Here is a 72,089-nt window from a genome sequence, read left to right on the forward strand (position 1 = left end):
ATTATCTGGTACTTCATCTGATATATGAGGACCCATAAAAGCAAGATATATTGCAGTCCTGGGTTAGCGTTACCAGAGTCATGAGTGATGTCTGTGCTGAAAGTCAGGAAGGCATTCCTGAATGTGACAGTCATTAGGCCATGACACTCCTGAAAGTGAGACCTAGGAAACTTTCCTGATTGAGTTATTCAAAACCAGACCAGAACTTACACTTGGCACAGTCAGAAGAAAGGCTGGACAACCAACCAAATGGGTCTTTTCTTCTCCAATTCCTACATTCCTTTTGGAAATGTGTTCTTCACATTAATAAACTCAAGAGTACAAGTAATTTCAGAAAAACCTATAGGATTTACAACCCAGGGGCCTGACTTTCTTGTTGATACCACGTAATTCAATAATGCTTCTCTGGAAGTTCCTTATATATATAGGAACAAAAGCTTGTGATCAAAATTGGAACACATGGACTGAAATTATTTCTAACTATGAGACCAACTGCTTGAAATCTAGGCTTTGTGGTCACCATGGATAGCTCCTGACTTTGGCTATCCAGAACAACCTCAAAGCAAAACAGCAAAATCAATGTGAATGTTAACAAGTCCCTGTACAAATACTCCAGTACTTCACTCACAGGATACACCTTAGGATTTTTCCATGATCACTTCTGTTATTTTAGACGTACTTCTAATAGTCTACTTAATTAATCTTGGGCCCTCTGCAATCAGAAGAAACAAATATATGGATAAGACCGATTCTTAGAGGCAGGCACACATACATCAGAGAGAAGTGGCCCATTACAGAGTGATATGGGATAGATATTTAAAACATCCAAAAATCCAATAGTTTGTGATCTCTTTATTGTATTTAAAAGATGTCTAAAATAGGTAGGGGCAAAGAAACCTACATGACCCAAGAATCTCAAAGAGTCTCCTGGAATACAGTTCAACATTGAGATTAAGTGCACACATGGCCTGAATTTGAATCCTGTTCAGTGCCACCTGGTTTCAGTTCTCAATTTTCTCAACTATAAAGGGGGGATAATACTATTATCTAACTCATAAAATTATTCTGACAGTTATAAGACATTATAACTATGAATTCATATATGACTTAATGTATACCTGGCACATTGTAAGTACTATGTAAGTGTTAGCTATGATAATTATGCATGTACATATAAACTGAATAGTCTGGATCACAATAACAATTATACCAGCAGGACAGATATCAGTTGAAAAAGACAGTCTTAGCACATTCTCATTTTTTGACCTACATTCTGATCACTTGCTTACTTCCTGGATAAATCACTTGTAGCCTCTAAATCTCAGCTAAAACGGTCTTCTCTTAGAAGCCTCCTGTGGCCAATAACCAGATGAAATAAGCTGCTTCTCCCCTAGGGTCTCCCACAATGTTCCTGTAACTCTCCTACCATGATACTCTGTTCTGTGATGGTATTCTTGACTGCCTTTTCCACCAAACTATAATTTCTCTGATGGCAAGGACTACCTCATTCAGTATGAAACAACCAATCCCTGGCACATAGTATGTGTATATTAAATGTGTTATTTAGCATAGAATGAAATGAATCTGTTAGTTTGAAAGCAGGCCAATTCACTAAAAAATCAATTTGCAGAATGACAAATTCATCAAATGTACTAATTTATCAAATATATTTTAAGAAACATTTTAGGCCGGGCGCGGTGGCTCAAGCCTGTAATCCCAGCACTTTAGGAGGCCGAGACGGGTGGATCACGAGGTCAGGAGATCGAGCCCATCCTGGCTAATACGGTGAAACCCCGTCTCTACTAACAAAAAATACAAAAAACTAGCCGGGCGAGGTGGCGGGTGCCTGTAGTCCCAGTTATTCAGGAGGCTGAGGCAGGAGAATGGCGTGAACCTGGGAGGCGGAGGTTGCAGTGAGCTGAGATCCGTCCACTGCACTCCAGCCTGGACGGCAGAGCGAGACTCCGTCTCAAAAAAAAAAAAAAAAAAAAAAAAAATTTTAAATATGTGTTCAATGGCTATGAGCATATTATTCTTAGTATTATATTCCAATTACTTGTTATTGAATTGGTAATTTAGTGAATTGGCTTGTGGAAAACTAGCTCTCAGTAAACTGGTTTTAGGAAAATTGCTTTAGAGCCCATAACTTTTCCTATTTAGTAAATAGTTACAATAATAATTTTTTTTTCTTCTAAAAAACATTGTATGTGGAAAACATGTGAAACTGGGTGCAGAGTACTATGAACGTCTCTATATATTCCTAAGAAAATGTTATTACCTATTTTTATTTATGTGCTGGTATGACAAAACTGATTTTACCTAATTGGCTATGTGCTACTCAGAAAAAACATTTTTGCTTGTCTCAGCTTCAGACTCCTTATCTGAAAGTTTCAAAAGCATTTTTATCAACTTGTCTGCCACGTGAAACCCAACTAGAAAATAGACTCCAATTGAGAACTACACTGAGTGTTGAAGATTACATATGCCATCTTACTAAGCAACTGAAGAAAGAACTCTTATTTTGCCACTCTCTTTCAGTTGTTCATAAAAGATGGCTATAAAAATAACAACTAATTCCTTTTTTTCTATTCAAAATAAATCTAAGGAATTTAGCACAGGGCTCAATAAAAGCTTATTATTATTGTTGTTTTTAGTTGTCATTGATAGCTTAATCTAATATCTTGAAATGATATACAATTAAAATTTAAATTAGTCTTATCCTCTGTAAGCTTTCACAACACAATATAGCACAAAGACTTGACTCTACAATCCATAAAATTTACAGTAGATTAAAGAAATGTATCATCCTTTCAGAACATCTGAATTTTTTTCTTCCTGATTATCTTCAATTATGTGCTTGTAATAGTCATTTAACTATGCTTTCTCCCCTACAGAAACAAAAAAAAAGGCAACGAGTTTAATATTGTCTTTAGTTAACAGAATACACATAACACCTCCACACCAAAGTAATAAGAAAACTCTTTGTCAACCAACTTTCTTCACTCTATGCTGATAGCAGCATTAATGCTAACATCTGTGTAGTAGCACTCTGTCCACAATTCAACTATACAATGATTTCACACTTCCTGAATGAGCTACAATCTAATAAGAGGAAAAGAGAGGGACTATTGCTCCTCCCCACTCCAAAAAAAAATAATTCTGCAAAGAGACTATTGAGCCTGCCAGAGCAAACAGGCACATTGAGGAAGGCTATAACACAACCCCATGGGAGAAGATGTGTATTTTTTCCATAATGAAAGCTATTAATTTCTTCAGCATATCTCACACACATAAAAGGTAATGTAGTTATGCAACGACCAGTTTTGTGCTGGGTGTAGTTCAGGGAGGGATGAATTCTGAATATTCATAACCCTTTTATGTCATATTTAAACTAATTAATATTCACTCTTAAGCATTAAAGCTGTTCTTGGAAGTTTTCCCTACTAACATCAACTCTCTCTTTTAATAGTAAACGTTCTGCCTGCTTAGTAGTTATGTTTTTTCACATACACCTATTTCCCTTGGATGTTTATTATTATGGTATTGCATGGTTGTTGATGGCAGAGACCATGTCCAATCTCCCAGGTCCTCATTCACTAATACTTTATCTATAGGTGCTGAGACAAAGCTCATTCATTGACTGACTAGATATAATGTAATTAAAGATATTCCTTTAAAAATATTTTAATGAGGAAACATTTTCTGCAGTTTTGAGAAGCCTGATGTTTTCAGACTAGTCATCAGCTGGTTAGAAGTGGTCCTAGGCATTTCACCTGCCTGTCTTTTCTGATCTGGATGTGACAGGGCGTCATCTCTTGCTGTTCTCTGAACCAAACAGAGAAATGAGCTGGTCACAGGACCTTGGGAGGTAAATTAGAAGGCAAGAATGGCTAAGAAAAGAAGTCTTTAAAATTTCAAGTATCTTAGTATGTTTAAAAGAAGGAGCTATATTCCAAAACCTCAAGCTGAGCAGTGAAAGAATAATAAGAGTTTTTCTCATTGCAAACTCACCCGGTCAAAGGGTGTACCAGAAAACCCCTAGTCTAAGGTTCCCATGGAAAGACATGTGAGAATCGAGTGATTCAGCAGATTTTAAGTGCTTATTTCCTTAGGCAGAGGTTAAACTTAATGTCAAGTGTTGAGTGAGGTTTGACTGCTTTTCCAGCTGCCCAGGCCATCTTTGTAAACACAGGAGTTAGAGATGAATACAACTCATTTATTCATGATATTTGCATGACTTAAACCTTTTCACATGTGCCTGGACCAGAGGCACTCTTAAAAGTCTGAGCAAATCTCAAAATGATTTATGGAGAGGCTTCCGCTCTCACACTAAGTCCACAAACATTTAAGGTGGATGTAGTCCAAGGTGGCAGGAGAAGCAATTTCCTCAGCCAACCTGGAGAAATGAGTGCCGCACAATCTAAGAAGATCGAGGAAAGCCTGCTACCACTGAAAAGATAACCCACTTAATAAAGGCTAAAAAGCCCCCTTTGGGGAGAAGAAATCCTTTTGCTTTCCCCCTGCTAGTGCAATTGCCTTCAGTGTCTGGGTCTGTAACAATAAGTTTTATATTTGTGTTCAGCCTAAGAAGAAACTACATACCACAGATTTAAGAAAAGATAATTCGAAGAAACAGAAAAACGAGTTGCAATGAGAAACAGACCTCTTTTACTTACTTACTTATTTATTTTATTAATTTATTTGCCCCTAGTAGAATATTTTTGAAACTAAATATTTCTCTTCTAGGGACCATTGGACTATTCGTTCTTCTTAAGATTGGCCCTTGGCGGAGCTTGCAGTGAGCCGAGATCGCTCCACTGCACTCCAGCCTGGGTGACAGAGCAGCAAGACTCCCTCTCAAACAAAAAAACAAAAGATTGTCCCATGAATGAGCTAACACTCCCTTGAACTATAGTTAAATTCTCCAGTCTCCCAAACCCCTGCCAATGAGATAAAAGTTGAATGTTTCCTCATAACTTTTACTTGTGAATAGGACAGTATTTATTTTTCAAAAACTATTTGAAAAATAGGAAAAAGAGGAAGGTCCTCTTTTTACCATAAATGACACTGACAACCACTAATTCATTTTACCTACTGGATGTCCAAAGGAAAAAACTTTTGATTGGCATAAATTGATTATAACTTTAACAATGTAATTGTGAACAAAGACCATGATACTCTGAATAGCTTACTTTCATAGAGTTTTGATGAATAAAATATATAAAAATATGGAATATAAAGTGTTTTTAAATCTGAAGAGTACTACGTCATTCATTTAATTTCCAGAGTTTATTGTAAAGCCCAAGGCAAAAATAAATAAATACAAACTCCAATGAATATTTTATAAGTGTGTTGCTCTCTTCAAGCATTAAAAACCTATTTCTTAAAATTTATAAGATAAAATTTAAGGATCATAGATTCCATGAACGTTTCTCCAAAGTTCACAAGAAAATGAGTAAAAGGAGCCAGTCATCTGTACACAATGAAGACTACATAAATTGTCTTGAGGCAATTTAATTTTGCTCATTCCCTATTCCAGCTCCAAAGGCAAATACAATGGAACTACATCCCATCTCTACCAGCCTTGCCAGAAGGCACCACAGAGGGAGAAAATCAAGTTAATGAGGGATGGGAGAAGACATCAAGGGCCATCTGAGTCCCAGAGACATAACTGCAAACCCATCTTAGGAGGCTGCCAGACTATAATGGCCACATATGACACCACTATAAAATAAAAAATCATAATTCAGTTAGTTTCAGGTAATTTTTAAAGTATTTTTAAGAAAAGGGGTTAAAAGATCATTTTAAAGTCTAAGGAGATGTTTCAGTAACAATACCTGTTACTGAGTTATTTTAAAGCAGACAACATTACAAGAATTTTCTTCTTTGTGTCAACCTTCTTTTGGCAATGAATGGAATCGAGCTGGTGAAAGACTAATCAAACCGTAAGGGGTGTGGGACTGTCTTAAAATAAACTCTTCCCCTGGGTTTTTAAGGCATCAGCTCTGGCAGATGAGACCTGCCGCCAATCAGATGTGTGATTGCAGCAGATAAATGACACCCACTGGACTTGACTTATTTGCTCTTATGAAATTCCTGTCAGTTTTGAGACGTAAATAATTCAAGCAAATGGCCTTGGATACCAGAGGCTGCCAATTACTGTGTCACCAACTCACCACCATTTGTTTTGGTCACCAGAGTATTTCTTTTAAAAAACCAAGACTTCCAGACTCAAAATAAGTTCCACGTTAAAGCAATTTCTTTCCCTCCAATTTCTTCCAAACTAGTTTTATTTGCATTTTGAAAGAAGAAATGGAAGTTTATCATTTAGAATGTCTTTTGTGTCTCTGATTCCTCTACAAAAGTTCAAATATAATTGAGTTGGGAATTAATAGTACAAGCAATTACATCAGAAAAAATGGAACAAACACTTTCAGTATTTTTAAAAAGAACCATAAAATTCCCAGAGTACAATCAACACATTTAAGAATTCAAGAGAGAAAATTACAATGCTTGCATCAGCCTAATATCTGAAATGAATCCAACATTTCCATTTTAAAGCCACTAATCCAAGAATAAAGGGGAGATGAAACAAATTCAGACAGCTATAAAAAGCACTATGTTTGGGACTGAGTGTTGTGGCTTTGTCTGAAGTTTAGAATTACCTCTGATCGAGACAGAAGTTGCTAAGTGGACTGCAAAGTCATGTTGCTTTCCTGATTCTGTCCCTTTTGTCATTAGCAGTTTGATGAACAAGGCATTGGTGCCTATATTATCGACTCCATTTGATAAGAAGTTTATTATACCAATGTATGCATTCTCTTCTTTTTTTCAGTTCTACACTGTGCATTGTAAATCATTATGAGAATGTTTTTTCTATTGATACCTCTAAGTATATTGCCCCAATTTCTGCAGCTTCAGCTAGCTGTAACAACAAATCTCCTGCAAATTATTAACAATATCATGTCTTATTCTTGGACACAAGCAACTTTCAGAACTGAAGCTACTTCATTTAGTTCTGCTCTTCACATCTCCATAGGAGAAAAAAAGAATTCTAGAGCCTGAATTAGTCACTGACCTTCTTCTGCAGTTTAAATTGTCATTCTGTGGTGATTAAATGAAGCTCCATGGGGCACTCAGCCAGAGCCAGTTAGTAAGTTATTAGTTCCATCAACGCTGTTTTGTAAAAGCTAAGACCCAAATTCGGCGATTATTCCTGTTATCCAAGTCTTAGTCACTCCAAGAAAAGCATACTTGGTATTCCTGAAAGATAAACCACACTATTTTGTGACATCTTCCCACAAAGTTTGAGTTGTATGAGCTCTCTCCTTACTGTTAAGATTTGGAAAGTGGCCCTAATGTAGCATTGCCAGATTTAGCAAATCAAAACACAGGATGCCCAGTTACATTTGAACTTAAGATAAACAATAAATAACTTTTTAGTATGTCTCAAATTTTATACAGGATATAATTAACTTTAAAAATTATTTGTTGTTTATCTGAAATCCAAGCTTAACTGGTCATCCCATATTTTATCTGCCAACCTTACCTGATGGCATCACTATTAAGTGAACTTGTGAAATTAGAGAAGAAGGCATCCATGACTGCAGGTGGCTCAACCACAAACTGAGATTCAGGAAGTAGTCAGCACAGGGGCCTTTAAAAATCTTTTTTTCCGGCCGGGCGCGGTGGCCGAGACGGGCGGATCACGAGGTCAGGAGATCGAGGCCATCCTGGCTAACACGGTAAAACCCCCTCTCTACTAAAAAATACAAAAACAAAAACTAGCCGGGCGAGGTGGCGGCGCCTGTAGTCCCAGCTACTTGGGAGGCTGAGGCAGGAGAATGGCGTAAACCCGGAGGCGGAGCTTGCAGTGAGCTGAGATCAAGCCACTGCACTCCAGCCCAGACGACAGAGCGAGACTCCGTCTCAAAAAAAAAAAAAAAAAAAATTAAATTAAATAAAAATAAATAAATAAATAAATAATCTTTTTTTTTTCCTGGAAGCAAAGGGAAGCTTTGACTGGCAGGGCTCTGGTGAGAGACCGAGCCCTGAAGAGAGCAGTGGCCAACAGCAAAGGCCTCAGCAGTGCTCAGCGGCTGCTGAATAATGGACATACCTGCTCCTGATGGGCTGCTGCTTCCAGAAGGTGGCGTCCCTGTGAGTATGCTTTTCCAGATTAATGATGTGCAACAAAAATAGTCAGGCAAGGCCAAGAAAAGGCCTGAAATGCAGAAATTAGCTATCTAGCTTGTTTTAATAACCACTCCTATTTAGGTATCTCTGGCTGTTCCACTCAATCATTTAAAGGAGTCAAAGGACAAAGGACAAACGTTTATTGTTTGGACGAACGGAGGCAAGATGGTGCACTTCCGGGTTCTTCATCCCCCCCTCCCAACTTTTCCCGCGCGCGCGAAAATGCAGCCGGTGACCTGGGAAGGTGCAGACCAACTGGGCATGCACCAGGTGACATCAATCCAAAGAGACCAAGATTTACCTGGTCGCACCTGCGGAACGCCCCGACACGCCCGTGCCCCGCCTATTGCCCTCCCACTCCCTAGAAAAGCCGCTCTTGGCCCAGGTCCCACGCGGACTTCCCAGCTTCCCCACTCCGGTCGTTCCGTCCGAGAGCGTCACGGGCGACTCTGTGGGCCTCATTTGCCGGAGGCCGACAGACTTCTCCCTACCCACCTTCTTCCCTTGAAGCTAGGTGACCAAAATAAACTTGCAGTTTTGCTCCTGACCTTTGCCTACTTGCTGGTTCTTTTGTGCTCGCTCTGGTGGTCTTAGAAAAAACAAGTCATTTATTACTTGGAGTAGATTTTGTTTTGCAGAAATTTCCCAAGTATGTTGTAGTATAAACCTCAGTTATATCTTTTGTCAAAAATGTATTAAAATGGTAGAAAACAAATTACATTTACATTCCACACATTATATGTAAAATTGTGAATAAACACAGGTGGTGGAAGGAGATAGACAATAACTAAGGCTAATTGATATTTTAGAGATAATTTTTGCAATGTTTTCCTAAAAGCCATGATTTTCACATTTCATCTTCAATTTGATAACTAAGCCCTATGTCCAGTGCCCATGAAAATTTCTGAATATGAATTTTATGATCCCCAAAGTAATCTACTTTGTGATCCTCTTCACACTCTTAGAAACATTATTAGGTGAGAATAATATGGGAATTAAAGCATCCTTTCCTTTATTATGGATTCTCTCTCATTAATGTCTCTATCTCTTTTTCCCTTTATGTCTAATTACATAGAAGCTAGTTGGCAGGTGCACTTGTAACTTATGAAGCAATTAGTATAATTTTCATAATTAATCTTAAGATATGCTTAAACAATAAATGTGTTAAAGACTGTCCAATATGGTATCTGCTAGCTATATGCAGGTATGTAAATTTAATCTGAAGTGATTAAAATTGTAAAAAAAATTCAGTTTTTCAGTCGTACTAGACACTTTGCAAGTGCTCAGGGGCCACACGTGGTTAGGGGCAACTGAGCTGGACAGTGCAGCTCTGGAACATCTCCATCATTGCAGGAAGTTCTTTTGGACACTGCTGTCTTTAGACAATAATATTTTCATACTGAACTAGAAAGGATATGCATATTTTAGGCACCATTCCGTTCAACAGTAATTATAGGAAAATAGAAAAATATTATGAAAGATATATTTGAGCAATTTGGTTGGAGCAAATTTACCAGGTTAGGCACCACAAATTCAACAATTCCAGGACAGCTTTGAGGAAGTAAAGACAGAAAGACATCACACCTTTGAGGAATTAAAGACAGAAAGACATCACAGCTTTGAGGAATTAAAGACAGAAAGACATCACAGCTTTGAGGAATTAAAGACAGAAAGACATCATATACATAAATGTGCTTTCAAATGTGAATAAAGAGTACTATTGCAACTGTGATTAAATATAGCCCCATTATGGGCTCTCAAACAAGACTGCCAGGGTAAACTCCATTTACTACTTTACAGCTGTTTGATCACAGGCAAGTTATTTGATATTTCTATGCTTCCCTTTTGTCATTTATCAAATATGGATAATAATCATACCTACCTTTTTCATCAGGGCCACCTCATCTCTGTGATTTGTGCTCCCTAAAGTTGTACAGCACATACCTGTGCAACTGTATAAATCAACTCTCTGCCTTGGAATTTGAAGGAATTAAAAAAGCGAATTCATTTAAAGGACTGAAACAGCACTAGGCATATACTAAACACTCAGTAAATGTTAACTATACTTAAGCTATTTCTCAAAAGAAAATTTCCCAAAGGAAAGAATCAAACAGTAGAATTGAAAGTCATTCACAACTAGGGTTATGAACCAACCTGGTTTGCCATGAATTAAAGGGATTTGGGGAGTGTGGAAATTTCAGTTTTAAAATCTAAAAAAGAAAAAAGAAAGGAAGAAAAAAAAAGAAAAAAAACAAGCAAACCAGAATAAATTAGTTACCCATGAAAAACAAGGAATATATTTAACCACAAGAAACACCCACAAGTGAACAAAAATTTATTCATTTTATCCAGTGATTACCAATATTAGTAACAGCATATGGCTAAACATTATGAATTCTTCAAACTAAATATAAAGGTATAAGGGTTAGTAGCAGATGAAGAGAATTAATATGGTTCTTTTTGGCATTTAATGTGGGTATCTACATGAAAGCCAAAGTTACACAGCTGGAGTAGAAAATAACACAGTGCCTGTGACTTGTGGCTTTTAAATAACAGCACTGGATATCTCAGCATAGGATCAGATGGTTAAACTAGGATTGCTTTTTTTCCCTCCTTTTTTTTTTTTTTTGACTGGAGTGAAAATGTTTGAATGTATCACCCTAGCTGCTAGCCCTGGAAACCTCAACTTTAAAGGAAACCGCTTACCAGGAAATGCTTAATTACTACAGGGTATCTTATTCTTGTGTTGCTCTATTTTTTACAAGCCATAAAAGAATTGTGTTTTCTCCCTATATATTTATCACCATTGTTCAAACGTAATCTATACCTTGGCACTTGAAGAAATGAGACGAAAAGTGGTGTTAATAATGGTTTTAATTAAATCAAATGTTTATGATTTCCTCTAAAACTGTTTCTTTGCATAGCCTAGAGCAAGAACACAGCAGGGCAGCAGTAGTCAAATCAGGAGAAGAGGAGATAGAATTAGCATGGATCCTAAAACTAGCAAGTTGCTTTTTATGCTACAAGTCTCTATTCAACAGAGCACTAAATTGGGTTTTACTGGGCAAGTCCCAACCTAGTCAACGCTTTTGTGAGTCCTATGGACGACAGTATTATTGTTCATTCACATTTACTTGGAATGCTGAAAGACAATAAGTAAGGATAACAGGCAGGTCACTCCAAATAGACATCTCCTCACTCATAGAAGCTGAAGGTCTCTTTTCAGTGAGAATGTTCTCTTACTTAATAGATTTCTGTCTTTCTTTCTTTCTTTCTTTCTTTCTTTCTTTCTTTCTTTCTCTCTCTCTCTCTCTTTCCCTTTTTCTTTTTTTTTTTTTTTTTTTTTGACAGGTCTCATTCTGTTGCCCAGGTTAGAGTGCAGTGGCATGACCATAGCTAACTGTAAGCTCAAACTCCTAGTCTCAAGCAATCCTTCCAAGTAGCTGGAACTACAGGTATACACCAAAACACCCAGGTAATTTTTTTTTTTTTTTTTTGAGAGATGGGATCTTGCTATGTTGTCAAAGATGGTCTCAAACTCTTGGCCTTAAGTGATCCTCTTGCCTCCCAAAGCACTGGAATTACAGGCATGAACCACTATGTCTGGCCTTTAAGAGATATACTTTTTAAGTGGTATTCAGGTTGTCTTATCTCTTCTCCTTCAGGAGAGTGGTCAATGTGAGCTCCTGGGCATAGAAAAGGGATATTTTTTCCCCTTATCTGTTTCCAAATCAGCATCTCCAATCTTTTTCCTTATAAACACATATGCAAAATGTTATACTTGACCATTCCTTTATTAGTTTATGCTTATTAAATGAGTCACTGATTGGCAGGTAGGATGGGAGTTCACACTGAGTTGTTACAGTTCACTTCTTTCACTAAAAGAGAAAGGAAGCATGAATTCAAAGAAACCCAAAGTTAACCTCCAGTTTGGGGTGATCAGCAATGATGGAGGGCAGCAGGGATAGAAATAATGTTCTAAAAATAGAAATAGATATCATTTTTTCTCTTTAAAATACTTAAAATAGTTTGAGAAGAAAGTGAAAAGGAGTGTCAGTTTTATTTTTTGGATAATATTTTACCAGGATCAACATTAAAATCAGTTTTGACTCTGAATACTCACAAATCAATCAACAGGTCTAGTGGCTTAGGGAAGTACTAGAGGAGAAGTTATTAAAATCAGTTGAGGAAGACTCTGCAACACAGAGTTTCTTGTCAGTAGTGGAGAGAGTACCATGCAAAATTATTTGGCTTTAAAAGCTATTAGATGAATTCTCATAACCAATAGTTTTCACCATCAAATTTGTATCACATAGCTATATAATTTTAAACAATAGGTCAAGAATTGAGTCTTCATCTTGAATTCTGCATCATTAACCCTGCTCGCAGTATTAGCCTTCAACAAACATCCTTACGAATCCCAAGGCAAAATACCAATCAATCTAACTGCATGTTTCTTCTCCTCTGTGTAGGAGTGCCTTTGAAGCAAATAAAGCTTCATGTATGGAATAAAGACACCCACGCCTGGGGATGGAAATCAGACTGAAAAAAGAAGTTAACAAGGTAGAGATCTTCTAATCAGATAGTGAGTTAAGTGACTGAGACCTAGTTTAGCTATTCTGCCGACTTGTAGTGCAATCTTCCACTTTATTATGTCTCTCAGTTTTCTGTCTGCAAAATCAGAAGCAGTTATCCTACATCGACATGTGGAAAATTCCAGATTATCTCATCAAGTTTTGCAAATTATCACAGGCACTTGGGACTAAGGCTTGAAAGAAATTAGGCCACAGCTAAAATAAATCATGTGCAGGGAAGATAAATTGTTTCATAAAAATTAAAACTATTGCCCCTGGCAACTGCACTAGACTTCTCAAATCCTCTGACACTCACTGGAATTGAAGCCTGACATTATTAAGTGAGAAAAGACAACCGAAAATTTTGTAGATTAATAAAGCATTTTAACAACTAATTTTTTTAAATCTATCTATCTGTAAGACAATTTCTAAAGATAACCCCTTGGATTCAGGACAGGAAAGTCCATCTCAACATGAAAGAAAGATACTTTTTCTAAAGACTTTCTATGAAGAAAAATCATTATTATCCTTCAGTAACTGATCCAAGCACCCTATATATTTCACATAGGTTTTGAAATAAATTTCTAAGAAAACTGAAAATAAAGCAATTAGCTAGTAGAAAGTACCATGTAAATACAAACTGTCACTGTTTTAACTTTGCAGAAGTGGCTCAACCAATGGTTTAGAGCCCACCAATTCTGGTTTCTAGGGATTCTGTCTACCTTTGATCCTCTGTTCTTCAAAAATTAGATGAAAATAGGAGAGCTTTTCTCAAGAGGAGGTTTGAAGATTTTTGAAATTGAAAATTTTTTATATTTCCCAAAATTTAAATGCAAATATTAAAACAGTAGTCAAAAAAGAAAAAGAAGCAGAGAAACTAATAGCCAAACTGGTAACAGTTTAGCATTCTGATGTTGTCTCTACGTCTGATTTAGTCCAGGCCTTGAGCAGATTATCCAACTCATCCTGTTATTTAAATAAGTTAATGCCAAATAATTTTGTTTGGAAGATTAATCCTTATTTCAAATATTTAAGGAGGGCATATTCTCAGATAAAATTAATTTTTGCCCCAGAAGTATCCTTTATTCGTTCCATTAATACTTATCAAGTGTCCACTACATGTAATGTATTATGCTAACTGCCATAACAAAACAGTTACCCCATCTCCCTTATCACCTTCTTTATGGAAAGTGGTGGTGGGAGGGAGAATGTGGCATGCCCAGAACCCAGCTTTCTAACTATTCTCTTTTTCTTTATCTTTCCTCTTCCTTCCCCTTCATCTTAATGGTGGGTCAGTTTTAGGCAGGCACAACTAGAAGTTGGTTAGCTACAGAGAGGTTAAACAGATACATAAACATATTATGAATAAAAAGAGTCAGGTTTCTTATTAATGAAGAATAGTGTTACAAGGGGAAAGGAGAAAGAGACCTAAAGTGGTGAATTGGAATGTGAACTCATGATAGATTGATGCCAGATAGATAGATAGATAGATAGATAATAGATAATGTATATTTGAATACATACAAAATTTTTTTAGCTCTTCTAATGGATAAATAGAGAAAGCCTCCAATAATGTAACTGATTACAATGAGCACACCTAGCATTCAGAAAATGGTTTCTAAATATCATACTTCATTAAAAGAAACTAGGACTGTCTGAAAAAACAGCTGACTGTTAGAGCTAGGAACAGAAAAATACGAAATGGAAATGGGCCATCTTATTGTACTACAAAGTAAGGAATTGCTCAAAGAATATCAGGACATGTCAAATAAAACAAGCAACCAGTCTGCTTGCAAACTGTAGGAAAATTTGCACATCCAAAATAAATTATATTAATGGAGTATATCCCTTTGCATAAAATCCATAAATCATACAGATAAAAATAAGTAGATTGGCAAGAAGTGAAAGCTCTACCTTATAGTAGATTGCCAACTGTAGTTCTAGTTCTCATTATTCATTATTGTTTGTTTTCATCGTGCTGATTTTTGGTGATCAAGCCTCAGTCCCCTTCATAGGGCCCTCCCCTTTTTAAAAATTATGTGGGCACAGAGAGGCCACCTTTTTCAGGATATTGCATTTTCAGGCTTGTGGTGATAAATAAGGTTGATAAAATGCAAGTGTTCATAATGACTTTCCAGTTGGCCCTGATGTTCTTGCATGTGATTGCTTCATGCCTGGACTACGACTTTCAGTGGGAGATGGAAGTTTTTCAGAGAAATGAACTGTGGAAAAATGTCCTTTCCTTAACTTGAAACTACTTTTAAAATTTGAGAGTCTGGACCAAAAGAAGAGGAATATCAGGTTGAAGTCAAGATGACAGATAAGGTGAGAGTAATGACTACTCCAAAGATGGCTTCACTGAAGAAAAGGCATTTTAAGATTTTTTTTAAATCTTGTCAGAAGATCCCAGAAAAGTTCTAATTTTCATTAGCAATTAATAAAGTTATACATGCAGAAATGAATACAACAGAACACTGCTCTTTTTTATTTTATTTGTACTTTTTGGTCTGGGATATGGGTTTTAAATGGACATTGTACCAGTTTCATTAAAATAAACAATATTTGTAAAGAAAAAAAAGTAAATTGCCAAAGAATAATCAGATTAGAAAACTACAATTTGGGAACCACAATAGTAATAATTGATTCAGACAAGAATCAAAGAATCATGCTTGGTGCTAAAACTGATCAGTGAAATTGGAATGAGGAACATGATATTACATAGTCTCAATGCATCTCCTCACAATATTCTTATGAATTCATAAGTACAACATACATGTTAATGACATTTTCACTGGAGAGCCTTCACAAACTTCATCTTCACCAAGTTAGTCAGAGTTAATAGCACCATTAATGGGACAGTTGACATATGTGATGTGATTCACTGAGGAGAGCATGGCATCACTCCTGGGGCATTCCTGCCAAAAATTTATAAATCATGAGGAACCATCAGACAAATCTAAATGGAGAGACTTTCTACAAAGTAATCTATACTCTTCAAAAATGCGAAGATTTTTAAAAGTTAATAAAAGACTGAGAAACTATTCCTTATTGAAAGAGGCCAAGGACATGACAACTAAATACAATGCATGATCTTGAATTGGATCCTGAGACCAAAAAGAACATTACTGGAACAACAAAACAAATTTTAAAAGAGCCTATAGATTTCATGGTAATACTGTAATTTCTTGATTTTGATTATTTTGCTGTGATTGTGAAAGGACATTATCATTATAATTAAGAAATAAATACTATTCAAAAATTAAGAAATAAGACAGGAGTCCAAGGAGAGTAAAACTTGAGGGACAATGAAATTCTTGGCTCTTTGTCTCTAATCTTTATGTTTGGGACAACCTGGTCTGTCTCAATATAGAAATCTTCCTAATCAGGGGAGCTAAAAACAAGCACCTGCATTTGGACAAGTGGGTATGGAGAAGGCAATGTGCTAGAACTGGAATAAGTAGTCATGGAAGGCACATGCTCCTTTGAAAAACATGTACATGTAGCATATATCACCCTGCCCCCCAAAATGGTACTTTTAATACTATAATATCTATAATGACTTACAATGAATGAGCTTTCACTTTAAATCTGAAGGCCATAGGCATTCTCACTGTCCTCATATAACTCAGATTTCAATAATGAGCATAAGAAAAGTACAAGAAATGACTATTCCACAAGAAAGTTCAGAGTAATGATTGCTAAGGTCTTTTCTTCCTCTGAAAACAATATGGTAGTCAAGCTGAGGGTAAGTAGTAAAGATGAGGTAGGCACAACAGCCCCAGAATGCAGAATCCCAGGAAATATGAATTGACCTAAAAGACAAATAAAAAAATGACTTGGAAGGTGGTCCTGCAGGAAGCAGGATCAGGGACCAACTTGCAAGGTCATCCTGGGTCTATGGCTTTGTCTGCTGTGGCCAACACCTCCTCACGTGGGCGACCCTGAGAGATGTTGCTACAGTCTAACATTTTGTGAAGAAGTAACTGTAAAACTGCTACCAAATCCTAACACCATCACAATGTGACCATGATATCAAATTGTTTTATTTCCAATTGTAAAGTAAATAATTTCAAGCAACCCATCTGAATGTTAAGATCTACTCAAACAAGTTGGTTGTAGAAAGAAATCCACGAAAGGCGTTCTTTCCTAAGCAGTGACAGCCAAAGGTCCCTGGCTTTGCCTGGTGCAATGAAGCCATCATGAGCTCATGGCCATTCTTTGCCTCTAAACCAGAGGTTCACTAACCAGGAACACTGGGGCCCAATCAGGCCCTTCATTTTCCTTTCATTCAAAGTTTTATTATGAAAATTATTGCTCCAACTCCCCAATGTCGTTTACCTGGTTCCGAGCAGCCAGAGACCTGAGTTAGAAATTATCTGTGAAATGCCAGTAGTATGAACAGATAAGATACACTGTTTCCTGCAACAAGCATTATCTCGATTGGTTGCATAAATTTACCCAAAAAATCTGGGCAGAGTAAGTTCAGTTGAAATTTATATCCCAATGAACATTAGAAATTGTAAAGAGAAATTTCATACTGGAAGGAATATCATTTACTTTTATCTACTCTTCTCCATTAGTGACATAGTTTCTGAATGTAGAAACGAAATTATCACAGATAGACAAATTACCCACTGGCTAAAATAATAAGAAGGATAATTTTTTGTGCATCATTGTTAACAGCTTAGACCTGATAATCGTAATGAACAGTTTTCTTAATGGTGCCTGTTACTAAATGCAAGAAGTATAATAGACCTCATATACTATGAGTGCTTAATAAATATTCATTACAGTTACTATTTAAAATGAAGATAATGTTCTCATTTTAATGGCTACCTTCCCTATTCTAAGAACATAAGAACAGGGAAATACAATGCCTTTTTGAAAATGTTCCTAACTAAATTTGGCTTGAATCTAATTTAAATCTAATCATACTCACTTCCCAAAACAGGGAGAAATCCTTGAATGTTAAACTTCCATAACAACTCCTCACCAATATATAATATTACATAAAACTTCAAAGTAACTATTATGTTAATAACTTTAATTAATGTTTGTTGAATTTATTTTCATTTTTATTATCAATTTAAAAAGTTAATTTGCAATATAATTTTCAAGATCATGTGTGGGCTGTGATAGATATAAGATGATGCTTTTGTCTGTCCTAACTAGTCCTTGAGGACAACTCACTACTGCCCCTTTGAACAGCAGGAAGAACTAAGAATACAGTTGTTCTGATTTATAATGTCAAAACACAAAGGAAGAATATTTAGAAAAAATGTTTTTAAAAGAGCTAGTCTAATTAAATAGGGGATTGCATGTGATGAAATATAGATACTCTTTTGATGAAGACACTTTGGTTCTAGAAGCCAACATAGTATCAAATAGAGTAGAAGGGCTCCATTCTGTGTGTTAGTCTGGGCTTCCTTATTAACACTGGAAATATGTTCTCAAGGGATAAAGGAAAGTATTTCTTATCCTTTGCTTTCTACATACAAGATGTAGATAATTTTTACAGGGCACAGATGATGGGCTACTGTCTTTCATAACATAAAACAAAACACAAGTTCAAAACATCTGTTTCAAAATTGTCAGTTATGGGCTTGCTATTTCCAATGTTAAAATAAATTGGTAGATTTTACTCTTGCGAGGAAAATACAACCAGAAATACAAAAGCCTTCCCAGTCTCCACTAAAACAGAGAAATTGAATCACAAGTAAGTTATAGAGATACTAACAAAGGACTGGTAAGTGGAGGTATTAGAGAATGTATGACTGAGAGATTAGTGGGATAGAGGGAAGTGAAGGTTTGCAGAGATAATTCCAGATGAAGGTAGGGGTTCTGTGTACATGTCCTGCAGAATGACATTCTGAAAAAAACACTTGGAACTTTGAGAAGATAGTTTAATCAAATTTTAAGGCTAATTAAAGGAAAAAGGAAAAAGAATGGAAGAACAGTTACCTTGAAATAGTGGATTAAGGTATTACATTCCCAAAATATAAAAAAGGCAATATGAGAGAATGTTTGTAAGAAACTTTGGCAGCTCAGGATTCAGTTGGAACCTAGAAAAGAAATTACAAATAAACTGAACATTGTGGCTAAACAAAAAGGAACCTTACCACTGCAAGTTATAAATTATAAGACAGTTCCATAGGACCAAGACCTAGGAAAAAATAAATATATCCAGAGGAAGCTAGTAAATTTAAAGGATTGTTACAAGAAGATTTTGAGCATATGTGTTCATCTTTCGGGAAAAATTTCCCTTCCCTCAGCACACATGTACTCATGAATGCACACTCACACTCACACACACACACACACACACACACACATGGACTCAATCACAAACACACATTGAAATTTAGCTAAAATTGAACACAGAAAATCTTGACCAGAGTCACTTTCAGATACTTCTCTTTAACAAAAGGCTTTAGATACCCCTTCTGTCAAGTGGTGAAATGTCACAAGGGCAGATTATTAAGTATTTGCTTAAAAAAAGCTAATGTTGAATAATTTGAATCAGTTATCCTTGAAGAAATACAACTCTTTAATAATCATGCAAAACTAAAAAACAAAAAATGAGTAATTTCTTCATATTTTTTCTTGTCTCTATTTTCACCATCAAATTTTTTTACTCGGAGCTGGGCACGGTGGCTCACGCCTGTAATCCCAGCAATTTGGGAGGTAGAGGAAGGCAAATCACTTGAGGTCAGGAGTTCAAGACCACCCTGACCAATATGGTGAAACCACCATCTCTACTAAAAACACAAAAGTAGCAGGCATGGTGGTGCATGCCTATAATCCCAGCTACTCAGGAGGCTGAGGCAGGAGAATCACTTAAGCCCGGGAGGCAGAAGTTGCAGTGAACTGAGATTGCGCCACTGCATTCCAGCTTGGATGACCGAGAGACTTGGTCTAAAAATAAATAAATAAATAAAAAATTTTAAAAAATCACTTGCATCAGCTTTGTGAGAAAACTGAATCAGAACTTTTACAGCATCTATGCCTCTTGTCAACAAATGTCTGCCATAACATCTGACTTAATTATATACAAACAGAGCCATTATTATCATAATACTTTGATATACTTCAAAGTCAAATCATTTTTTTCAGGAAGGAAAAATTTATGACATAGGTGGACTTTGGATCCTATTTTGTCTAAGTCTTTCTTTCAAAAACTAAGACACATTTTTCTCAAGGGGAAAAGAAGAGATTTTTTTATATGTTACTTCATGCAGTTTCCATTTTGAATTCTCTTTTTGGAAGTTAATATCTTAACTAAATTGCCTAAGAATTTGCCCCAATATAGTTAAGGTTTATATGTTTCAACAAAGACTCTGCTCATAATCAATGCATGCTATCAAAGACATCAGAAAGAAGATTGACAGTGGGCATACATTGTAGGGAATTAGTGCAAATCAGGGAGAATAAGAAGGCTAAATCCAAGAAGGTTCCATCTTGGAGTAATCTCATTAACTCATTCAAGCAACATTTACTGAGAGCACTTATTATACGCTGGGCATTGTGATAGGCACAGAATACATAAAGACAAATAAGCCATTCCTTATGCCTTCCTAAAGTTCAGAGTTTGCTAGGGAAAATGGACAAGTAAAACAATAACTACAAATTAATATGATCCTTATTTGGATTAAAGAAAGATTTCCTGGATGCCTTGATACTTGAAAGATAAGAATCAACTAGCTACATCAAAAAGAGAGATAGGTTCTCCAAACAATGGTAGCAACATATAAAATGGTATGGAGGTATAAAACTGTGGATACATTTGAAAAACTGGATTGTGGAGCAAGGAAAGGGAGCAGGGAGTGGGGAGTGGGGAGGTCAGGTAAGGAAGTAAAAACATCCATCTTATATAATAAACAAAGGAGTGTGAACTGAACTGCACTACAAGAAACTGAGGGAAATTGTTGGAGAATTAAACAAGCAGTGACTTGAGCAAACTTTCATTTTAGATTCTTCACTTGGCGAGCAATATGGAGGATGAATTAACAGGTAAAAAACATAAAGAAAGTTAATGCCAGAGTGAGGTATGTGGGTGTGGTACTCACATTGGGCAGTGATAGGGCAAGAAACTAAGTTCGGCCAGGCGCGGTGGCTCAAGCCTGTAATCCCAGCACTTTGGGAGGCCGGAAGGGCGGATCACGAGGTCAGAAGATCGAGACCATCCTGGCTAACACAGCGAGACCTCGTCTCTACTAAAAATACAAAAACTAGCTGGGCGAGGTGGCGGGCGCCTGTAGTCCCAGCTACTCCGGAGGCTGAGGCAGGAGAATGGCGTAAATCCGGGAGGCGGAGCTTGCAGTAAGCTGAGATCTAGCCTAAGGTCATTTACTGGCTGCTTTTCAACTGAATGAGCTCAAATCAGATGCTAGATGGGATAAACAGGCTCAAAACATACCATCACCCTGTCAGGCTTCCCTATGTGGTGAGAAACTTGGCTGCTCTCAGAATCATGTCTTTTGAGCTTGAAAAACGTGGGTTAAAAAGAGAGATGACCTGGGCATGACTCACACCTAAAATCCTAGCATTTTGAGAGGCCAAGGTGGGAGAATCACTTGAGGTCAGGAGTTTGAGACCAGCCAGGGCAACATAATGAGACCCTCTCTACAAAACAAACAAACAAACAAACAAACCAGGTGCTGGGTGTGGTGGCACATGCCTACAGTCCTACCTACTCAAGAGGCTGAAGAAAGAGGATCCCCTGAGTTCAGGAGGTCGAGGCTCTACTGAGCTATTATCACATTACTGCATTCCAGCTTACATGACAGAGTGAGCTCGTGTCTCTAAATAAATAAATGAATAAAAAGAATGAAACATTCTAATTGGCCAAGGTTAGTGCTCACCTCCATGGCCATCAGGAACTGTGATAGGGAAGCCCAAAACCACCTGTAAATGTAGTGTTACCTAAAAGAAGGTGGGTGTACTAGAAGCAGAAAGAGGAAAACATTTTGTACAGACAGAAATAGCAAATCTCCACCATGGTTTAGCAACTAGATGGAAACCAACAAGGACATGAACTAACTCGGGGAATTGTTGACTAAAGAAAAAAACAGAACTAGGAAATATTAGGAAGCAAAATTGACAAGACTTGGCAAGTGGCTGATAGGATTGTGGGTATTCAGTTTTTAAACAGATGGTATAACATTCAAATTTTCTGTCAGAAATAGAAATTGTGCAAAGAGCAGAAACCTAAATGGAATACACCCATCACAAAAATGTAAGTGTGCCTGGCATTTCGTTTAACAGATCCAGCAATTAAAAGAAAGATTGAGGAGGAGGTGAGAAAGACAGAAGTTAGAGATAACTCCTGGTTATCTGACTGGACCTGTTGAGTAGAGAGTGGTGCCATCCACCAGAGTAGGAAATAAACAATTGTTGGCACAGATGATCTATTCAGTTTTGGCTGTGTCTGGAACATTTATCAGAAGTATAATACATCATCACAAAAGAGAATAGCAAGGAATTGATGCCAAACTGTCATTCTGTAAAGCACCCTGATACAGTAGTTTCAGAGCCAGACAAACCTGAATTTGAATCCAGAAGCCCTGCTGTATAGTTGTGTGACTCGAAGCAAGTTCACTGTCAACTGGTTCGTCAAACATAAAATGGGGAGAATTACAACACCTATATCATAGATCATGTATATTGTCTGGCATGTGGAAAGAATTCAATAAATCCAAGTTCTCCTCTGAGTGGCGCCCTAATGAATTAATTATCAAAGATTAAGTACCAATTCAGAGTGCAAAGAGAAATATGTATCCAGTTCATACTCCAGTCCAGGCCTCCTGAGTACGTAATATTATATAAGAGAGACAACACTTGTAACTTCAAGGAGTTTGCACTCTGCTTAGGATTAATGGACAAGTAAAATAATTTCAGAATGTGGAAAGTCTCTTGAAAGAAATAAACAGAGTGACATGATAAAGAGAAACTGCAGTGGCCTCTATTGATTGCCAGGTTAATTGTCTTGGGCTTTTTCATACTGTAGAAGGCAGTCTTATCTATATTAAAATGACACCTACTCCACACATGGGTTTTCCTTCCATGTGTGTAGAATCTCACCATGAGCACCACCATCCAAGGACTCACAGAATGCCTGACTGATCTGTTTAGAATCTCCTACAATATTGCCTTAGACCAAGTTATAACATTTTATGGCAGGGGAGGGGGGAGTACAGGAATAGGAAAGTGACAAAATCCACCTGTCCCGCTATTGATCATGCCACTCTGAAACAGTAATGTAATGGGCTACTGTAAGCTCAGGTATGTGTAAACTTGAGGACAATATCCTTCAGAACCGAGGACTATTCTTCAGGATATAGTATATACATTCAATCAACAACTAACATATATTAGTGCATCCTCAACAGCTAGAATACATAAATGAGAAACCAAGGTGTGGAAGTGTGGTAGGTCGTCATACCGTCACTCAGAATGAACCAGTTGCACAAGGTATGCTTCTCATCCCTGAAACTTTAGGCTCTGCCAGATAAGGAGTCCTGATTTCCAGAAAGAGAATTTTGCATTGAGAATAATTCCATTGTAAGAGTTCCATCAACCTGAAGGCACAACTACCACCTATTTATTTGTTGCTAGCTGTGCCAGTGGAAAAAAAGAAAAAGAATATAGTTCCTATATTATCAGCATTGAAAGAGTTAAGTTACTATGAAGAACTAGAGTTCCTGCAACACAGTGAGAGTGGGCAAGAGTACTTCTGGAATCCTGTTGATTCACTGAGGTGGTATTTGATGCTTATGTACCTAGTGATAATTACAACTTGTAAATTACAACACTATGGCTTAATGAGGGGAAAACAAATGAGGACTCAGATGCCTTGCAGATGAAGGTCTGTGGTTTTTTTACTAGGCAGATGTCTTTATTATCTGTTGCTATAACAGAATACCTGAGACTGGGTAGTTGATAAAGAAATGAAATTTACTTCTTACAATTCTGGAGGCTGGGAAGTCCAAGGACATGGCACTGTTATCTGGTGAGGGTCTTCTTGCTGCATCATTACACAATGGAAACCATCACATGGTGAGAGACTGAAAGCATGCCAGTTCAGATCTCTCTCCGCTTATAAAGCCACCAGTCCCATCATGGGGACCCCACCCTGATGACTTTATTGAATCCCAGTAACCACCAAAGGCCCCACCTCCAAACACTATCAACTTATGAATTTGGGGAATAAGTTGCCCATGAAATTTTGGGAAAATATTAAAACCACAGCAGCAAGCAACGCAGTGGGGAAAACTCATTGAAGTGCTTGTTGTGAGTGACAGAAATCTGGAGTAAATCATGGAGGGGAAAAATAATGACTAGCAGTTAAAGTCACAAGAACACAAATCAGGGATCATAAATTTTTCCACAGACTTTCCTGTCATAAGTCTTTTATAGAGATTTTGGCTAGTCATAATGCTGAAGACTCTGTGACTGATTAGATGTAATGGAGAACACGAACAGATATGAGCAGGCCAAGGGGTAAACACTTCTTGTGCCCCACCTCACATTTTCTCAGCCACTTTTTACTCCAGCTATTGCTTCAGGAAGAATCTTTGCATAGAGGTAGCCTGAAAGTACCTCACTTCAACAGTACTACACTTCTTTTGTTTGCCATCCCACAGCTTCTCTGGATCTACAATATAGGACCACTAGCAATTATACATGTGCAAATGCATGTGAGGAAATTAACATCCCATAGGCAATCTTTTTTCAAGAGGGAAGAGAGCTGCCAATAATATGTTCCATTTCTTGTCCCTGGCAGAAGCAGCAGCCAAGGAACAAGGAGAAAATCATGTGATATAGTCCATATGATCCTCAGAGCATCCCTTGAGGATCAAGCCTAGTTGACCACGGCATTGATAAACTAACAAATACACCATTTTGAATTGGCTCTCTTTTTTCCCTGTTTCACTATTCCCTGTCCTACATGCCTATTTCCCTAGATCATCTCCCCAAATAAGCTTCCTTCACATAAGCCCTCATCTCCTACTCTGCTTTCTGATGACTTAAGCTGATATCCTACCTTTCTTCTTATTCCCCTCCTATCCTGTTAATTATGGATTACTTTTGCCAGTTCTGTGCGTTACTATCGAGAGTATTGCTTGGCAAATACTTTGAAATGTAGCTTAATGTACTGCATGATCTGTAATGATTACACCATGAACTTAACCCCCATATTTTCCAGTAACTCATCAAACATGACACAGTTCTTTACTTGGGATGACCAATTTTGTTAAATTTAATACAAAGTGTTCTTCGTTCAAGCTGAGCAACTTAAGTAGAACTTTTCCTTTAAAGGATGTTTTTGGATTACAGATTTTCAAATTGCTACAAAATGTACAATGACTGAACGCTGGCTTGTGATCATTCAGCTAAAAATTGAATTAAATCTTGATCATTCATATTAATTCACATGCAACTGAGAGGCTTCCCTTAAAGTCTTTGAAGTATAGCAGGTATTATCTCCAGATTATTAACGTACAAGAGAGCTCACTGTTTGCCAGTCTGTGGGCTTAACCTTACACAAATATTATTTTAATATCTGTTAATCCTTTAAGTTGAATGATTTTTTCTTCCTTTTCAGCAGCAAAAATAAATTTACTCTTGTTACTATGATAATGGATAACTGTTTCCCTAGACGAAGATTTGGGAAAATGCCGATACCGTGGAGCCAGAGTTCTTGCACTGTTCATGCAAAAGCTTGAGGAGTACACAATATGCTGGCTTTGTATAAAGATAGTGGCTTAGGAACTGAAAGGTGTGAAATGTCTTTCCTCAGTGTTGTTTGCTCATATCCTGGAGAGACCCACAAGGTTGATAAAGGCCAGCAGTTGTTCATTGGCAGTTCTGTTCAGGTTTCTGTATGGAAAAGCTGTAAACTAGGCACAGAAATGGCAATATGTTAGATTGTCTGAGAGAAAGCTCAAAGTACTTTCTGGAAGCATGCCAAAAGAAACCTCTCTAGAAAAAACTGGGTTGCTCACTGTTGGATGAAAAAGATCCTCGGCTCAATTCCTATTGAATACATTTTCCCTTCTCTTGTTTTGTAACCCCCCTGTGAACATCAATTATTCGCACTCCAGGCTAGAAGATTTCCTTCTTTCCTGAACAAGAGGTCTTTGGAGAACTGAATGCAGATATTTCCTTTCACTTCTGTGGCATGAACTCTCCATAAGTTGTGTGGTCTGTGTTTCTATTATTTTTAAAATAGGAAAATAAAAGGGTAAACTGCAATAAGACCTACCAAGGTGCCAAATAAATTCAAAATAACTTTACAATTGCAGTTTCTTCAACTAAAAAATGCAGTTTCTCCATACCTTGAAATTAGAGAGTCTTGACTCTTTCAAGCATAGCTGTGGTTGGAGAAGTTTATGTAATTCCTCTTGATTATGTGAGAAGTAGGCAATTGAAAAGACAACTGCAGGGAGGTCAGAACCCCAAAATCAGTAATGGCCCAATCTGACATCATTAGCAATGAAAAATCACCAGTGAAAAATCCTTTACTAATAGTCATGCTGTCTTTTTACAATCTATTCTTAAATTGGTCATTATTTTGGAAGCAAACTAGTTACCGGGATGATTTTGAAGAGGAGTCTCAGTATGCTTAATGGAAAGTTTGCCCTTGTAAGATGACTTGGGACAATAGATTCATTCAAATTGCTATGAAATCTAGAGAACTCTTGAATATGGACCTTTGAATCTTCATGTTGAAATCCATTTATCAAATTATTCAAATACTATTACAAGATTATGGTTTCCCAATATTTTCTTTCCCCAAAAAAGATTTCAAGACTATATGAACATCTAACTTAAACAAGTTTGTATGTATTTATTATTGGGGAAATGTGCATTTTAAAATACATTTTATAACAGAGTACTGGGTAATACTATTATTTCTTATCTTTGAACCTAAAAGAGCTTACAAATAGGCACACTAAGAGAAAATTTATGACCAGCAAAAAAAAAAGAAAAAAGTGAAATGGGGAATATATGGCTTATTTTAAGTTTATTTTTTGAGAAATAAGTTAGATGAAAATTATTTGGGGCAACTGAGTTTGGAACATAATGTATCCCATGGCAGGCTCCCAGGTGCACGTACAGCAATTATCAGCTCCCTATTAGCCTGAATCTCTTCCTCCAGCTCACTGCTGAATTCCTATAGAGGCACAGTGCCTACCATATCAGGAGGTACACAGCCACGAGCAACATACTAGGCTGGGAAAAGACAGAAAACACTTTCCATAGTTTACATAGAGATGAGCGGGGATTTCAATGGTTTCTGTTGTGTTATTTCTCAAGAATTACGTGTTTATAAAGATGTGTCCAAATATTGCATGTGTGTAAAGAAAAATAATCACCCAAAATCTATTATGTATTACCTAAAAAATAACAATGGATTAATATTTTGAGCTATATAACTCCAATACGTTCAAGAATTTTTTGTAAATATGTATAACAGGTATATCTATATATTTATATCTATACATCTTTCAAAACTTGTTTCATTCAATACATATTGTACTGTTTCTTTTCATTAGTCAACTTTATATCTGAAATATGTGTATGTTAACAAATAAATATACAATTGCCTTATTACTTATATTGGAGAAGTTGTACTTCATAGTATTTGAACATAAGGTCTGGAATCAGACTACTTAAGTTTGAACCCCAGTCTTATTGACCAATTGTGTGATCTTGTGCAAGATCATTAAACACCTTGACCCTCAATTTCCTCACATGTAGAATGATTATTATAATAGTATCTATCTTATAGGGTTGTAGCAAAGATTAAATGAGTCAATATATATAAAGAAGTTATAAGAATGCCTAGCACATAGTAAATGTTCAGTAAGTGTCAGTTACCATTTTAAAAGCTTTATAATATTTCATTGTGTAATTCTCTACAATTTATGTATGTATATAGATATTATTACTATGTTTTTAATAGCAATACCTCATACCTCATTATATCTCATTTACAAATGTTTCCTATTAAAAACACAGTAATAATATCTATATGCATGCATATTTTCATATGTTTCTGACTTATTTGGAAGGGGAATAATTTTACAGAGGTAGAATTTCTCAGTCAAATGCTGTACACATTCATGTGTCTTTTAAAGCTGATTGCCTACAAACTTACAGAAGTAGAATTTCTCAAAGGCTCTACATATTCATAAGTCTTTTGAAGCTAATTGCCAATATGACATCAGAAATGTTAAACTCCTTTTTGCCCATCAAGCAGAGTATGGGAATACTCAACAACCACTGGTCATGTATGCTGTAAACATTTTTACTGTGACTAAGTTTTTAAATAATTCTTCTGCAAATATAAGGAAAAAATAAAACAAAAACACAGACTTCCCTGAAGAGCTAACAATAGTGCTCCAAGAGAAAGCCAACACTTGTATTGCCTGCTCCCCAAGGGTTCCATTGACTAACCAGTGTAATCCAGAGGGGTAGCAACAATCAAGGAAGGAGAGTCTGTACAGAAGTTGACTTTGCCATTTTTTTAATTAAATCCAATTCCAGAAAGGTACAAATAGAAAAGAGAGGAAGAGGGAAATTTAAAAATAGTTTTGCCCCTACTCTGAGGTGTGAAATGAAAGAAAAGCTTGAAAATCCCTGTAGGTTTGTGGAAGCCAGTCCTGACCTGCTCAAATAGGGAGAAAAACGGAGGAATGCAGGTTTAAACTGACTACACTGGCATATCTTAATTATTGAAAATTATAAGAAAACTATGAGATCTGCCTAAGATAAGAAAGGAAACCCAACAGATTATGATGAAAGAAAAAGACTGGGGGAAAAAAACTACCATGTGTTGTGTTTGCACCTTCTTGAGTTCAAGCAGTTTAAAGAACAATATGCAATCCTAATTGAAATGTATGAAACAAAAGTTTTAGAAACATGTCTAAAAATTTTACCTGGTCAGGTGCTGTGGCTCATAACTGTAATAGCAATACTTTTGGAGGTTGAGGCAGCAGGATCACTTAAGGCCAGGAGTTCCAGATCAGTCTGGGTAACACAGCAAGACTCTGTCCCCACAAAAAAGTTAAAAATAGCTGGGTGTGGTGACACACACTTGTAGTCCTAGCTACTTAGGAGCTGAGGTGGGAGGATTGCTTGAGCCCAGGAGTTCAGGGCTGCAGTGAGCTATAATCATGCCACTGCACTCCAGCCTGGGTGACAGCAAGAACCTGTCCCAAAAACAAACAAACAAAACTTTATTCAATTAATTTCTACCCTAAGAAAAGCATGTTGGATCAGATCTCCAAACCAAAAGGATATTTTTAAAGCTGATTCTAATTAACATTCTTGTGGAATACTTTTTAAATTATACAATATTAATTTATTAACAATTTATTGGCTGGGCGCGGTGGCTCAAGCCTGTAATCCCAGCACTTTGGGAGGCCAAGACGGGCGGATCACGAGGTCAGGAGATCAAAACCACCCTGGCTAACCGGTGAAACCCCGTCTCTACTGAAAAATACAAAAAAAAACTAGCTGGGCGAGGTGGCGGAAGCCTGTAGTCCGAGCTACTCGGGAGGCTGAGGCAGGAGAATGGCGTAAACCCGGGAGGCAGAGCTTGCAGTGAGCTGAGATCTGGCCACTGCACTCCAGCCTGGGTGACAGAGCGAGACTCCGTCTCAAAAAAAAAATAAAAAATAAAATAAATAAATAAATAAAAACAATTTATTGAGCACCTCTTATGCACCAGCTACTGTTCTAGATACTAGAGATTTCAAATAGACTAAGAACAAACAAATTTATAATATCCATATAAGTTCAGTTTCTTACAAATGTTTATGAAGAAAAATCATAATGAAGTGTTAGAATGCATCAATGAAGCTAAGAGGGGTTTGGTAGACTGGGTGTTAAGAGAAATCTCTGAGAAGAAGTTAACATTTTAGCAGAAACTTTTAAAATGTGATCAAGAGGAAGGTGGAGCAAGATGGCTGGATAGAAGCCTACACCGTTTGTTCCCCCTACCAACCAAGCCCCATAAGAACACCCAATTTTAACAACTAACTACAGACAAAAAGCACCATCACAAGAACCAAAAATCACGTGAGCACTCACAGTGCCTGGTTTTAACTTCCTATAGATGAACAAGGCACTGAAAGGCAGTAGGAAAGACAGGTTTTTTTTTTGTTTTTTTTTTTTTTGGTTTTTTTTTTTGAGTCGGAGTTTCGCTCTTATTGCTCAGGCTGGAATGTAATGGCACAATCTCAACTCATTGCAACCTCCACCTCCTGAGTTCAAGTGATTATCGTGCCTCAGCCTCCAGAGAAGCTGGGATTACAGGCATGCGCCACCATGCCTGCCTAATTTTTTTTTTTTTTTTTTGTATTTTTAGTAGACAGGGTTTCACCATGTTGGTCAGGCTGGTCTCAAACTCCTGACCTCAAAAGATCTGACCACCTAAGCCTCCCAAAGTGCTGAGATTACAAGCGTTAGTCACCGCATCCAGCGGATAGGCAGTCTTAAACAGCTGATGCCACCTCTTCTCATTCATACCCTTCCCCCACAGTGGCCACGCAGCACAGAGAATCTGTGTACATGGGAGAGGGAGAACATAGCATCTGGGGAACTTTACATTGAAATCAGTCCATGATTTCACAGCAGAAAACAGAACTGGGTTGTACCCCGCTGACATTTGCCCACCAAGGAAGCATTTGGACAAGCCTTAGCTAGAGGGAAATCACCCATCCCAATGGTCAGAGCCTGAAGTTCAGCAAGCTTTGCCATCCACATGGCTAAAGTGCTCTGGAACCCTAAGTGAACTTGAGGGGCAGTCTAGGCCATAAGGACTGCAACTCCTAGGCAGGTCCTAGTGTTGAGATCGGTTCAGAGCCAGTGGATTGCAGGGACACACAATCTACCGAGATGCCAGCTGGTGCAACTAAGGAAGTGCTTCCACCACCCCTCCCCTATCCACTAGCAGCAGCCATGCAGCATGGAGAATTCTATGTTCTTGGGAGAGGAAAAGTGCAGCAATTATGAGTCTACATTGAACTCAGTGCTGCCCTGTCACAGCAGAGACCAAAGCTGTGGTGGGCTCAGCCAATACCCATGCATGAAGAGAGCATTTTGATGAGACCTCACTAGAGGAAAATTGCCCATGCAAGTAGTCAGAACTTGAGTTTCTCAGCAAGCCTCTCCACCACTGGTCAATGTGATCTAGGGTTCTAGGAAAACTTAAGAAGCAGTCTAGGACATAAGGACTGCAATTTCTTTTTTGTTGTTGTTTTTTGGCTTGAGATGGATTTTATTTACTCTGGTGTTTTTAGCTCTTTGCCACTTGTTTACATATTATCTGAGTGTTAATGGGGGCAGTTTTATAAGAATTAGTGGGAAAATAAGGTGTTCTTAGAGCCTTGCAAAAGGAAAGCCAACTCCATAAAATGTTCTAGGATAGAATTTGACACATTTCCCCCCTTACAATGATAATTAAATGCAATATAATATTCTTTATAAAAAATAACAGCAAAATAATTGAAGGAAATCAGGTAACTCCTAGGGCTGGCCTGGGCTTAGAGACAGTGGATTAGGACAGCATGTGACCTAGGGAGACACCAGCCAAGTTGGCTAAGGGAATGCTTGCACCATGCCTTCTCCAACTTCAGGCCATGCAGCTGACAACAACAAAAGTGACCCCTTCCTCCTGCTTGAGGAGAGGAGTGAAGAGTATAACAGACTTCGCCTGACATCTTGGATATGAGCACAGCCACAGTAGGATAGGGCATGGGACAGAGTCATAAGGTCCCCATTCCATGCCCTATCTCATTTCTTGACACACCCTGGGCCAAAAGAGAATGTACTGCCTTGAATGGAAGGACCCAGTCCTGGCAGGATTCATCACATGTGAATTAAAGAGTTCTTGGGCTTGGCCTGGTGGCTCATGATGTAATCCCAGCTTTTGGGAGGCCAAGGTGGACAGATCACGAGGTTAGGAGTTTGAGACCAGCCTGATCAACATGGTGAAACCCCGTTTCTATTAAAAATAAAAAAAAAAAAAAAAAAAAAATGAAAGAAAATATTAGCTGGGCTTGGTGGCACGTGCCTGTAATCCCAGAGCCTGAGGCAGAAAAATCACTTGAACCCAGGAGGTGGAGGTTGCAGTGAGCCAAGATCATGCCACTGTACTCCAGCCTGGGCGACAGAGCAAGACTCCATCAAAAAAAAAAAAAGAAAGAAAGAAAGAAAAAAAAAAAAGATTCTTTGGCCCCAGATAACCAACAATGATACTCAGATAATACAGCATGGGTCTTGGGCTCTGAGACATGCTGGCTTCAGGTGGTCCCAGCATATTCCCATGGTGGCTATGGTGAAATTTCCCTTTTTGAGAAAAGTAGAGGGAGAAGGGAAGAGGACTTTGTCTTCCACCATAGGTACCAGCTCGGCCACACTGGGGTAAAGCAACAAGCAGACACTTGACGTCCCCAAGTCCCAGCCGAGGCACTTGGAAATCAATTTTGGACCTGCGCTGGACCAAAGGTGGGGGAAACTGCCCTAAAGAGTGAGACCTGGGCCTTGCAGTGTTCACCACAAGCTGACGGAAGAGCCCTTGGGCTTTAAGTGAACATCAGTGGTGGCCAGGCAGAAGCCCTGTGTGAGCTGGTAGTGATGGTGGACGCAGAGAGAGCTTTCTCTGCCAGTGAGTAGAGGGAAGAGCAAGAAGGAATTTATCTTGTAGTTTGAATGCCAGCTTAGCCACAGTAGAATAGAACATCAGATAAATTGCTAACATTGTTTACTCCAATCCCTAGCTCCCAGATAGCATCTCTGGACCCACAGGGGCCATGGGGGAACTTGCCACTCTAAAGGAAGGGATTAATATCTGGCTGGCTTCACCACATGCTGGTCATAGAACCCTAGGGCCTTGAGTGAACATAGGTGGTAGCCATGTAGTGGTTATAGCAGGCCATGGAAGACATCCAGTTCTGTCCTGGCTTCAGGTCTAAATCAGCACAGTCCTGGTGGTTGTAGCCACAGGAATGCTTGAGTCCATCCACACCTAGTTCCAGGCAGCTCAGAACAGAGAGAGAGAGAGAAAGAGGAGAGAGAGACTCTGTCTTTTGGGGAGAAAGTAAAGGAAAAGAACAAGCAAATATACCTGGTAATCCAGAGAACTCATCCAGATCTTATTCAAGACTAAGGCAGTATTTCTACAAGTCTATAAGAACCACAGCATTATTGGATAGCCTAAGCTCCTTCAAATACCTGGAAAGCCTTCCTAAAAATGCAAGCCCAGACTGCAAAACTACAATAAATGCCTAACTCTTTAATGATGTCCCAACACTGATGAACATCTACAAGCATCAAAACCATCCAGGAAAAAGAGGGGCCAAGATGGCTGACTAGAAACAGCTATGGTCAGAGGTGCCTACCAAGAAGAATGAAAACAGTAAATGAATCCTGCAGCAACTAAGGTATCCAGGTTCTCTAGCTGGGACTGACTACGCAGTTGGCATGACCCTTGGAGAGTGAGGAAAAGCAGGGTGAAGCAACAGCATACCCAGGAGCTACACAGTGCAAGGAGAGCTCCCACTCCCAGCCAAGGGAAGTAGTGAGTGATTGTGCTACCCCACCTGGGAAACCACACTTTTTCCATGGATCCATGCAACCCATGAATCAGGAGATCCCCTCGTAAGCCCACAGAGTTATGAAGATTCTCAGTGGCTGCTTAGCTGGAGACTGCCTAAGACTACCGAGTTCCTGGAGGGAAGGGCAGCCACCATCACTGCTGCTGCCTGCTGCCTAAGAGGACTGAGCTCCCAGAAGGAGGGGTGGCTACCATCACTGAAGCTCCAGTCTGTCTGCCATTCTCACCTGCTGGTACTGGGGAGACTAGGTGGTTTGGACCAAGGAGGAATTCCCACAATGCAGCACAACAGCTGTGGTAGATTGTGGAGAGACTGTCTCTTTAAGCCAGACCCATACTCATTGCTCCTCACCAGGTAGAGCCTCCCTGTGGGAATTTCAGCAACCCCAGCTAGGGGTTTACAAAGAGAATGCTGATGTCCCTGGGATGGAGCCCCTGGGGGCAAGGGTGGCCACAGTCTCCATGGATCAGCGAACTTGATCTTTTCCCTTGCTGACTCTGAGGAATCTGGGCAGTCCAGATGAATGGGATTCCCCCCAGTGCCTCACACCCTTTCCACAAAGAGGCAGCCAGAGTGCTTTGTTAAGCAGGTTCCTGATCCTGTGCCTCCTGGCTGGGTGAGACTCCCCAACAGGGGTCACCAAAAACATTATACAGTACTGTTCCTGCTGGTATCAGGTCAGTGCCCTCTGGGATGAAACCACTGCTCAAGGAAATCAGAGAGGACAAAAAACAAATAAAAAAAAATTCCATGCTCATGAATAAGAAGAATCAATATCGTGAAAATGGCCATACTGCCCAGAGTGATTTATAGATTCAATGCTTTTCTCATTAAATACCATTGACATTCTTCACAAAATTAGAAAAAGCTGCTTTTAAGTTCATATGGAACCAAAAGAGAGCCCATATAGCCAAGACAATCCTAAGGAAAAGGGACAAAGCTAGAGACATCACGCTATCTAACTTCAAACTATACTGCAAGGCTGTGGTAACTAAAACAGCATGATAGTGGTATAAAAACAGACACATAGACCAATGGAAAAGAGTAGAGAACTTAGAAATCAGACCCCCCCTCTACAACCATCTGACCTTCAACAAACCTGACAGAAACAGCAGTGGGGAAAAGATTCCATATTTAACAAATGAAGCTGGGAGAATGGCCATATGCAGAAAATTGAAACAGGACCCTTTTCTTACACCTTATGCAAAAAGTAACTCAAGACCAATAACAAGTAGCAAGATCAACACTGTAATAAAATGTCTCCCTGGGGTAGGGCCAAGGTGGCCAATAAAAAGTAGTCCCGTTTGGAGGCTCTCCTTGAAAAAAACCATAATAAGTATGTGACTCCTTCACTTGCAACAAAGGTATCCAGGTTTTCTCATCAAAATTGAATAGAAGGCTGGCATGACCCATGGAGAGAAGGAAGAGCAGTATGGTGTAGCAGCCCACCTGAGAACCACATGGGGAAGATGACCCCCCCACCCCCAGCCAAGGGAGGTGGTGAGTGAGCACACTACCTAGCTGGGGAAACTGTGCTTTTTCCACAGAACTGTGCAACCCAGGAATTGGAAGATCCCACTCACATAACCACGTCACCAGGACCTAGCATCCCAACCCTGGAACACGCAGATTCTTATAGCTTGTCGGCTGAAATCTGCTTAAGCCTACTGAACTCCCAGGGGGAGGGATGACCACAACCAAGCCACTGGCTGTGGCTGCCTGCTATCTAAGCCATTTGTGCTCCCTGGGGGAGGGGCAGCAGCTAGCACTGGGAGTAACACACTAACATGCTATTGCCTAACACACTAAGCTCCTTGAGCCAGGGAAAGGTGGCACCCATATCTATAGCTCCAGGCTGCACTTTTCCCCTGCTGGAGTCAGGGAGGCTGGACAACTTGGTCCCAAGACTTGTCCCCGCAGCCAACGCACCAGCTGTGGCAGTCTGTAACCAGAGTGCCTCTTCAGGTATAATTCTGACCCATCCTTCCTCAGTGGACAGAGATTCCCTGTAGGATCTCCAGTAACTCCAGCCAGAGGCTCAGGGACAGAATTTAAATCTCCCTTGGCTTGAGCCCCTAGAGGGAGGGGTGGTGGTTGTAGTCTCTGTGGACCAGCAGACTTACCCTTTCTTCCTGGTAGTTCTGAGGAATCCAGGCAGCCCAGATGAGTGGGATTCCCCCCAGCAAAACACACCCTCTCCACCAAGGGACAAAGTGCTTCATTAGATGGGTCCTGCTCCCCATGCCACCCAAATGGGTAAGAACCTCCAACAGGGGTTGTCAGATACCCTATACGGAAGCAATCCTACTGGCATCAGGTTGGTTGTCCTAAAGGTCAGAAGTCCCAGAAGAAGGAGCAAGCACTCATCTTTGCTGCTCTCCAACCACCTTGAGTGACATCTCTAGGCACAGGAGCAAATCAGATGAATAGAGTTTGAAGTGAACCCTCAGCAAACTGCAGCAACCCTACAGAAGAGGGACCTGACTGTTGAAAGAAAAACAAACAAAAAGCAACGACAACAGCATCAACAGCAACAAAAATGGCCCCCACAAAAACCGTATCCAGGCATCAGCAGCCTCAAAGACCGAAACTAGACAAACCCACGAAGATGAGAAAGAATCAATGAAAAAATGCTGAAAACCCAAAAAGCCAGAGTGCCTCTTCTCCTCCAAATGATCACAATGTCTCTCCATAAAGTACACAGAACAGGGCAGAGGATCAGATGGACGAATTCACAGAGGTAGTCTTCAGAAGATGGATAATAAAAAAAACTATGATGAGCTGAAGGAGCATGTTCTAACCCAATGCAAAGAAGTTAAGAACCTTGATAAAAGGTTACAGGAATTGCTGAATAGGATAAACAGTTTAGAGAGGAAGATAAATGACCTGATGGAGCTAAAATACACAGCATGAGAACTTCATGAAGCATTCACAAGTATCAAAACCCAATTTGACCAAGTGGAAGAAAGGATATCAGAGTTTGAAGACCATCTTACTGAAATAAGACATGAAGACAAGAATAGAGAAAAAAGAATAAAAAGGAATAAATAAAGCCTCCAAGAAATATAAGACTTCATAAAAAGACCAAACCTATGATTGATTGGAGTACCTGAAGGAGACAGAGAGAATGGAAATAAGCTGGAAAACACACTTCAGGATATTATCCAGGAGAACTTCCCCAACCTAGTAAGACAGGCCAACATGCAAATTCAGGAAATACAGAAAACACTATTAAGATACTCCATGAGAAGATCAACCCCAAAGCACATAATCATTAGATTTTCCAAGGTCAAAATGAAGGAAAAACTGTTAAGGTCAGCCAGAGAGAAAGGCTAGGTCACATACAAAGGGAAGCCCATCAGACTAACAGTGGACCTCTCAGCAGAAACTCTACAAGCCAGAACAGATTAAGGGCCAATAGTCAACATTCTTAAAGAAAAGAATCTTCAACCCAGAATTTCCAGCCAAATATCCAGCCGAACTAAGTTTCATAAGTGAAGGAGAAATAAAATCCTTTCAAGACAAGCAAATCCTGAGGGATTTCCTTACCACCTACCCTTCAAGAGCTCATGAAAGAAGCACTAAGTGTGGAAAGGAAAAACCAGTACCAGCCACTGGAAAAACACACCAAAATATAAAGACCAATGACACTACAAAGAAACTGCATCAACTAGTGTGCAAAATAACCAAATAGTATCACGATGACCAGATCAAACTCAGACATAACAATATTAACCTTAAATGTAAATGGGCTGAATGCTCCAATTAAAAGACAGACTGGCAAATTGGATAGAGTCAAGACCCATTGGTGGGCTGTACTCAGGAAACCCGATTTATGTGCAAAGACACACAGAGGCTCAAAATAAAGGTATGGAGAAAAATTTACCAAGCAAATGGAAAGCAAAAAAAGGCAGGGGTTGCAATCATAGTCTCTGACAAAACAGACTTTAAACCAACAAAGATCAAAAAAGACAAAAAAGGGCACTACACAATGGTAACGGGATTAAGTCAACAAGAAGAGATAACTGTTCTGAATATATATTCACCCAATACAGGAGCACCCAGATTCATAAAATAAGTTCTTAGAGACCTACAAAGAAACTTAGACTCCCACACAATAATAATGGGAGATTTTAACACCCCATTGTCAGTATTAGACAGATCAATGAGACAGAAGATTAACAAGGATATTCAGGACTTGAACTCAGCTCTGATCAAGTGGACCCATTACACATCTACAGAACTCTCTACCCTAAATCAACAGAATATACTATTCCAGAATATACCATTCTTCTCAGTGCTATATGGCACTTATTCTAAAATCAACCACATCATTGGAAGTAAAACACTGCTCAGCAATTGCAAAAGAATGGAAATCATAACAAACAGCTTCTCAGAACACAGTGCAAGCAAATTAGAACTCAGGATTAAGAAACTCAATCAAAACCACACAATTTCATGGAAATTTAACAACCTACTCCTGAATGACTCTGGGGAAAATAATGAAATTAAGGCAGAAATCAAGAAATTCTTTGAAACCAATGAGAACACAGAAACAACATACCACAATCTCTGGGACACAGCTAAAGCAGTGTTACGAGGGAAATTTATAGCACTAAATGCCATATCAGAAAGCTAGAAAGATCTCAAATCAACACCTTAATATCACAATTAAAAGATCTAGAGAGACAAGAACAAACTAATCCAAAAGCTAGCAGAAGACAATAAATAAGACTAGAAAAGAACCGAAGGAGATAGTGACATGAAAAATCCTCCAAAAAATTAATGAATCCAGCAGCTGTTTTTTTAAAAAGTTAATAAAACAGATAGACTGCTAGCTACACTAATAAAAAAGAAGAGAGAGAATAATCAAATAAACACAATAAAAAATGATAAAGGAGATATCACCACTGACCCCAAAGAAATACAAACTACCATCAGAGAATACTACAAACTAGTATTTTAACCTCTATGCAAATAAACTAGAAAATCCAGAAGAAATGGATAAATTCCTGGATGCATAAATCCTACCAAGACTAAACCAGGAAGAAGTTGAATCCCTGAATAGACCAATAACAAGTTCTGAAATTGAGGCAGTAATTAATAGCCTATCAAACAAAAAAAGCCCAGGACCAGATGGATTCACAGCTGAATTCTACCAGAAATATGGTAACATTCCTTCTGAAACTATTCCTAACAATAGAAAAGGGGAGACTCCTCCCTAACTCATTTTTTGAAGCCAGCATCATCCTGATACCAATACCAGGAAGAGACACAACAAAAAAAGAAAATTTAAGGCCAATATCCCTGATGAACATCAGTGCAAAAATCCTCAGTAAAATACTGCCAAACCAAATCCAGCAGCATATCAAAAAACATCCACCATGATCAAGTGGGCTTCATCCCTGGGATGTAAGACTGGTTCAACATACACAAATCAGTAGCTATAACCCACTACATAAACAGAACCAATGACAAAAACCGCATGATTATCTCAATAGATGCAGAAAAGGTTTTTGATAGAATTCAACATCCTTTCATGTTAAAAACTCTCAATAAATTAGGTATTGATTGAACATATCTCAAGATAATAAGAGATATTTATGACAAACCCACAGCCAATATCATATTGAATGGGCAAAAGCTAGAAGCATTCCCTTTGAAAATGGGTACAACACAAGGATGCCCTCTCTCCCCATTACTACTCAATATAACATTGGAAGTTCTGGCCAGGGAAATCAGGTGAGAGAAAGAAATAAAGGGTATTCAGAGAGGAAGAGAGGAAGTCAAGTTGTCTCTGCTTGCAGATGACATAATTGTGTATTTAGAAAGCCCCATCATCTCAGTCCAAAATCTACTTAAGCTGGTAAGAAACTTCAGCAAAGTCTCAGGATACAAAAATCAATGTGCAAAAATCACAATCATTCTTATACACCAATAATAGACAAACAGAGAGCCAAATCATGAGTGTACGCCCATTCACAATAGCTACAAAGAAAATAAAATACCTATGAATAAAGCTAACAAGGGATGTGAAAGACCTCTTCAAGAACTACAAACCACTGCTCAAGGAAACGAGAGAGGACACAAACAAATGGAAAAACATTCCATCCTCATGGATAGGAGGAATCAATATCATGAAAATGACCATAGTGCCCAAAGTAATTTACACATTCAATGCTATTCCCATCAAACTACCATTGACAGTCTTCACTGAATTAGAAAAAAACTAGTTTAAATTTCATATGAAATCAAAGAAGACCCCATATAGCTAGAACAATCCTGAACAATCAAAGCTGGAGGCATCACAGTACCTGACATCAAACTATACTACAGGGTTACAGCAACCAAAACAGCATGGTACTGTTACAAAACAGACATATAGACCAACGAAACAGAACAGAGAGCTCAGAAATAACACCACATATCTATAACCATCTGATCTTCAATGAAACTGACAGAAACAAGCAATAGGGGAAGGATTGCCTATTCAGTAAATGATGCTGGGAAAACTGGCTAGCCATAGGCAGAAAAATGAAATTGGACCACTTCCTTACACCTTATACAAAAATTAACTCAAGAGGGATTAAAGACTTAAATGTAATAATACTCAAAACCATATAAACTCTAGAAGAAAACCTAGGCAATATTTTTCAGGATATAGGCATGGGCAAAGACTTCATGACAAAAACACCAAAAGCAATTGTAACAAAAGCCAAAATTGACAAATGGGATCTAATTAAACTAAAGAGCTTCTACACAGCAAAAGAAACTATCCTCAGAGTGAACAGGCAAACTACAGAATGGGAGAAAAATTTTGCAATCTACCCATCTGCAAAGGCCTAATATCCAGACTTTACAAGGAACTTAAACATATTTACAAGAAAAAACAAACAACCCCATCAAAAATTGGGCAAATGATAGAACAGACACTTCTCAAAAGAAGACATTTACATGACCAACAAACATTAAAAAAAAAAGCTCAATATCACTGATCACCAGAGAAATGCAAATCAAAACCACAATAAGATACACCAGTTAGAATGGTGATCATTAAAAAGTCAGGAGAGGAAACAATAGATGTTGACGAGGCTGTGGAGAAACAGGAATGCTTTTATACTGTTGGTGGGAGTGTGAGTTCAACATTGTGAAAAACAGTATGGCAATTCCTCAAGGATGTAGAACCAGAAATATCACTGGACCCAGCAATCCCATTTCTGGCATTATAAATCATTCTATCATATGAATCATTCTACTACAGGAATGATTTATATAGTAGAAGGAATATAAATCATTCTACTATAAAGACACATGCACAGGTATGTATATTCAACACTATTTACAATAGCAAAGACATGGAACTAACCCAAATGTCCATCAGTGATAGAATGGATAAAGAAAATGTGGTACATATACACCATGGAATACTATGCAGCCATAAAAAAGAATGAGATCACATTCTTTGCAGGGACATGGGTGAAGCTGGAAGCTATCATCCTGACTAAACTAACACAAGAACAAAAAACCAAACACCACCTGTTCTCATTCATAAGTAGGAGTTGAACATTGAGAACACATGGACACAGAGAGGGAAACAACACACACCGGGGCCTGTTGGGATATTGAGAGTGAGGGGAGGGAACTTAGAAGATGGGTCAATACGTACAGCAAACAACTCTGGCACACGTATACCTATATATCAAACCTGCAGGTTCTGCACATGTATTTCATTTTTTGTTTTTTGGTTTTTTAAAAGAAATAAAGAAAAAAATAAAAGGTCTCCTAGCTAAGAAAAGCCCAGGTCTCAATGGCTTCAATGCTGAATTCCACCAAACATTTACAGAAGAAATAGTGTCAATTCTACTCAAACTTTTCCAAAAAATATAGAAGGAGGGGGTACTTCCAAATGCATTCTACAAGCCCAGTATTACCCTGATACCAAAACCCAACCATATAAAGAAAAGAAAACTACAGGCCAATATCTCTCATGAATATTGATGCAAAAACTCTCAGCAAAACACTGGCAACATGAATTAAACAATTCATTAAAAAGATAATTTATGGTGACCAAGAGGAGTTAGCCCAGAAATGCAAGGTTGGTTCAATTTACATGAATCAATAAATGTGGTACATCATATCAACAAAATGAAGGACAAAAACCATATGATCATATCAGTTGATGCTAAAAAAAATTTGACAAAATTTAACATCCTTTCATGATAAAAAACTCTCAAAAAACTGCATGTAGAAGGAACATGCCTCAACATAATAAAAACTCATATATAAAAAACATACAGCTAGTATCATACTGAATAAAAGAAAACTGAAAGCCCTTCCTCTAAGATGTGGAAGAGAATAAGGATACTAACTTTCACAACTGTTATTCAATATAGCACTAGAAGTCCTAGGTTGAGCAGGCAGACGACAGAAAAAAATAAAGAGCACCCAAATTAGAAAGAAAACAAATTATCCTTCTTTGCAGAACATAGGATCTTATATTTGGAAAAATCAAAAGACTCTACACATACAAAAACTATTAGAACTGATCAACAATTTCAATAAAGTGGCAGAATACAAAATCAACATACAAAAATTAGTAGCATCTCTATATGCCAACACTGGATAATCTGAAAAAGAAATCAAAAGAGGAATCCCACTTACAATATCCATAAATGAAATAAAATGTCTAGGACTTAACAAAATAAAAGAATTCTTCAATGAAAGCTGTAAAACACTGATGAAAGAAATTGAGAAATTGAAGGGGCACAGTGGCTCACGCCTGTAATCCCAGCACTTTGGGAGGTCGAGGCGGGCAGATCACTAGGTCAGGAGACAGAGACCATCCTGGCTAACATGGTGAAACCCTATCTCTACTAAAAATACAAAAAAAATTGCTGGGCATAGTGGTGGGCGCCTGTAGTCCTAGCTACTCGGGAGGCTGAGGCAGGAGAATGGCATGAACCCGGGAGGCAGAGCTTGCAGTGAACCGAGATAGCACTACTGCACTCCAGCCGGGGTGACGGAGCGAGACTCCATCTCAAAAATAAAAAAAAAATTTAAAAATTAAAAAAAAAGATATTGAAGAACACACGTACACACACAAAACAGAACGATATTTCATGTTCATGGATTGGAAGAATCAATACTATTAAAATTTCCATACTGCCCAAAGCAATCTACAGATTCAATGCAATCCCTGTGAAAATACCAATGACATTATTCATAGAAATAGAAAAACTATCCTAAAGCTTAAATGGAACCACAAAAGCCCTAGCATAGCCAAAGCTATCTCTTTTTTATTTTTTTATTTTTTATTATGACTATACTTTCAGTTCTAGGGTACATGTGCACAACGTGCAGGTTTGTTACATATGTATACATGTGCCATGTTGATGTGCTGCACCCATTAACTCGTCATTTACATTAGGTATATCTCCTAATGCTATCCCTGCCCCCTAGCCCCTCCCCACAATAGGCCCCAGTGTGTGATGTTCCCCTTCCTGTGTCCAAGTGATCTCATTGTTCAGTTCCCACCTATGAGTGAGAACATGCAGTATTTGGTTTTCTGTTCTTGCGACAGTTTGCTGAGAATGATGGTTTCCAGCTGCATCCATATCCCTAAGCCAAAGCTATCTTGAGCAGAAAGAACAAAACTGAAGAAATCACTTTACTTGACTTCAAATAATACTATATAGCTATACTAATTAAAACAGCATGGAAATTGCTTAAAAACAGACACATAGACTAATGGAACGGAATAGAGAACCCACAAATAAGTCCAAACACTTTCACTGAACTCATTTTTTATAAAGGTATCAAGAACATACATTGGGGAAACAACATTCTCTTCAATAAATGGTGCTAGGAAAACTTAATATCCATATGCAGAAGAATGAAATTGGACCTCTATCTCTTGTCGCATACAAAGATCAAATCAAAATGGATTAAAGACTTAAGTTGAAGACGTTAATCTAAAGACTTAAATCTAAGACCTTACTAAACTATGAAACTGCTACAAGAAAACATTGGAAAAACTGCAAGATATTTGTCAAAAATTTCTTGAGTAACACCCCACAAACCACAGGCAACCAAAGCAAAAATAAACAAATGAGATCATATTAAGTTAAAATACTTCTGCACAGCAAAGGATACAATCAACTAAGTGAAGTGATAACCCACAGAATAGGATAAAATATTTGCAAACTATCTATCTGCAAGAGAATAATAATCAGAATATATAAGAAACTCAAATGACTTTATAGGAAAAATATCTAATAATCTAATTTTTAAATGGGCAAAGATTTGAATAGCTATTTCTCACAAGAAGACATACAAATGGAAAATGAGCATATGAAAAGATGCTCAACATCATTATCAGATAAATGCAAATCAAAACTGCAATGAGTTATCTTCTCACCCCAGTTAAAATGCCTTTTATCCAAACATGGGCAATAACTAATACTGGAAAGAGTGTGGAGAAAAGGGAAACCTTGTACACTGTTGGTGAGAATATAAATGAGCAAAACCAATATGGAGGGGAGTTTGGAGATTCCTCAAAAAAGACAAAAAGAGACATACCATCCAATCTAGGAATGCCACTGCTAAGTATATACCCAAAAGAATGAAAATCAGTATATCTAAGAGATATTTGCACTCCCATGTTTGCTGCAGCACTGTTCAAAATTGCCAGGATTTGGAAACAACAAAACTGTTCATCAACCAATGAATGGATAAAGAAAATGTGGGACATATACACAATCGAGTACTATGCAGTCATACAAAAGAATGAGATCTTGTCATATGCAACAACATGAATGGAACTGGAGGTCATTATGTTAAGTAAAATAAGTCAAGAACAGAAGGACAAACTTTGCATCTTCTCACTTATTTGTGGAAACTAAAAATCAGAACAATTAAACTTATGGAGCTAGAGAGTAGAAGAATGGTTACCAAAGGCTGGGAGGGGTAGTGGGAAAAAGTTGGGGAGAAGTGGAAATGGTTAGTGGGTACAAAAAAAATAGAAAGAATAAATAAGAGCTAGTATTTCATAGCACAACAGATTGACTACAGTCAATAATAATTTAATTGCACAGTTTTAAATAACTAAAATAGTATAACTGATACCAAAAATTAGTTAGAATGAATATGACCTATTATTTCACAGCACAACAGAGTGACCATAGTGAATAATAATTCAATTTTGCATTTTAAAATAACTAAAAGCATAAAAAAAGTTAGAAAGATGAATAAGACCTAGTATTTCATAGCACAACAGAGTGACTATAGTCAATAATAATTTAATTAGACATTTAAAAATAACTAAAAGAGTATAATTTGATTGTTTATAATGAAAAGAATAAATGCTTGAGGGGATGAATATTTTCCATGATGTGATTATTACACATTGAACACCTGTATCAAAACATCTCATGTCCCATATAAATATATACTATCAGGTACCCACAAAAAGTAAACATTAATTTTTTTTAATGTGAACAAATTTGATAGGAATAAAAAAGAATACTGAATATCATGGCCACTAGATCAACAGAAAATTTAAACCAAAACTTATGTTCAAAGAATACAAAATTCTTCTGCATTTAGAAATATCAATATCTTTTGTGTTTCATCTTGTGCATGGGTCAATATAGGTAAGCTGTACACTATATGACAGTACATCTGCTTTCCTTTTATATTTCCTGGGCTATCTGGGAAGGCAAATACGTGGGAAGGTTAAATTGATCTGTAAAAAGTAAGATTAGATAGAGAAAATCTTGAAATTATACTTATTTAACTAATATTTATTGAATACCTACTATGTGTCAGAGTATGATTCAGTATGGATTCACCAAAACATTTGGAGTTCCTCCTGGCACTTTTTTTTTTTAAGCCCTTGGCATAGTACCTTGTATGATGTAGATCTCCAATTAGAATTGAATGAATTAATGAAGGAGATAAAACAGTGGGGTTCCTAATACTTTCCATAGAGAAAAATCAACAGAGATAGTGCTGTCTCTTAAAGATGATGGGGTTCAGGAGAGCCTACCCCAAAATATGACACCTTGGCATTTGAAAAAACATCAGAAGCCAAAAAGTCATTTTTACCTTCCCCAAGCCATTCTTTCCTGAAGCAAGTGATAAACCCTAAAAAGGATTTTCTGAATTTCTCCAGAAGCAGGTCACAAGACACTTATTGAAGAGATATCCTCCCTATACCTGGGGGACAGAAATATTCTTCTTACCTCTGAAGACAGAGTCACAGAGACAAATCTGAAGAAACAAGTCTTGCTAAGTTCCCCCCAGTTTATTGCCATTTTAATCATACTTTTTTACCCAATTATACTGCTCCACAATTGTCTATTTCTTCATGAAACCTACCATAAAACAATACATTGGCTTTAAAAATACACTGTTTATCCATTTCTTTGAGTCTTCATTTCCTTATGAAGCCTCCTGTCATGTAAAGCTTATGAAATAAATGTGTATACTTTTCGCTTATTAATCTGTCATTTGTTATCAGGACTACCACAATGAACCTAGCAATGAGGGAAGGAAAATATTTTATCTTCCCCTGTGAGGATAATATCATTTATCAAACTCAAGTTTTTATTTAAATTTTGATAATATATGTAAAATATACTAGAGACTAGAGCCTGTATTTTACCTAATATCTATTTTATTTAACGATTTAGATTTTGTTCTGAAATCAGTTATTTTATCAATGATAAAATTATATGGGGATAAATAGAATTTAACATTCCTAGAATAAGTTAAAAATGTGATGACAGACATTGATGATAAGTTGTGTTTAAAAAACTATGGGCTCATGACATGTTTGAATCCACATAGTAAGAAAGAAAAATCTATACAGGCATTTCCGGTTAACTGAGCAGCGCATGTGCGGCCGGAAGTAACATCAGCCACAAGAATTCAGTAGCTGTACTGTGTGGCGCAGTGGTCTAGGCACTTCTTGTACACCTGCTGATGAAACTCCTGTGCAAGATGATCTAGAAGCAGAACCTCAAATTGCAGGAGTGGAACCTAAAGTTGCAGGAGGCCTCAAATCTGACCCTATCAGAAACTCAAAATGGAGATGTGTCTGAAGAAACAATGGGAGATGGAAAGGTTAAAAAATCAAAACATTCCCTGAATGTGGGCTTATCAGAAGCTCAAAGTGGAGATGTGTCTCAAGAAGCAGTGGAAAATATGTAAGTTAAAAAATCTCCCCAGAAATTCACTGTATTAACCAACGGAGAAGCAGCAATGCGGTCTCCCAATTCAGAATCAAAAAAGAAAAAGAAGCAAAAAAGAAAAATGATGAATGATGTTGGGCCTGATACAAAGAAAAGCAAAGCAAAAACTGAAAACAAAGGGGAATCTCAAGAAGAAATTGCTGAGACTCCTAAAGAAACAGAAAATAATGTGGAGAAAACAGATAATGATGAAGACGACAGTGAGGTGCCCAGCCTACCCCTGAGACTGACAGGAGCTTTTCGAATATACTTCATTTGCTTCTCTATATAGTCTTGTCAATGAAAACACTGTGAAGGCAATAAAAGAAAAGGGCTTTACAAATATGACTGAAATTCAGCATAAAAGTATCAGACCACTTCTGGAAAGCAGGGATTGTCTAGCAGCTGTAAAAACAGGCAGTGGTAAAACCCTGGCTTTTCTCATCCCTGCAGTTGAATTCATGGTTAAGTTAAAGTTCATGCCCAGGAATGGAAGTGGAGTCCTTATTCTCTCCCTATGGTAGAACTAGTCATGCAAACTCTTGGTGGTTCTCAAGGAGCTAATGACTCACCGCGTGTATACCTGTGGGTTGATAATGGGTGGCAGTAACAGATCTGCTGAAGCACAGAAACTTACTAATGGGATCAACATCATTGTGGGCACACCAGGCCGTCTGCTGGACCATATGCAGAATACTCCAGGGTTTATGTATAAAAACCTGCAGTGCCTAGTTATTGATGAAGCTGATCGTATCTTGGATATTGGGTTTGAAGAGGAATTAAAGCAAATTATTAAACTTTTCCCAACACATAGACAGACTATGCTCTTTTCTGCCACCCAAACTTGAAAAGTTGAAGACCTGGCAAGGATTTCTCTGAAAAAGGAGCCATTGTATGTTGGTGTTGATGATGATAATACTAATGCAACAGTGTATGGTCTTGAGCATGGATATGTTGTTTGTCCTTATGAAAAGAGACTCCTTCTGCTCTTTACATTCCTTACAAACTGAAAGAAGAAGCTTATGGTCTTCTTTTCATCTTGTATGTCCATGAAATACCTTTATGAGTTGCTGAATTACATTGATTTGCTTGTCTTGGCCATTCGTGGAAAGCAAAAGCAAAACAAGCATACAACCACATTCTTCCAGTTCTCCAATGCAGATTTGGGAACACTATTGTGCGTAGATGTGGCAGCAAGAGGACTGGACATTACTGACGTGGACTGGATTGTTCAGTATGATCCTCCGGATGACCCTAAGGAATATATTCATTGTGTGGGTAGAACAACCAGAGGCCTAAATGGGAGAGGTCATGCCTTGCTCATTTTGCGCCCAGAAAAATTGGGTTTTCTTTGCTACTTGAAACAATCCAAGGTTCCACTAAGTGAATTTGACTTTTCCTGGTCTAAAATTTCTGACATTCAGTCTCAACTTGAGAAATTGATTAAAAGGAATTACTTTTTTCACAAGTCAGCCCAGGAAACATGTAAGTCATACATATAAGCCTATGATTTCCATTCTCTGAAACAGATCTCTAATGTTGATGACTTAAAGTATTCTCAAGTTGCTCTGTCATTTGGTTTCAAGGTGCTCCCTTGTTGATCTGAAAATCAAGAGCAATGAAGGCAAGCAGAAAAAGCATGGAGGTGGTGGTGGATTTGGCTACCAAAGTTGAGAAGTACAAAATCTCTAAACACATTAGCAAGAAATCATCCAATAGCAGGCAGTTCTCTAACTGAAGACATGCTATTCTTTCATCTTGAATAACTTTGTTTTAAAATGAGTTTTCCCCTTGATTTAACAGGATTGTTGTAGCCTTTAGAATTTAAACGTATCTAACACGAGTACAAATTGACTTGGGTTGCAAGCACTGAGCACTTACTTATGTCAAATCTCTCTTCTATATTGGGATATAAAACAGGTTTTAATTTTCTTGGTTGCCCAAGGGCAGAGCAAGGAATATCTGGACTTTCTTGTGATTATATAATATTTTAATTTTAAATATTTCTCCCTCATACACACAAATGTATGTTACTGTTTTAATATAATTCTTTGTGTACTTTTTCTTCTTGTTTTGTGAAGATTTTGTGGCATGGATTGCTGTGCTTACTGCTGTATAAGGTCACCCAGTGTACTGGGCAGCTGGTGGTAATGCAGAAAGGAGCCTCAGGTTATTTTCTGTTTTTAGATATTTATTGGACTTTGACAGTATCTCATGACTCCTCCTGAAAATATTACTAGCATCATAATGACAGGATCAAATTCACTCTTAACAATATTAACCTTAAATGTAAATGGGCTAAATGCCCCAATTAAAAGACACAGACTGGTAAATTGGATAAAGAGTCAAGACCCATCAGTGTGCTGTATTCAGGAAATCTCACGTGCACATCTCAAGTGCAAAGACACACATAGGCTCAAAATAAAGGAGTGGTGGAATAATTACCAAGCAAATGAAAAGCAAAAAAAAAAAAAAAAAAAGCAGGGGTGACCCAGTATCTGATAAAACAGAATTTAAACTGACAAAGATCAAAAAAGACAAAGAAGGGCACTACATAATGATAAAGGGATCAATGCAACAAGAAGAGCTAACTATCTTAAATATATGTGCACCCAATACAGGGGCACCCAGATTCATAAAGCAAGTTCTTAGAGACCTACAAGAGACTTAGACTACCAAACAATAATAGTGGGAGACTTTAAATCCCCTCTGTCAATATAACACAGATAAATGAGATAGAAAGTTAACAAGGATATTCCAGAATTGAACACAGCTCTGGACCAAGCAGACCTAATAGACGTCTATAGAACTCTCCACCCCAAATCAACAGAATATACATTCTTCTCAGTATCACATTGCACATCTTCTAAAACTGACCACATAATTGGAAGTAAAACACTTCTCAGAAAATGCAAAAAAATGGAAATCATAAGAAACAGTCTCTCAGACCACAGTGCAATCAAATTACAACTCAGATTTAAGAAACTCACTCAAAACCACACAACTACATGCAAATTGAACAACCTGATGCTGAATGACTACTGGGTAAATAACAAAATGAAGGCAGAAATAAATAAGTTCATTGAAACCAATGAAAACAAAAACACAACATATCAGAAACTCTGGGACACAGATGAAGTACTGTTTACAGGGAAATTTATAGCACTAAATGCCCACAAGAGAAAGCAGGACAGATCTAAAGTTGACACCCTAACATCACAATTAAAACAACTAGAGAAGCAAAAGCAAACAAATTCAAAAGCTAGCAGAAGGCAAGAAATAACTAAGATCAGAGCAGAACTGAAGGAAATAGAGACACAAAAGACCCTTCAAAAAAATCAGTGAATCCAGGAGCTGCTTTTCTAAAAAGAACCACAAAATAGATACACCACTAGCCAGACTAATAAAGAGAGAAGAATCAAATAGACATAATAAAAAATGATAAAGGGGATCTCACCACTGATCCCACAGAAATACAAACTACCATCAGAGAATACTATAAACATGTATATGCAAATAAACTAGAAAATCTGGAAGAAATGGATAAATTCTTGAACACATACACCCTCCCAAGACTAAATAAGAAAAAAGTTGAATCCCTGAATAGACAAATAACAAGTTCTAAAATTGAGGGAGTAATTCATAGCCCATCAAACAAACAAAAAAAAAGCTCAGGACCAGATTGATTCACAGCCTAATTCTACAGAGGTACAAAGACAAACTGGTACCATTCCTTCTGAAACTATTCCTAGAAAAAGAGGGACTCCTCTCTAACTCAGTTTATGAGGCCAGCATCATCCTGATACCAAAACCTGGCAGAGAAACAATAAAAAGAAAATTTCAGGCCAATATCCTTGATGAACATTGATGCAAAAGTCCTCAATAAAAGACTGACAAACTGAATCCAGCAGCACATCAAAAAGCTTATCCACTACGATCAAGTCAACTCCATCCCTGGAATGCAAGTCTGGTTCAACATATGTGAATCAATAAATGTAATACATCACATAAACAGAACCAACAACAAAACCACATGATTATTTCAATAGATGCAGAAAAGGCCTTCAATAAAATTCTACAGCCCTTCATGCTAAAAACTCTCAATAAACTAGGTATTGATGGAACACCTCTCAAAATAATAAGAGCTATTAATGACAAACCCACAGCCAATATCATACTGAATGGGCAAAAACTGGAATCATTACCTTTGAAAACTGGCACAAGACAAGGTCTTCTCTCACCACTTCTAGTCTACAAAGTAGTGGAAGTTCTAGCCAGGGCAATCAGGCAAGAAAAAGAAATAAAGAGTATTCGAATAGGAGGAGAGGGAGTCAAATTGTCTCTGTTGGCAGATGACATGATGGTATATTTAGAAAACCCCATTGTCTCAGCCCAAAATCTCCTTAAGCTGATAAGCAACTTCAGCAAAGTCTCAGGATACAAAATCAATGTGCAAAAATCACAAGCATTCCTACACACCAATAATAGACAAACAGAAAGCCAAATCATGAGTGAACACACATTCACAATTGTTACAAAGAGAATAAAACACTTAGGAATACAACTTACAAGGGATGTGAAGGACCTCTTTAAGGAGAACTACAAACCACTGCTCAAGGAAATAAGAAAGGACACAAATGGAAAAAATTCCATGCTTATGGACAGGAAGAATCAATATCATGAAAATGGCTGTAATGCCCAAAGTAATTTATAGATTCAGTGCTATCCTTATCAAGCTATCATTGACTTTTTTCACAGAATTAGAAAAAAAAAAAACTACTTTAAATTTCATATGGAACCAAAAAAGAGCCTGCATGGCCAAGACAATCCTAAGCAAAAAGAACTAAGCTGGAGGCATCATACTATCTTACTTCAAACTATACTGCAAGGCTACAGTAACCAAAACAGCATGGTACTTGTACCAAAACAGATATATTGACCAATAAAACAGAACAGAGGCCGCTGAAATAACACTACAAATCTACAATCATCTGATCTTTGACAAACCTGACAAAAATAAGCAATGGGGAAAGGATTCCCTATTTAATAAATGGTGTAAGGAAAACTGACTAGCCATATGCAGAAAACTGAAACTGGACCCCTTCCTTACACCTTATACAAAAGTTATACACAATTTTTGTATATTATTAATATGGATTATTTTCTATATGTATTAAGATTATTTTGTATATTATTAAAGATGGATTAAAGACTTATCCTTTGTATAAGGTGTAAGGAAGGAGTCAAGATTGATTAAAGACTTAAACATAAGACCTAAAACCATAAACACCCTAGAAGAAAACCTACACAATACCATTCAAGACATAGGCATGGGCAAAGACTTCATGACTAAGACACCAAAAGCAATGACAACAAAAAATATTGACAAATGGAACCTAATTAAACTAAAGAGCTTCTGCACAGCAAAAGAAACTATCATCACAGTGAACAGGCAACCTACAGAATAGGAGAAAATTTTTGCAATCTATCCATCTGACCCAATATCCAAAATCTATAAAGAACTGAAACAGATTTACAAGAAAAAACAACCCCCTCAAAAATTGGTTGAAGTATATTAACAGACACTTCTCAAATGAAGATATTTATGCAACCAACAAACATATGAAAATATGTTCATCATCACTGATCATTAGAGAAATGCAAATTGAAACCACAATGAGATACCATCTCATGTCAGTTAGAATGGCGATCACTAAAAAATCAGGACACAACAGATGCTGAAGAGGATGTGAAGAAATAGGAATGTTTTTACACTGTTGGTGGGAGTGTAAATTAGTTCAACCATTGTGGAAGACAGTGTGGCGATTTCTCAAGGGTCCAGAAATACCATTTGAACCAGCAATCCCATTACTAGGTATATACCCAAAGGATTATAAATCATTCTACCATAAAGGCACGTGCACACGTATGTTTATTGCAGCACTGTTCACAATAGCAAACACTTGGAACCAACCCAAGTGCCTATCAATGATAGAATGGATAAAGAAAATGTACCATATATACACCGCAGCCATTAAAAAGGGTGAGTTCATGTTCTTTGCAGGGACATGGATGAAACTGGAAGCCATCATTCTTGGCAAACTAACACAAGGACAGAAAACCAAACACCACATGTTCTCACTTATAAGTGGGAGTTAAACAATGAGAACACATGGACACAGGGAGGGGAGCATCTCTGTAGGGCTGTGGCAATTTGCTGACAGTCCACTCCAGTCTCTAGTCACCTTGGATTTTCCAGTACCTGGAGGTATCACTAGTGAAGGTTGCAAAACAGCAAAGATGTCAGCTTGCCCCTTCCTCCTGGAGCCCTGTCCCAGGGAGGTACAGACCTGTTGCTGGTCTGAATATACCTGAAGAAGGTGGCTGGCAAATCATTTTAGGAGGTCTCACCCAGTTGGGAGGAAGAGGATTGAGGACCTGCTTAAAGAAGCAGTCTGACCATGCTTTTGTAGAGCAGCCATGCTGTGCTGGGGTACCACTTTTATCCTGATTGACTTGGGCTCTCCAAAACCTGGAGGCTAGAACAATTAAGTCACCCAAATAGCAAAGGTGGTTGCCCACCACTCCCTCTGGGAACTCTGTCCTGAGAAGCTTTCAAATCTCTGTCAGCCAGAGAACATCAGTGGGAGTGGCTGGAGGCCCCTGTTTGGATGTCCCACCCAGTGAAAAGGAATGGATTGATGTGATGATTAATATTGAGTGTCAACTTGATTGGATCAAAGGATGCAAAGTATTGTTTCTAGGTATATCTGTGAGAGTGTTGCTAAAGAAGGTTAACATTTGAGTCAGTGTACTCAGAAAGACAGACCTACTCTCAATCTGAGTGGGCACAATCTAATCAGCTGCCCCCATAGCCAGAATTATAAAGCAGGCAGAAGAACGTGAAAAGACTAGACTGGCTTAGTCTTCTGGCCTCCATCTTTCTTCCATGCTGAATACCTTTTGCCCTCGAACATTGGACTCCAAGTTCTTCAGCTTCGGGACTCTTGGATCTTCAACCACAGACTGAAGGCTGCACTGTCACGTTCCCTGCTTTTGAGGTTTTAGGACTCAGACTGGCTTCTTTGGTCCTCAGCCTGCAGACGGCTTATTGTGGGACTTCACCTTGTGATCGTGTGACTCAATAATTCTTAGTAAACTCCCCTTTATATGTACACATCTATCCTGTTCATTCAGTCCCTTTAGATTACCTTGATTAATATAATCAGGGACCCACTTAAAGAAGCAGTCTGGCCATGATTTGATACAGAAGCCATGCTGTGCTGGGGGATCCCTTCTGCCCTTGGTCAGTTTGGGCTCTCCAAAGTCCACAGGCTGGAATGGCTGAGTTATCCAAACAACAAAGATGGTAGCCCACCCCTGCCCCTGGGAACCCTGCCCCAGGTAAAGGTGACACTGTTGCCAGTGGTTGGCTGGAATTCCAAGCCAGTGGGTCTTATCCTGTTAGGTGCCATGGAAGTGGGACCTACATACCATCACTGCTCTGCCCCTTGGATTCAGCCCCTTACCAGGGGAGATCCAACCTCCCACCTTGCCAGAGTTGCAGTCACTTTTGCCAGGAAGCCTGGAACCAGAATACGTAAAGCTCCTGGGCCTCTGTGTGTGCCTGAGCAGCTGCTCCCCTAAGACTCCACACAGTTCTGTGTATCAGACTGAAGGCGCTGGTAGAGTGGGCTCATGAGGTGATCTCCTGACCCAAGAGTGATCTTTTGGAGGCTGCAAAGATCCACTGGAGAAGCACTGTTTCCCAGGGTTGCACATTCACTAACCACTTCCCTGGATGGAGGAGGTTCCCCTGGCTCTGTGTCACTGCCGGGTGGGCTGTTGTTCTGTCTTGTCTTTCTTCATTTTCTGTAGGTTGTTTCCTTGATTAGCCCCAATGTGAGCACCCAGATGTTTCAATCGAAGGTGTTGTATTTACTTGCCCCTTTCATTCCTCTCTGTGAGAGCCACACACCATAACTGCTTCTAGTTGGCCATCTTGGCCCTAATCCCCAGCATTTTAAAGTAGACTAAGAATTGTCAAATTCTTCCTCAGGGTAGGAAGGACTCAGAACTACAATGCTTTGAGTGCTTCTTCCTGCTCCTGATTCTTTCATTATTGAAAAAAAGATCAACAGAAAAGACAACATTAGGTCCTGTCACTTGAAACTTAGCATTTATTATTCCTTAATTTTGCACTCCACCTCTCCTGTCTTGACTACTTCTGTATCTGACTTGACTGATGACCAGAATGAAGTGTAAGCAAATTCTTCTGGAAGAATAATATAGCCAAGGTTCAGAGAGAGAGCAGTGTAATTTGGAAATCACTCTGTTCCATTCACAACAGCATGAAAATTAATCATTAATGAGCTATTCTTTCATTTGCAAAGATGGTGCCACTGACCCAAGACCAGGCATTCCCTCTGAATTATTTTTTTGGAAGTAGGGAATGACTGTACAGAATCTTTCACAATACTGCTCATTTATTTTATTATCAGCAAGTTGCAATTTGGCTGCCTAGGATAAGTGAAGTCTGTAACTATATACCAATACATCAAGAATCTTTATTTTTAATGTAGAGGTGGCTTTAATACAACAGTTGAAGGAAGCAGTTAAGGTTAAGGTAGATTCACTGCCAGAAGGAAGAAAGCAGGAGAGTATAGGAAGGAATATTAACAATTATGAAGGCATAACAATCATATGTAGGACTTGAAAATAAATGGCCACAACCCAGACACTATGATTACATTGTTTTGATGGGTGCCAAGACTCTGCATTTTAACAATTCAAATGAAGGCGGGTTCTGAGATAACATTTTAAGAAACAGTGGTTAAAGGATGAGGAAAGAAAGAAGGAAGACACTGATGTTCAAATTTTTGCTTTTATTTTGTCTGCATGCAATTCTTGACCACTGATAGTCTCTATTGATTGCCAAGTACTAAAGATAGTAAATAAATAAACTTGGAATATATGTGTGAGTATAAACATCAACTGACTTTGATTTGTAAATTTAAGCAAAAAAAAACTATAAGTATTTAATTTCTCTGTCTTTTATTTGAAATATCAGTTTTGCATTACAGTTATGTTCTCAAAATATGGTATATTAAAGCATATTGACATTTAAGGGACTTAAATTGTTTAATAACATGATCATTTCCAAATACCATCTCTTACCTGTACTACCTTTGATTTATAATCATCACAGAGCAGCCAAAGTCACTGTAACAAGCCTTCATTAGGTTGCCACTAAAATATCTTGTTCTTTGGATGAGAATAAATTATAAGCTTTGCCAATATTGTGTTGTACATGGAGAAGTGCATTTCATAGGCTAATCAATGAGACTGTCATGTTTTCTCAAAAACTGGGAGATTGTATACACGAGATAGTGAAAGGGATAACCATTGGGCAAAACTTTCTTGCATAGAAGCTATCTAAGGTTCTCTCTCCTCCAAAATCCTTTGATCCTAAAACTCCATGAATGGAGGATATAGCCAAAGAAACTCTAACTCTCTCAGTATAACATCTGAGAGTAATTCACCCTCAGAATCCTAATTCAGAAAACAGAGTGGCATAATATATTAAAGTGAGGGTATTTCAAGATTTTATTCATGGTCTGCCAAAACATAAAAGAGTATACATATCCAAAGTTATTTTCAGCAGTTAGCAAAAAGACATTATTTGGTCAGTGAAATTAAATCAAATCACTCAAGTCAACCATTCTGTTTCTCCCCAAAATTCCAACTTGCCCAATGCCTGAAGACAGGCTGACGATCTTGAATTTGTAGAAAAAGACTGATCAGGAAGGTCCCTGTCCATGTAGGTGAGATATATAAAAATTGACATCTCCTAAGCAACCCTGGGTAATAATGTCTGATTTTCCATATCTCAAAGGATTGATCAAAATGAATGAAGTATTAGCACTTTTTTTTTTCTTTTTTTTTTCTTTTTTGAGATGGAGTCTCGCTGTGTTGCCCAGGCTGGAGTGCAGTGGCACGATCTCGGCTCACAAGAGGCAATCTCTGCCTTCCAGGTTCAAGTGATTCTCCTGCCTCAGCCTCCCAAATAGCTGGGACTAAAGGTGCATGCCACCACACGCAGTTAATTTTTTTTTTTTTTTTGTATTTTTAGTAGAGAGGGGGTTTCACCTTGTTAGACAGGATGGTCTTGATCTCCTGACCTCATGATATGCCCACCTAGGCCTCCCCAAAGTGCTGGGATTACAGGCGTGAGCCACCATGCCTACCAGTATTAGCACTTTAACCACTTGTGTTATTGTTATGTGGCTTTTATTTAAATGTATAAAGTGCCTGAAGCCTTTTTCTAAAACTAATTCCCAAAAAGTACATTCTTTGTAAGCAATAAAATGCAGATTGTTGCTGTTGTTTGGTTTTGAAGGGGAAAATGGTGAACAGGAGGCAGGACTAACTCCCACTCTGACTGACACAGCAGCATGTGGAGACCACATCATGAACTTTTGCTCCAAGAACTACTACAGAAACATACCGAGAAAGCCAAGAGAATCCACAGACCCTTTGAAGGAGGTGGATTGCTTCTTCAGGCCTATTGGACAACCAAGGAACTGTGAGCCTGCTTGCTTTCCCAGCTGGGAAGTTTGCAGCCTGGGGAAAGTTCTCAGCCCTGCTCAGTGGCTTCCTTGAAATAAACTCAGTGCTGCTGTGGGTGTGTGGTGGGAGTGAGACCCAACATGTCAGGCTGTAGGTTGTATGGGGACTGGGTGAGGCCTGTGGCTGCCAACTTTCCCCTACTTCCTTGGAAACCTGTGTGACACAACAGAGGTAGTCTTAATCCCCCTGAGAACATGACTCAATTAGCCTGGTAACCACACTTCCATTCCCCACAGCAGTTGCAGGAGAGCTTATACCCAAGGAGAGTCTGAGCTCACCTAACCCTGCTCCCACCTGATGGTCTTTCTCTACCTGCCCTGGTAGCTAAAGACAAAGGACATAATCTCTTGGGAGCTCTATGGCCCCACCCAACACCTGATTCTCCCTATACTACCACAGCTGATGCACTCTTGAAAATGCCACCTCTTGGCTGGAGGCCAATTAACACAAAACCAGCACACTTAACAAAAATACAACCAAGGACCCTCACAGAGTCCACTTCGCTCCCCTGCTACTTCCACTGAAGCAGGGGCTGGTATCCATGACTGAGAGACCTGAAGATGAATCATATCACAGGACTCCTTGCAGACACTGCCCAGTACCAGTCTGGAGCCCCATAGCTCTGCTGGGTGGCTAGATCCAGAAAAGAAATAACAATCTGTGCAGTTTGGTCCTCAGGAAGCCACATCCCTAGAAGGAATGGGAGAGTACCACATCAAAGGAACACCCATGGGACAAAAGAATCTGAACAGCAGCCCTTGAGCCCCAGTCTACCCAAATGAGAAGGGATCAGAAAAACAATTCCCGTAGTATGACAAATCTAGGTACTTTAATACCCCCAAAAGATCCCACTAATTCACCAGCAATAGATCCAAACCAAGAAACCTCTGAATTGCCAGAAAAGAATTCAGAAGGTCAACTATTAAGCCAATCAAGGAGGCACCAAAGAAAGGTGAAGTTCAACTTAAAGCAATTAAAAAAAAAAAAAGTGATACAGGATATAAGTGGAAAAATCTCCAGTGAAATAGACAGCATAAATAAAAAACAATCACAATTTCTAGAAATAAAGGACACTGAGAATTGTATTGGAAAATACACTGGAAAGTATCAACAATAGGATCAAACAAGTAGAAGAAAGGACTTCAGAGCTCAAAGACAAGACTTTCAATAACCCAATCCCACAAAGACAAAGAAAAAAGAATTTTAAAAAATGAACAAAGCCTCCAATGAGTTTGGGATTATGTTAAACGACCAAACCTAAGAATAATTGGTGTTCCCGAGGAAGAAGAGAAATCTAAAAGTTTGGAAAATATATTTGAGGGAATAATCGAGGAAAACTTCCCTGGTCTTTCTAGAGATCTAGACCTCCAAATACAAGAAGCTCAAAGAACACCTGGGAAATTCATTATAAAACGATCATTACCTAGGCACATAGTCATCAGGTTATCTAAAGTCAAGACAAAGGAAAGAATTTTAAGAGCTGTGAGGTAAAAGCATCAGATAACCTATAAAGGAAAACCTATCACATTAACAGAAGATTTCTCAGCAGAAACCCTACAAGTTAGAAGGGATTAGGATCCTATCTTTAGCTTTCTTAAACAAAACTATTATCAGTCAAAAATTTTGCATCCAGCTAAACTAAGCTTTATAAATGAAGAAAAAATACAGTCTTTTTCAGACAAACAAATGCTGAGAGAGTTCACCACTACCAAGCCAGCACTACAAGAACTGCTAAAAGGAGCTCTAAATCCTGAAACAATTTCTTGAAATACGCCAAAATGGAATCTACTTAAAGCATAAATCTCCCAGGACCTAAGAAAGAACACACAATGAAAGATAACCAAGGTAGTCAGGCAACAAATAGTATGATGAATAGAATAGTACCTCACATCTCAATGCTAAAATTGAATATAAATGCCTAAAGGCTCCACTTAAAAGATACAGAATGGCAGAACAGGTAAGAATTCACTAACAAAGTATCTGCTGTCTTCAAAAGACTCACCTGACACATAAGAACTCACATAAACTTAAGGTAAGGCTGTGGAAAAAGATATTCCATGCAAATGAACACCAAAATTCAGCAAGAGAAGCTACTGTTATATCAGACAAAGCAACCTTTAAAGCAACAGCAGTTAAAAAAGACAAAGAGGGACATTATATAGTGATAAAGGGACTAGTCCAACAAGAAATTATCACAATCTGAAATATGTATGCAACTAACACTGGAGCATCCGCCTTTATAAAACAATTACTACTAGATATGAGATAGACAACAACACAGTAATACTGAAGGACTTCAACACTGATAGCACAAGACAGGGCATCAAGAAAGAAAGTCGATGAAACAATGGACTTAAACTGTACCCTAGAACAAATGGACTTCGATATTTACAGAACTTTCTACCCAACAACTGCAGAATATACATTATTTTTATCAGCACATGGAATATTCTCCAAGATAGCATGATAGAATGACCATATGATAGGCCGCAAAATAAGTCTCAACACATTTAAGAAAATCAAAATTATAGCAATTACTGTCTCACATCACAGTAGAATCAAATTAAAAATCAACACCAAAAGGAACCCTCAAAATGATGCAAATACATGGAAATTAAATAACCCACGCCTGAATGATTGTTGGGTCAACAATGAAATCCAGATGGAAATTTAAAAATTCTTTGAACTAAATGATAATAGTGACAAAACCTATCAAAACCTCTGGGATACAGCAATGGTAGTGCTGAGAGGAAGGTTCATAGCATTAAATGCCTACATCAAAAAGTCTGAAAGAGCACAAATAGACCATCTAAGGTCACACCTCAAGGAACTAGGAAAGTAAGAACAAATGAAGCCCAAATCTAGAAGAAGAAAAGAAATAACCAAGATCAGAGCAGAACTAAATGAAACTGAAAAAAAAAAAGCTGGTTTCTTTAATAGAAAAATAAAATTGATAGGCCATCAGTGAAACTAACCAAGAAAAGAAGAGAGAATATCCAAATAAGCTTAATTAGAAAGGAAACAAGATATATTACAACCGATACCACAGAAATACAAAAAAGTCCTCCAAGCCTACTATGAACACCTTTACCTGCATAAACTAGAAAACTAGGGGAGATGGATACATTCCTGGAAATATACAACCCTCCTAGAATAAACCAGGAAAAAAATAGAAACTCTGAACAGATCAATTACAAGCAGTGAGACTGAAATGGTAATTTAAAAGTTACCAGAAAATAAAGTCCAGGACTGGTATCAGTTGTAATATCTCTATCAGACATTCAAATAATTAGTAAATTCTATCAGACATTCAAAGAAGAATTAGTACTGATCCTATTGACACTATTCCACAGAATAGAGAAAAAATGGAATGCTCCCTAAATCATTCTATAAAGCCAGTATCACCTTAATACCCAAACCAGGAAAAGACATAACAACAACAAAAAAAAACTACAGGCCAATATTTCTCATGAACATAAATGCAAAAATCCTCAACAAAATACTAGCTAATTAAATCCAACAGCATATCAAAAAGATAATACAGCATGATCAAGTGGATTTCATACTAGGGATGTGAAATGGTTTATCATCCACAAGTCAATAAATGTGATACACGATGTAAACAGAATTAAAAACAAATATCATGTGATCATCTCAATACATGCAGAAAAAGTATTTGACAAAATCCAACAATCCTTTACGATTAAAATCCTTAAAAAATCAGCATAGAAGGGACATACCTTAAGGTAATAAAAGCCAACTATGACAAATCCACAGCCAACATTTTACTGAATGGGGAAATGTTGAAAGCATTCCCCCTGAGAACTGGAACAAGACAAGGATGCTTACTTTCACCACTTCTATTCAACATAGCACTGGAAATTCTAGCCAAAGCAATCAGACAAGAGAAAGAAATAAAGGGCACCCAAATGGGTAAAGATGAATTCAAACTGTTGCTGTTTGCCAACAACATGATCATATACCTAGAAAACCCTGAAGACTCATCCAAAAAAGCTCCTAGAACTGGTAAATGAATCCAGCAAAGTTTCAAGATACAAAATTAATATGCATTAATTAGTAGCCCTGCTATATAACAACAGTAACCAAGCTGAGAATCAAATCAAGAACTGAACCCCTTTTAAAACAGCTGTAAAAAATAAAATAAAATAAGGTTTGTAGCAATGTTCATAACCAATGAGGTGAACAGTCTCTACAAGGAACACCACAAAACACTACTGAAAGAAATCATAGACAACACAAAGAAATAGAAATACATTCCACACTCATGAATAGGTAGAATCAACATTGTGAAAATGGCTGTACTGCCAAAAGCAATCTACAAATTCAATGTAACTCCCATCAAAATACCATCATCATTCTTCACAGAACTAGAAAAAAAAAATCCTAAAATTCATGTGGAACCAAAAATGAGCCCACATAGTTAAAGCAAGACTAAGGAAAAAGAGCAAATCTGGAGGTGTCCCATTACCTGACTTAAAACTATACTATAAGGCCATAGTCACCAAAACAGCATGGTACTGGTATAAAAACAGGCATATAAACCAATGGAAGAGAATAGATAACCCAGAAATAAAGCCAAATTATTTACAGTGAACTGATCTTTGACAAAGCAAACAAAAACATAAAGTGGGGAAAGGACACCCTATTCCACAAATGGTACTGAGATAATTGGCAAGCCAAATGCAGAAGAATAAAACAATCCTCATCTCTCACCTTATGCAAAAATCAACTCAAGATGGATCAAAGACTTAAATCTAAGACCAGAAACCATAAAAATTCTAGAAGATAATGTTGGAAAAACCCTCTTGACATTGGCTTAGGCAAAGAGCTCATGACCCAAGAACTTAAAAGCAAATGCAACAAAAACAAAGATAAATAGATGGTACCTAATTAAACTAAAAAGCTTTTGCACAGCAAAAGAAATAATCAGCAGAGTAAACAGAGAACTCACAGAATGGGAGAAAATATTTGCAATCTGTATATCTGAAAAAGGACTAATCTACAATGAACTCAAGCAAATCAGCAAGAAGGAAAACAAAAAATCCCATCAAAAAGTGGGCTAAGGACATAGACAACTCTCAAAAGAAGATAAAAAAGTGTCCAACAAATGTATGAAAAAATGCCTGACATCACTAATTATCAGGGAAATGCAAATCAAAACCACAATGCAATACCACCTTACTCCTGCGAGAATGGCCATAATCAAAACATCAGAAAATAACAATGTTGGCATGGGTGTGATAAAAAGGGAACACTTTTACACTGTTGATGGGAATGTAAACCAGTACAACCACTATGGAAAACAGTGTGGAGATTTATTAAAGAACTAAAAATAGACCATTTGACCCAGTACTCCCATTCCTGGGTATCTATCCAGAGGAAAAGAAGTCATTATATGAAAAAGATACTCGCACATGCATATTTATAGCAGCACAGTTTGCAAACTGAAAAATATAAAACCAGCTTAAATGCCCATCTATGATGAGTAGATAAAGGAAATACAGTATATACATAATGAAACACTACTCAGCCATAAAAAGGAACAATATAATGGCATTTTCAGCCACCTGGATGAATTGCAGACCATTATTCTAAGAGAAGTAACTCAGGAATGGAAAATCAAACATCGTATGTTCTCACTCGTAAATGGGAATTAACCTATGAAGATGCAAAGGCATAAGAACGACACAATGGACTGGGAACTCAAGGAAAAGGTGGGAAGGTGGTGAGCAATAAAAGACTACCACTGGGTACAGTGTATACTGCTTGGGTGATGGGTGCACCAAAATCTCAGAAATCACCACTAAAGAACTTAATCATGTAACCAAACACACCTGTTCTCCAAAAACCTATTTCAATAAAATAAAAATAAGAGAAAATGCAGATTTTATATTATCACTTTATTGAAGCAGTGGTCTTCAGATTTTTTACTGCTGGTTTTCTTCACCTTCTACTTCTCCTTCTCCTTTTCCTTTTCCTCCTTTTCCTTCTCCTTCTCCTGCTTTTTATTTATTTTTTATTTCATTTTACTTTTTAACAGCATCTCACTCTTTAACCCAGGCTGGAGTACAGTGGCATAATCATAGCTCACTGCAGCCTAAAATTCCTGGCCTCAAGTGATTCTTCCACCTCAACCCCCCAAAGTGCTGGGATTATAGACATGAGCTACCATGCTCTGCCTGGTTCCTTCTTTCTGATCTTATCACTGGAGACTCTCATATCCTATAATTTCTGTCTTCCTTGCTTTATTTTTTCCTCTCTTTTGAACACACTTTTTCATTCTCCATATCTTGCCACCATCTCATCAAATAGTTTTTCTCCCTTCATCTAAGATGGATTAAAGATTTAGAAGTATCTTTATGATAAAGTGTTGTTACCTCAAATATTCCTTATTTGTATACATAGAATTTTTTGTCAATGGATTTGATTAAACAAGGTGGTCTTTAAAACTTTATGTTAAATTTCACAATCAAGTCTTGAAATTTTCAGTTAATTTTGACAGAAATCCCATTTCTATCTTAATACTCAATGTTAAAGTATTACGTTACTAATAATTTTGCACCTGCACACTGTATTAGTATTGAATCACATAACCAAAGAAATCTTATTAAATCTTGTTTTCCTTTCATTATGGAAAAGGCAGCATTGACAGCATATTTTGTCAACATTGAATACTGTGAACAAAGAGTACTAAATTACATTTCTTAATCCATGACACCACCTTGAATAACATAGTGTTGAGAAGTTATGTAAATTTTATAGGGAAATAGCAGAATGCTGTGAACAGAGTATGTTGGTAACTAACTAGTGGCTTAAGTTTTAGGCAATAACTGTAGCTAGAAAAGGTTTTCATCTGCTGTCTATAATATAGTGATTGAACACCTCTCAACTTCAGGCCTCCCACCATCATTTTAGCAGTCTGCAAAATTTCCCTTGCATCATTGAAATGCACTCTAAATGAGGTTCTCTTTAAAGACCACCCATGAGTTACAGCTGGTATAAAATGCAGCTGATTGGTGCAATTTACATTCATATGCAGTGTAAGGTAGGACTAGACCTATGCCTTTGAATGGGTTGCTTAAAATTGCCTTATTTCTTGTAGGCCAAAGTGACAAATAAGAAGAGCTGAGATCCTTCAGCTTTCTCTCTCCAAAATCTAAAGACTGTATATAGTTTATAATCCAAGCTGGAATATTTTTCAGCATTAAAGAGGGTGCTACTAATAATTTCACTCAAAATAAACTGAGTCTGTTTCGGGCAAGGAACAATTAAGGCAAAAAGGGGAATAACCAAGAAAGACCTACAGTTCTAGACTCCTGTGCCCACAATGATTTGGCATGAATCTACTATCACCACGTCATTGATATTCCATTAATAACGCACTGATTGATGTAGTTTTGGTTTACAGATGCTAATTAATTGTTATTGGTTATGTGATTGCAACATGTATTAGGCCTTATCTCCCAAGTCCTAATTTAGTTAAATAAATATTGTAGGTTCGTGTCTGAGGCACCTACAACAAACTACAGACTAACAAGAAAAAAAAGTATACAAATGTTTTTAATATAAGTTTTACATGACATAGGAACCATTAGAAATTAAGACTCAGGCCAGGCACAGTGGCTCATGCTTGTAATCACAGCACTTTGGGAGGCCGAGGCAGGCGGATCACCAGAAGTCAGGAGTTCAAGACCAGCCTGGCCAACATGGTGAAACCCCATCTCTACTAAAAATAAAAAATTAGCCAGGTGTGGTGGCACACACACCTGTAATCCCAGCTATGCGGGAGGCTGAGGCAGAAGAATCACTTGAACCTGGGAGGCAGAGGTTGCAGTAAGCCAAGATCGTGCCACTGCACTCCAGCCTGAAAAGAAAGAAAGAAAGAAAGACAAACAGAAAAACCTGTATTTTTATGCTTAGGTTTAATGAAATGTGGACAGTTGTGCAGACAGATAATAGGACAAATGGGGTCTGATGTAACAGTAAAAAACTAGGGTGATCTTAACAAGGTCTATTTGTTCAAATTCTTCTCTGTGTCCTATGTCTTCAGAGATAAGGACATCCCTTTATTCTGGATATAGACTGGGCACCTCTCACATGAGGATCTTATGACCTGCTTTAGAGAAGGTCAGAGAACTTTTTGTGACCTGCTTCAGTGGAAAAGGATAAGGTAAAAGTCAGAGTGGCCTTCCTGCTTTTACTCAAATGCCAAGGTGCTATATTTTGTGGTAGCATGTCTTGAAACCCATCAATATGTAACATAAAGTTTTTTTAATATATCTTAATTTCCTATTGTATTTTTCTGTGGCATAGAGATTTTACCTATATTTAAATTCTACAAGATTAAGTGCAAACTCTTTTTTCTACTTGTACATAAATAGAAATATTGCAAATAAACCTAATGGTTTTTTTTTTTTAATTTCTTTAGTTTTCTCAGTGCCCTTTGCTTTCTTTCATATTCTATCTTCAAACATCTCATTTGTCTTCCTTTCACAAGCCCAGGGAGAATTAAATTATTAAATGAGTCAATTTAAAATGTCAACAGAAAATCCTTTCCTTTCTCTTCATTGATTCTGGGCCTTTTCAAACCTCATCCAAAATATATTTGCATACTTCAATTCTATTGGCTCAATGAAACAACTGGACTTGAGTTTGACACTAACATAATGTAATTTTAACCCAGAAATAAAGCTTAAAATTGTTGACATTACAGAAAACTGGTATTCTTTTGAAAATATGCTGCTCTGTGAGAATCTTGTATTGTATAATTGTGATACATTAATCAATCAAATACTAATTGAGCAACCAACATGGCACAAGACCAGGATGAGTACAGAATCACATGGTAGAATGCCTGGACACAAATTATCAGAACATGAGTGGGAGGCACCAGGAGCTACAATGGGAGATTGGTTATATATAGGGGGACTGATCTAATAACATTAATGATCATGAGAGCCAGGCTTCTCAGTGTTAGGGAAAGAAGTTACAATACAAAAAGTGGGAAATCTAGAATGAACTGTACGTTTGAATTGGAATTGGAGATATAGTATCAATTCCTGATTTTTAAAATACTTAAATAGATTTCAAAATAGAGATGAAAATGTGTTTATGTGCATATTTATATATGCATATTTAATGAAAATGCTTAAAAAATATTAAATAACATGTATTATTATATGTGAACATGTATTTTATAAACATATATAGATACGTTTATCAAAAGAATGAGGGCATTAGAGCGATAACTGATTCCTGCTCACCACAGCTGGTAAAGATCCCTCTAAACCCTGAATCCTCTTGGTGATTTATCCTAATTTAATAGAAATAATGATGGCCTGCTTTGTGCCATAGATATTTGCATGCCCATTTCCCCCTCAACACATTGCCATGTCTTTTAGATTTTTTAGGTCTTTCTGAATGATTTAGAACTCAATGGTTCTTGGATATAATATATTCCCAATAAATGATATAGGAAACAAGAAAAGAGAGCAAAGAGAAAGTGAGCTCTCCAGATGCATATTTTTTAACACATGTATTTAATAAGATGTGTTTAACTAAGTTCTCATACATAGGAAATCGTATAAGAAATCATGTGTTATTGCCAAAAATATGACATAACTGTGGCATAGAAAAAGAGTTTCCAGCAGGTAAATCAGGCTCGGCCAGTGGACCTTGACTTACCTGGTTCATCTCCAGCTAGCTACCATTTTAGCATTCACCCTGGTGTCACTTACCGGTAGATACAGAGAGAGCCTACATTGAAGCCTTCTACACTACCCAAGAATTTCGTTACCTGCTTTCCCACTCACCTATCTAACATCTCCCTTCTTATTCCGCTGAAAATAAATTTTAAGTCTTCATGGAATTAAAAATTAGCATGTCTCCAAATCTTTGAGAACTCTTGACATAGATTAGGTCTTAAATACACCCATCCCATCAATGACTCTCTGATGAAAAAGCAGTTCATATGAGAATCACAAGGGCTAACCATAAATGACACAATTCTCCCTTCTACTTGATATTTTGATATTGTTACTGACTGATCATGATTTTATTCAGTGCAATGTCCCCCAAACATTCAAACAAAATTATGGAATGTGAGGCATAATTTTTATTTACTGAATACCAAGAATGAGTATAAATGCTACATGCACATCCAGTCACCTTTAAGAAATGTTTGTATCTCCTAGTGAAGTCTAATAAGAAAATCTGTGTTGCCAAATTGCTATAAAAGTATATGTAGAGAATATTGGACAAGAAGATTAATATCCACCAGTTTGTGGATTTATGGGTTACGATCACATAAAGGAAAATTTGGTATACCCAATGCTATTACAATTATAATTCTGGCTTTATATCATATTTATGAAAGCATATTTATCAAAAGGTCTTTGAATGTTATAAACTTATTTTGCAGGTGGCAAAACTAAGACAAAGTTTTATTATTGCACAGATTATTTAGTACAAAGTTTAAATGAGTCCATTGTTCTTTTCACTACATTGTATATTTAGTTACGTATTGGCTTTGGGTGTGCTTTTATTATAGTCAGCACATGCAAATTTTTTTTGCTTTGATGATAACTACACTTCATTAAAAAATAGCAAAGTGATAAGCATCTCAACACAGCGACAATTTATGTAGGTATTGATCTTAGATCCATGGTCACTTGAAAACCCTTTGTCAACATGAAAAACTAACACTGACTTGTGCCCAAAGAATATATATTCTTTTATATGTAGAAGATAAATATGTATCATAAATATGTATCAGTTTGATTGTCTGTTTAATTTGAAGCTATTATTAAATTTTCTTTGTTGTTACCATTTTTGTTCATGTCAGCAAAGTGAACATTATTCAAAGCTTTCAACTTTTAAATATTTTATGAAATGATCAATGCACTTTCTGTGGTGAAATATAAAAGGCAATGACAATTTGACCTACCAGTAAACAATTCTATATCTTATTGCAATCATGACTCACAAATCTTCAATTATGAGTATAAAGAAGACCTACAAAAATAATTGCTGGCATTTTCCTTTTGATATTAATGCATCCTAGATTATTATCTTGTATAAATTAAAATCAATGTTAATAATAAAGTTAAATTTGAGCAATGAAAAACAGCTGGGAAAAGAGAGTCATCAATTATTATCTTGCAAAAATACTGTCTTATTAGTCATTTTTATATGTAATTGATACTATTCTCCCTGCTTACAGCACCCTCATCTCTGTTTCCTCATGGAGTGTTTAATACAATTATGAAGGCAGCCAATTTATGCCAAAGTTTCTACGTATCTATTCAACTACCAGAATTACTTGCTTGACTGAGGTAATACTACAAATGCAATACATAAGTCATGAGGTTGTTCTGAGGGCTTCTCAAGTTCCTGAGGTAGAACTAGTTTTTTATCTAAGTAATGGGAAAAAAAACCTTCCAGATATTTGGATTAATCTTTTATGTCATGAATATCTGCATCTGATCTCTTGCATCAGATCCATGTTAGCATGAGGGTAACTGCCCACATGGTTAAATTACCTCCCATCAGGTCCCTCCCACAACATGTGGGGATTATGGAAACTGCAATTCAAGGTGAGATTTGAGTGGGGACACAGAGCTAAACCATATCACATATGTGAATAGTAATATTCTGGTATAATTTTAAATGTGTATAATTTTATGATACTCATCGTGCTAGCATTTGATTTGGACTATTAATTATACACTTGTGCTTTTTTTAAGTTCAGGGGTACATGTGCAGATTTGGTATATAAGTAAACTCGTGTCATGGGGGTTTGTTGTACCGATTACTTTGTCACCCAAGTGTTAGGCCAAATACCCGTTAGTTATGTTGTCTGATCTTCTCCTTCCTCCCATCCTCCATCCTCAGGTAGGCCTCAGCGTGTGTTGTTCCCCTTTGTGTCCATGTGTTCTCATCATTTAGCTCCCACTTAAAAGTAAGAACGTCTGATATTTGTTTTTCTGTTACTGCATGAGTTTGCTAAGGATAATGACCTCCAGCTCAACTCACATTCCTGCAAGGGATATGATCTTGTTCTTTTTTTATGGCTGCATAGTATTTCATGGTGTATATGTACCACATTTTCTTTATCCAGTCTACCATTGATGAACATTATGTTGATTCCATGTCTTTCCTATTGTGAATAGTGCTGCGATGAACATACATATGTGTCTTGATGGTAGAATGATTTATATTCCTTTGAGTATATGCCCAGTAATGAGATTGCTCAGCAAAATGGTAGTTCTGTTTTCCATTCTTTGAGAAATCACCATACTGCACTCCATAATGGCTGAACTAATTTCCATTCTCATGAGCAGTGTATAAGCACTCTCTTTCCTCTGTAACCTCACCAGAATCTGTTATTTTTTGACTTTTTCACAATAGCCATTCTGTCTTTTGTGAGATGGTATCTCATTGTGGTTTGGATTTGCATTTCTCTAATTATAAGTGATGTTCAGCTTTTTTTCATATATTTTTGGCTGCATGTTTTCTTTTGAAAAGTGTTTGCTCATGTCCTTTGCCCACTTTTTAATGGGGTTGTTTATTTCTTGTGCATTTGTTTAAGTTCCTTGTAGATGCTAGATATTGGACTTTTGTCAAAAGCTCTCAAATGGAAGCATTCCCTTTGGCTTTTCTCCCATTCAGGAAGCTGTCTGTTTCCTCTGTTGAGAGTTCATTTTGCTGTACAGAAGCTCTTTACTTTAATTAGATCCCAATTGTCAATTTTTACATTTGTTGCAATTGCTTTTGGTGACTTCAACATGAAATCTTTGCCAGTTCCTATGTCCAGAATGGTATTACCTAGGTGGTCTTCCAGGGTTTGTCTTTAATCCACTTTGAGTTGATTTTTGGATATGATGTAAGGAAGAGGTTCACTTTCTATCTTCTGTATATGGCTACCCAGTTATACTAGCACCATTTATTGAATAGGTAGACCTTTCCCTATCACTTGTTTTTGTCAGCTTCATCAAAGATCAGAATGTTGTAGGTGTTAAGTCCTTTTTTCTGGGCTTTCTACTATGTTCCATTGGTCTATATGTCTGTTTTTGTGCTGGTACCTTGCTGTTTGGTTACTGTAGCCCTGTAGTATAGTTTGAAGTCAGGTAGCGTGATGCCTCCAACTTTTTTCTTTTTGCTTAGGATTGCCTTGGCTATTCGGGCTCATTTGTGGTTTCATATCCATTTTTAAATACTTTTTTCTAATTCTGTGAAGAATATCATTGGTAGTTTAATAGGCATAACATTCAATCTATAAATTGCCCTCGTCAGTATGGCCATTTAAATGATGTTGATTCTTCCTATCCATGAGCATGGAATGTTTTTCCATTTGTATGAGTCATCTCTGATTTCTTTCAGCAGTGTTTTATAGTTCTCCTTGTAGGCATCTTTCCCCTCTCTGGTAAGGTGTATTCCTAGATATTTAATTTCGTTTGTAGCAATTATGAAAAAGATTGTGTTGCTGAATTGGCTCTTGGCATAACTACTGTTAGTGTATAGGAATGATGGTGATTTTTATATGTTGATTTTGAATCCTGAGACTTTGCTGAAGTTTCTTATCAGCTTCAGGAGCTTTTGGACCAAGACTGTGGGGTTTTCCACATATAGGAACATGTCATCTGCAAACAGGGATCATTTGAATTCCTCTCTTCCTATTTGAATATCTTATTTCTTTCTCTTGCCTGATTGCTCTGACCAGGACTTCCAATGCTACATTGAATAGGAGTGTTGAGAGAGGGCATCCTTGTCTTATGAAAGTTTTCAGGGGGAATGCTATGATTTTTAACATATATTTAGATATTGAAATGAGAGCATTCCCTTTGACTTTCTTGGTAAATCTCTAATAAGCAAGATAGATTTTGGAAGTTAATTCACATTCTATTAGTAACACACCACATGACAATTTTTTTTCTTGCTGTTGGCTGGGATCATTTTAGACCTCTTGTATAACACTGTGAGAAATAGACAAACCTGGCCGGGTGCAGTAGCTCACAACTATAATCCCAGCACTTGGGAGGCCGAGGCAGGAGGATTACTTGCAGTCAGGAGTTTCAGGTCAGTCTGGCCAACATGGTGAAACTCCATCTCTACTAAAAATACAAAAATTATCTGGGCATGATGGAAGACACCTGTAATTCCAGCTAATTGGGAGGTTGAGGTAGGCAAATCACTTCAACCCAGGAGGCAGAGGTTGCAGCGAGCCACATCACTACACTCCAGCCTGGGCAACAGAGTGAGACTCTATCTCAAAAAAAAAAGAAGAAGAAATACACAAACCTGTTTTATTGATTGTCACAAACCACATAAGTTAGCAAGCTAAAAACATAAAATAATTGAGGCTTCCATTCCAAGATGGCCAAATAGGAACAGCTCTGGTCTGCAGCTCCCAGTGTGATCGACGCAGAAGGGTGATTTCTGCATTTCCAACTGAGGTACCTGGTTCATCTGACTGGGACTGGTTGGAAAGCAGGTGTAGCCTATGGGGGGGTGAGCCAAAGTAGAATGGGCCATTGCCTCGCCCGGAAAGTGCAAGGGGTCGAGGGATTTTCTTTTCCTAGCTAAGGGAAGCCATGACAGACTGCACTAGGGAAATCCGGACACTGCCACCTAAACACTGAACTTTTCCAAAGGTCTCAGCAAAGGGCACACCAGGAGATTATATCCTGCGCCTGGCTTAGCAGGTCCCACACCCCAAGTGCCTTACTTCCTGTTAGTCCCAGATGGAACTGCGAGGTGGCAAGCCTGGCTAGGGGAGGTGTGTCCGCCATTGCTGAGCCTTGAGTAGGTAA

At 37.8% G+C, this 72,089-nt stretch overlaps 1 pseudogene; it reads left to right on the forward strand.

Moving 5' to 3' along the window:
• Nucleotides 1–8,109: 8,109 nt before the first annotated feature.
• On the forward strand, nt 8,110–48,367 carry LOC105513467 (annotated as a pseudogene).
• Nucleotides 48,368–72,089: the final 23,722 nt, after the last annotated feature.

The sequence above is a fragment of the Colobus angolensis genome, unplaced genomic scaffold (genome assembly GCF_000951035.1).
Source record: "Colobus angolensis palliatus isolate OR3802 unplaced genomic scaffold, Cang.pa_1.0 Scaffold23, whole genome shotgun sequence".
In the NCBI taxonomy this organism is placed as follows: Eukaryota; Metazoa; Chordata; class Mammalia; order Primates; family Cercopithecidae; genus Colobus; species Colobus angolensis.